The sequence below is a fragment of the Pelophylax lessonae genome (genome assembly GCF_965119305.1).
Source record: "Pelophylax lessonae genome assembly, chromosome: 9".
NCBI classification, from domain to species: Eukaryota; Metazoa; Chordata; class Amphibia; order Anura; family Ranidae; genus Pelophylax; species Pelophylax lessonae.
Genome location: NC_138776.1, coordinates 243,198,092 through 243,260,506, shown reverse-complemented (window position 1 = coordinate 243,260,506; position 62,415 = coordinate 243,198,092). Strand labels below are relative to the sequence as shown.

The 62,415-nt window shown below is 43.4% G+C and overlaps 1 protein-coding gene across 1 annotated transcript; it reads left to right on the top strand.

The window, feature by feature from the left end:
- Window positions 1-26,905: 26,905 nt before the first annotated feature.
- On the top strand, window positions 26,906-55,452 carry LOC309564873 (membrane-spanning 4-domains subfamily A member 4A-like; the record flags this gene model as incomplete). Its single annotated transcript, XM_082269559.1, has 6 exons — window positions 26,906-27,115; window positions 32,598-32,708; window positions 38,115-38,171; window positions 42,734-42,859; window positions 50,209-50,331; window positions 55,396-55,452. The coding sequence occupies 6 exons, from the start codon at window positions 26,906-26,908 to the stop codon at window positions 55,450-55,452; spliced, it is 684 nt and encodes a 227-aa protein (XP_082125685.1).
- Window positions 55,453-62,415: the final 6,963 nt, after the last annotated feature.

Below are 62,415 nucleotides of genomic sequence, written 5' to 3'. Positions count from 1 at the left end.
AAATAACATACTTGCACTTGGTATTTGCATTACTAATCTTTCTCCAAACCCCCAGAAACATAGGGAATAGAAGCAGTAATTTGGGACTTCAAATGTGTCTAAGAGGGGACATATGTCAGACAATAATTGAATAAAATGAGTTTATATTAGATCATTAAAATCCAGATAAAATACAAAATAATTGTAATGGTCGCCATCAGGGCTTTTTTTCAGCGGGAACGCGGGGGGAACGTTGTTCCGGCACCTCCAGGACTGACTGAATAGAATGACAAGAGGGGCTAGGGTGTGCTGCAGGGTCTATTGATGCTGTTGCTGATGAGTTCTATTGTTGCTGGTGGGGGACCGTTTTTTGCTGGCGCTGGGTCTTATGTTGCTGCGGGGTCAGTTGTTTCTGGGAGAGATCTGTTGAGGGAGGGGCCTATTGTTGCTGGCTGCTTGGATAGTCTATTGATGCTGGCTGTGGGGAGATCTGTTGTTGCTGCCAGGAGTTTATTGTTGCTGGGGGGGGGGATTTTGTTGTGGGTGGTCCATTGTTGTTAGGGGGATCTATTTTTGCCGGGTGCAGGGGACCACTTTTACTTATTTTCTTGTTATCATTAACAAATTCCATACGAATTACTTAGCACCACAAAATGATACTTGGTATTGTCTAAAAGGGCAGTAAAGGGAGGTGGGTAGGAGGTGGAACCAAGGAACGGTGCTCGGAGGTGGGTAGGGGGTGGAGAAAAGGGGTGACTCGGAAAAGGGGGAGTTCCTGCATCTATTCTCTGAGAAAAAAAGCCCTGGTCACCATAATAATTGCCAAAAAGTTTTGATTCCAAATGGCATTATAGAATCCACGTGTTTCGAGATGTTTTCACTTCCTCAGAATCAACGCCCTAATATGATATGGCTCTACACAGAGTAATGAACAAGCAATAAAATGCCACCACCATCTATTTAAAAACCTAAATAAAAAACAAGTATATACATTCATCTTAATGAACACAAAATCATATTTTACCCATTATTGTCAGGAAGATAGGAAAGAGGGAGAAAAAAAGAAACTGCAAAAACAAAAAACACACCACATAGACATAACCACTCAACCCCCAAACATCACTGAGAGATAAGGACAATGAACCCAACTCACCTCAACCAAGCATAAAAAAAGGGACACTGACGAAGCAAAGTCAGCATGTTAGAGCATTTTCAGAAGTATGGCTGGGAATATCTAAAGGTCCAATACATATATAATATAAATAGACAATGAACTTGGGGGAACTATACCAACTTGGGCAAGAACCCAACTCACCTCAACCAAGTATAAAAAAAGAGACACTGATGGAGCAAAACCAGCATGTTAGAGTATTTCCAGAAGTAGGGCTGGGAGTATCTAAAGGTCCAGTACATAAAGTATATATTATAAATAGGGATGATCGAACGGTTCGGGTCGACCATCGGTTCGACCCGAACATTGGCTGTTCGAAATTCGGCCGAATTCCGAACTTTTTGCGGTAAAAGTTCGGAATTCGGCCACCAGAACCGCCCAAAATGCAATGGGACAGGAACTGGGCTTTAAAAGCCCGTGATTGGCCCAGAAACATCAGCAAAAGCAGATTGGAGTGACTAGGGGGTCCAGAGGCCAATCAGGAGTGAATATGCCCCCCATACGCCCCCCAGAATATAACATAGCCCCACCAAATCTCTAACACTGTAATAGAGAGGCTGTGCAATAGAGTGGAAGCATTTCTGTTACTCCTGCTGCTCCAGTGTCATTTTGCAATTATTAGTGTGAGGAAAGGGATATGCAGTGTAGTTAGGGTACTATATACCACTATAGTTAGATTCAATAATCTAGTTTCTGTAGGGAAAGTGTTAAGTGTCAGGGTGACCGTAGTTTAGGGTGAACTGACTTTGCTATGCCAGGGTGACCGAACTCTTCCATGACAGGGTGACCGCCAGAAAAAAAAGATAATTTTTCTTAGAATTTCAGTAGCGCAGGGATGGGGCTCGGCTCCTTTCACACCTGGGCATTTTTGCTGCAGGCGTTTATTGGGCATTTTTTGGGCGTCTTTGGAGGCAGGCATGACATCTGAACTTCTGTATAGGGGTATATATATATATACATATACACATACACATATAGGTGTGAAAGGAGCGGAACCCCATCCCTGCGCTACGGAAATTATTTCAGTAGTGCAGGGATGGGGTTCCGCTCCTTTCACACCTATATGTGTGTATGTGTATATATATATATATATATATATATATATATATATATATATATATATATATATATGTGTGTATATATATATATGCCCCTATACAGAAGTTCAGATGTCATGCCTCCCTCCAAAGACGCCCAAAAAATGCCCAATAAACGCCTGAAACAAAAACTCCCAGGTGTGAAAAGAGGGTAACACCATCCCTGCGCTACTAAAAATTCTAAGAAAAATTATCTTTTTTTTTCTGGTTCTGGACATGCTACAGAGCTGAGACTTCACAGGTACACTTTTTAGACCCCACAGACACTAAATCCAAAGAAATCTCTTTTCTTTTTTTTTCAATAATTTTTTCAATAATTGGCTCTCTATCAAAAATGACAATTTTAAAAAACTTTTTTTGTGTGATTCATAGTCCCTGGGGCATGACCCAGAACCCTAGGCACTTTTTAGGGGCATTTATTGGGTTTTAGGGCTTCAAAATGGTGTTTTTTTATTCCAGAAGTTCGGGTCCAATTGATTTCAATGGGGTTCTGGAATCCGAACCGAACTTTCGGGAAGTTCGGGTGTTCTGGTCAAACCGAACTTTTCAAAAGTTCGATCATCCCTAATTATAAATAGACCATATCCAATGATTAAAGAGGATTAGTGCCCACTTAATATAGATAAATCAACAATAGCCTCTAATAAAAACATACGTACCGTCTATTCTGGTAACCTGCATCAAAAGTGCTTTCCAAAAATCTCCCATACAGTACCAAAAAAAGGCCAAAGAGATCCAGAAAAACAGACGAGTGAAAGAATCTTGTATATGGACACTCAATCAAACCCTACACCCTAAAAAAAGAAGAGAGGACTAGTAATACAAGTCCTAAATAGCATCACCAAAGCCAACCTGCCAGTTTGAACCTATCAGGATATACAATCTTACCTGTGCAACAAACATGGGAGAGTCCCTCACATAACATGCTACAGGAGGTTGAGACAATGGAAAACGGAAAATGTTGAGCCAACTCCGTATAATCTCTCCTTCAACCATCATGCTACACTGATGTGAGCAAGCGGTACAAGAGACAATAACACAGAACGGGCAGGACCTTTGTTCCTCAAAGGAAAAAAAAATAATAATTTTAAGTACAAAAATATTTTCTTTATCATCAATTGAAGGACACAAGAATGTTGGGAAGTTTTAAGTGTCAAGAATGTCCAAAAGCATTCTAAATGAGGGTTGGATGAGAACCTCAAAGAGATCCAGCAGATAAGGAGATCATACTACAAAAAAAAGAAAAATCTGAAAGAACCATATCTGACTGAAGCCTAATATGGAAACATCTATGACCAAGGAGGGGGGGACACTAATGGCACTTTTCCACTGCAAGTACCGGCTCAGCTCTACTCGGCCCTGCTTGGCCCGGTTTGCTTTTCCACTGCTGGTACCGCATGGTACGGTGTTGGAACGGTTCGGTACGGTACGGTATGGTTTGCTTTTCCACTAAAGTAGTACTAAAGTTAAGTGGGTGGGATAACAACGGGGTGGGTGGGATTCTCTGACCAATCAGTGGCTAGTAGTGACTGCATGCAAAGGATTGTGGGATATGGTACCGGGTATGGTACCTCTTGGAACCACAATCGAGGTGGTACTGTTTTTGAGAGCGTACCGTTCGGTTCCATGCAGTGGAAAAGCGCCGCCGTACCGTACTGAACCGTTCCTACACCATACCATGCGGTTCAAGCAGTGGAAAAGCACAAAAGCGAGCCGAACCGTTCGGTTCCATGCATTGGAAAATCGCCATATGAATCAACCTGGTGATCCAGACAAGGACAGATACAAGGTCAGTGCTGTCAGCAGGGTTCAGAGCTGATTTACATAGTTACATAGTTACATAGTTAGTGAGGTTGAAAAAAGACATCAGTCCATCCAGTTCAACCTATGATTGAAGACACTGAAAAGTCAGGTCCTTACTAGTGAAAGGAGCAAAAGGGACTGATAATTGAAAAAAATTGTAGGTCAAGAGGTGCCTCAGGAGGAGGACAGAGCTGAGGAGAATCAAACACCAAAAAGGAAGAAATCATTTGTGATGAAAAAGGACTCCTTTTCGAGGTAGCGTTAGGCATCATTCCCAAGGATAGGCTCCTATCAGATTAGGAATTTGAGATTTCAGGTGCGGGGAACCCAAACAAACCTCGGAAGATACAAAATGGGGTGAAGTAATACTAGATGAGTGAGGAAGAGCAGATGAAAGACACGCTTGATTCAAGGGTAGAAGCTACAGGGGGAAGCCTGGACATACAAACTGTGAGAAGGCAAATTACCAAGGGACCCAGTAGGATCAGCAAACAGGTCCCTATTTTCAAAAGTGGAGATACACCTTCATACAGAAGGCTGAGCAGATGAGACAGAGGGTGTCTGGCTTTGGGGTTAGCAGCTGGGGGTAGACTCTGGTTGCCTACAAGGTACTACGAGGGTTTCCTCCACTCCATCCACAAATCTCTTGGGGGAACAGTCTGACCACCAGCAGCATCAGGAATTACATTGTCAAGAGAAGAGATGCCTTCCCTTAAAAGGGAATAAGATGTTACTTGGGCATACTGTCAACATCCCAGTCATGTAGCCAATGTGCCCAATGCATAGGGAAAAGAATTTACCCCCAAGAAAGGCACAAGCTTTAATACTTGTTAGAGGAAGCAGGGAAGGGGTTAACATTTGGGGCGATCAAAGGGTTAGCTGTGTGCTTAGCTAAAGTTTCAGTGTAGTGGGGGAGGTGTTTTTACAAGTGGAAGGCATGGATCTGTGTTTCTGCTTTACAGAAACACAGGATCTATGTCTTTCATACTGACAGAATGACAATCTGCCTTGTTTACATAGGCAGAATGGCATTCTGTCAGTGTACTGAATGATTGTCGGGTCCCAGCGGACATTAGGTCTGCAGGATCCGCTATGTAAAATCACAGGAGGAGCGAGCCGCCGGTGGCGTGCACTCACGCCCAAAACCCGGAAGTCCAGGAATCCCATATATATATATACACATTATTCTGCACAGCATGCCTGCCCTGTAGCAGAAAATCTGCTATGGGGCGGGTGGTAAGCGGTTAGACTGGGCTGAGTACTCAGGGGTTCTCACCCATGCAGGACGAGGGGTTCCAGGGTGATCTGGTTGAAAGAGAGGACTGATTATCAGTTCTCTCGTAGTTTATTAATTTTGTATTGGGGACCCGGAATTTTCAATGTTCAAAAAGATTTGGGTGGAGAGAACTTCCAAAACCCTGACTACCAGGACTCTAGTCCCGAAGGGGTTAGCCCCAGGCAGGGGAGGCTTGAAAGGCAGCAGAGGGAAATCAGCACCTGTGCAGGCAAGTAGAGTGGAGAGAGAGGCTCACAAGCAGAGATGGGCTCGGGTGTGTTCGAGTTCCCACGTCCCCAATCCCGCCAGGAAGCCGACACTGCAATCTGCTAATCTCAGGCAGTAAGATATTTCCAGGTCTGTGCAGCTGTGGATTGGGAATTGTCTCAGTGCCTGTGATTAGCGGAGTGCAGTGTCCGCTTTCTAGCAGGATTGGGCATGTGGGAATTCCAACACACCCAAGCGCCCATCTTTACTCACAAGCGTAAGAAAAGCTGAGACGCTCGTTGCTGACCTCCCTTGTGGCCTCTGAAGCACCCTTACCACAGAGGAGCCTAACCCCAGTACGGGACCAAAATGATTAGTGGTGAGCCTGCTGTCTAGTTTTGTGGTACCAGCACTGTGGACTGTTGATTTGTTTCGGCTGAAGTAAGCTATTAATGTTTATTCCTTTTTTCAAATAAACAAACTGTTTGCTTTTACCAAACCGGCTGGCTCTCATTCCTTTACTACCTCAGATCACATAATATACACACATATCATACAGTAGGGAATGGAGACATAAATCCTCCAGTTGGGGCCCCACTAATGGCCCAGATGTAGTTCAAATGTAGGGTAGGCGGGTGACACTTTCTCCACGTTCTCATCCTCGTGTGGGTCACATAGGAGGAGGCCTACCCTGGAGTGGGTTCTTCTAGGCTATGCTAGGAACCTTGGATAGGGTGACTTGCCTTGCACATGGGGTACCTTTACTTGTGCCGTGCACCGTGTAGTCTTGAGCAGTAAACTAACCTCTAGTTAAATGCAAAAACAAAATTAAAGCTGCGCTATGGTGATACAATGACTCAAAAAATGCTGCTGTGTGAAAAATCAAAAGGATTTTGGAAAGTGATAGTACAAATAAACAGCGCAGATTTGATGTGATAAATGACTAAAAATTATATTCCACCGTGCCAATGAATAAATATATAAAAATAATTGGGGAATTGTGTAAAATTAAGTAAATATAAAAAATATATATATACAGATGCACTTCTTATGAATATAATCACTTAAAGACACCCCGTGAAATGAAGGAAAGTTCATAAATATATGATAAAGTCCATCAACCTTGAAAACAAATAATTCAAATACTACTCCAGCAGGTGGCCAGTGAAGGATGACGGAAAAAAGTGCTCAAGTGCAAAAGTTCTTGTGCAAATTCATGCTGCAATGGTGCGGTGGTAAGTGACTGATCCTCTCCCCCAAGGTTGTGAATTTACCGGACAAAGTGGACCCTAAGACCTTATAGTATCAGGGTCACATAGGCAGAGTCCGGCTATAGATCCGGGATAAACTCCTTTGATCTTGGCTGGGAACCCCCAGGTTCTCCTATGGGCTTGTACCAAATCAAAGTAGGGATCGTATGCATAAAAGGAAAGAGATCTCCAATAGTGTGATATTGTATAAACTTCACTATTTATTAGAAGACAGATAAAACACTCACATTTGATGCATTAAAACCAAGCGTTGTATCATCATATATCACCGGTATGGTTGTCAGCAATCGCGGTGTGCAGCGGGCTCCTCTGGCTCCGGCATGCGTTCCACCGCTACCGGAAATGACGCAACGGAAGGCGTGGAACCGGAAATTGCGTCAACGCGTTTCGCCCACCCACTGGGCGTTATCACAGACGTGGGTTCTTCTAGGCTATGCTAGGAACCTTGGATAGGGTGACTTGCCTTGCACATGGGGTACCTTTACTTGTGCCGTGCACCGTGTAGTCTTGAGCAGTAAACTAACCTCTAGTTAAGTCTCTCGTTCCTGTGTCAATGTAAACAGTACTGTCTCTGTTGCATTTAGGAGGAATACGCTGAGCCTATGCCCTCTTCACCTGTCCAGTGCATCTCTGCTACCTCACTACCAATAACAGAATGGGGTCCTGCCGAGCATCTAGTGCAAACTCTATACATGTTCTGTATTAACTCTTTTTCTTTCATATCTGTGTACAGGCGGAGAATCTCTGCGACAATGATCTGCTTCCATTGCTATGGCTTTCGTTAATTTAGGTCAGGCAAGGACAAAGTTTCAAAAGCTTTACTGAAAACTCTTAGCATACCAAAACAAAAATGCACAGTCGTTTCCTAACTTCCCTAATCCCTAACTCAGGTTTGTGGCTGTGCAGCGTACCTGCACAGCAAAGAGTCTATAACTGGTTAAGCCCATCTTAATAGTATCCAGCAGAAGTTCTTCAAAGTGAACCGTAGGTCCCAGCAATCCCCCTACATGTTGGATGTGACAGCAGGAAGGCTTGATCTCCAAGTTGGAACTGCTTTGCCTTCTCTTTTCTGTGTAAGAAGCTGGAGCTACATGCTGTGGCTTGTCTGTATCTTCTTTCCCATGCAGCAGACTAACTAACTCCGTGCAGAGCCCTCCCCCCTTTATTATCAGCACAGGGAGAAAGTCAGAGCTCAGCAGAAAGTCTTAAAAATCAGGATAACTGTTTCTCTCCCAGCTGGGGCAGCAGCTACTTCACTAACCAGCATTTTAAACTGCTTGCAAATACCAAACAAGTTAAAACGTATGAGTGAAAACACAGACTAACAAACTCTAATACAGCGGTACCCTAACACCAATACCCTAGAAACGTACAAAAATGCGCCCTTGGGACTTCAAATGAGCTGCGTCACGCAGTGATAATGAAAATATAAAAAACAAATAAAAATATAAAATACAAATTTTATTTATACAACTGTTTGCCGGCTTTCTTGTGCATCCTCTTTAGAAGAGGCTTCCTTCTGGGATGACTACCATGCAGATCAATTTGATGCAGTGTGCGGCGTTTGGCCTGAGCACTGACAGGCTGACCCCCCACTCCTTCAACCTCCGCAGCAATGCTGGTAGCACTAATACGTCTATTTCCCAAAGACAACCTCTGGATATGACACGAGCAGGGCCGTCTTTAACACAGGGCAAAAGGGGCAACTGCCCAGGGCCCAGTCATTGTTGTGGGGTCCAAAGTAGCTGCCCCTTGAGCCTGCACTGCCTACAAATAGGTAATAAGTGGATTTTGGAGGGCCCAAGAAAATATTTGCCCAGGGTCCAATCAATATTAAAGACAGCCCTTTGACGCAAGGCCTGTTCTGAGTGGAACCTGTCCTGTTAAACCACTGTATGGTCTTGGCCACCATGCTGCAGCTCAGCCCCAGGGTCTTGGCAAGCTTCTTATAGCCCTAGGCCATCTTTATGTAGAGCAAAAATTATTTTTTTTCAGATCCTCAGAGAGTTCTTTGCCATGAGGTGTCATGTTGAACTTCCTTTGACCAGTATGAGAGAGTGAGAGCTATAACACCAAATTTAACCATAGATTATAGCGTACACATACACAAAGAAAAGTTGCTTTCAAATCTTGCAAGACTACTTAAAAACACCTGCTCTTAATAAGTAAATATGGGAATTTAGTCACACCATGTGGCCATATTGTGCTTAAGCCCACCACTGCGTCAAAATACCCAATTTTCATTGGGTCCTATACTATTCATAGATAAGATAAATCCCACTTTTCAAAACCATGGGGCATACTCACTCTTTACATGAACTAACATTATTGGACAGTGAAGTATTCCCTGACATTATTGGTCAGTGAACTGTTCTCTTTCATTGGTGGTCACTTATTAGTGTAGGAGGCCTCCTGTAGATTGATAGCGAGTGGGAGACAGATCACCTTATATTTCTGGTCATTGGGAGAAGGGTCCTCTTTTGCTTAGAAAGAAAATTGTGAAAAAAGATCTCCGTACACTAGTGGTGAAGGGAAGAATGCTCTTTACATTGGTGGTGGTGGGAAGAATGCAGATAGATAAAAAGAGAGTCAGTGTCAGTGGTAAGGCAGAAATAGTTAATTGCTCAAGGAATGCATAGAAACCTCTAAACCACTTGCCTACAGTGCACTTTCACCCCCTTCCTGCCCAGACCGATTTTCAGCTTTCAGCGCTCTCACACTTTGACTGAGAATTACTCAGTCATGCAACACTGTACCCATACAAAAATTGTGTCCTTTTTTCACACAAATAGAGCTTTCTTTTGATGGTATTTGATCAATACTGGGTTTTTTATTTTTTGTGCTATAAATAAAAAAAGACTGAAAATATTGTGAAAAAACGCATTTTTCTTTGTTTCTGTCATAAAATTTTGCAAATTAGTCATTTTTCTTCACAAATTTTGGCCAAAATTTATACTGCTACTTATCTTTGGTAAAAAAAACCCCCAAATAAGTGTATATTATTTGGTCTTTGTGAAAGTTATAGAGTCCACAAGTTATGGTGCTATTCATTGAAAATTGATCACACTTGATCACACCTGATGTACTGAAGGCCTATCTCATTTCTTGAGACACTAAAAAGGTCAGGAAAGTACAAATACCCCCCAAATGACCCCTTTTTGGAAAGTAGACATTCCAATGTATTTAATAAGGGGCATGATGAGTTTTTTGAAGTTGTAATTTTTTCCCACAATGCTTTGCAAAATGAAGATTTATTTTTTTTATTTTTATTTTTTTTACAAATTGCCGTATTAACAGGTTATTTCTCTCACACAGCACATGTATACTTGCAACTACACCCCAAAACACATTCTACTACTCCTCCTGAGTATGGCGATACCACATGTGTGAGACTTTTTCACAGCCTGGCCACATACAGAGGCCTAACATCCGAGTAGCAGCGTCCGGCATTCTAGGAGCACAAATTACACATATCATTTCCTGACAACCTATCGCACTTTTGAAGGCCCTGGAGCACCAGGACAATGGAAACCCCCATAAAATGACCCCATTTTGGAAAGCAAACAGCCCAACGTATAATTTTTGAGGCATAATGAGTCTTTTGAATATGTCATTTTTTTCCACAAGTTTTTGGAAAATGTGGAAAGAAAATGAAAACACATTTTTTTTACACAAAGCTGTCCATTTATGCAATATTTCTAACACATCGCATGTACATAGCAAAACTTGCACCCCAAAATACATTCTGCTATTCCTCCTGAGTATGGCGATACCACATGTGTGACACTTTTTCACAGCCTGGCCACACACATAGGCCTCACATCCAAGTAGCGCTTTACACAAAGTTGTCCATTTATCCACTTTAAGACTGGGCCTATTTTTGACACTTGGTGTTTACAAGCTAAAATCATTTTTTTTGCTAGAAAACTACTTTGAACCCCCAAACATTATATATTTTTTTTTAGCAGAGACCCTAGAGAATAAAATGCAGATCGTTGCAATAATTTTTATCACACCATATTTGCGCAGCAGTCTTCCAAATGCAATTTTTTTGAAAAAAATTCATTTTTTGAACTAAAAAATAAGAAAACAGTAAACAGATAATGTTACGCCGAGTAATTAGATACCCAACATGTCATGCTTCAAAATTGCGCATGCTCACAGAATGGCGCCAAACATTGGTACTTAAAAATCCCCATAGGCAACATTTTAAAAATGTCTGCAGGTTACTAGCTTAGAGTTACAGAGGAGGTCTAGGGCTCAAATTATTGCACTCGCTCTAACGATCGCGGCGATACCTCACATGTATGGTTTGAACACTGTTTACATATGTGGGCGGGACTTGCGTATGCGTTTGCTTCTGCGCGCGAGCTAACGGGGACAGGGCGCTTTAATTTTTTTTTTTTTTTTTTTCCTATTTATTTTATTTATTAGTTTTTTTATTTTTACACAGTTTAAAAAAAAAATGTTTTGATCATTTTTATTCCTATTACAAGGAATGTAAACATCCCTTGTAATAGAAATAGGCATGACAGGTCCTCTTTATTGTGAGATCTGGGGTCAAAAAGACCTCACACCTCACAACTACACTAAAAAAGAAAAAAAAAAAAAAAAATTGTTGAAAGAGGAAAAAAAAAAGCGGCCCTTTAAACCGGTTGCTAGGCAACGTCTTTTGACGTAGCTCCGGTCCTCCAAGACCATAGAGTTGAGTGAGGGCCATCTTGCCCTCACTCGACTTCCTGTCTCTGAGGATCCGGGACCGGATAGTTTTCCCCGCTGCCGGCGGGTCCGGTAAGCTGGGAAAACGTCTGGGACGCGGCAGGAGGGGGGGGCACCTCTTCCCCTGCACCGTAAGGGTAATTCCGCGGCGAATCCGCCACTGGGACCACCCTTATCTGAAAGCCGACCGCCCGCCGTTTCAAAAAATACCGGGGTTATGGGGGCTATCTGCTGCCATAATCCCAGTATTTAGCTTTTAATGGCCGACGCATATAGTCCTTAGGCGGTCAGTAAGTGATTGCATGTATATGGCAAACAGGTGACGATGACTGACGGGGTGACAGGTGAAGATGACTGATGGGGTGACAGGTGACGATGACTGATGGGGTGACAGGTGACGATGACTGATGGGGTGACAGGTGACGATGATTGATGAGGTGACAGGTGATGATGATTGATGAGGTGACAGGTGACGATGATTGATGGGGTGACAGGTGACGATGATTGATGGGGTGACAGATGACAGTCACTGACGGGGTGACATGTGACGATGATTGATGGGGTGACAAGTGACGATCACTGATGGGGTGTCAAGTGACGATGACTGATGGGGTGACAGGTGACGATGACTGATGGGGTGACAGGTGACGGTGATTGATGGGGTGACAGGTGACGGGCGATGGTCACTGATGGGTGACAGGTGACGGGCGATGGTGCACGGCGGTACTGATGGCAGTCTCTGGTGACCGGTGAACTTTTGGCTATGTTCACATGTGAACGTAGCGATCACGGGCAGAATCACTGCGATTCTGCCCGTGATCCAGAAATCATTGCAAATTGCGGGGCGCCTGTGCGTTGCCCGTGATTTGCAATAGCACCCCAAACGCTGTGCGATGTTGCCGCCATTTCCGCCTGCCGAATCGCAGTAACATCGCGCAAACAACGCATGACGCTCCAAAGAAACTCTTGTACCTTTTTTGGGCATCATGCGATGTTTGCGCGATGTTACCGCGATTCGGCAGGTGGAAATGGCGGCAACATCGCACAGCGTTTGGGGTGCTATTGCAAATCACGGGCAGCGCACAGGCGTCCCGCCATTTGCAATGATTTCTGGATCACGGGCAGAATCGCAGTGATTCTGCCTGCGATCGCTGCGCTCACATGTGAACGTTATGGGTGTCAATTTCTGGGCACTGATGAGGTGACTGTTGGGTGACAGGTGACATTGGGGGGGCTGAGGACTGTGTGGGGGGACCTTTATTAGTGTGATTTTTACTTTGTGACAGGTGTACAGAGCAGTAACTCACTGTTTCTAGTTCTTCTCCCCTCATACTGGAAACTGTATGAGGAGAGAAGAGCTAGTAACACTGAGTTACTGCTCTTTGTTTACATTTTGTGATCGGCTGTGAATGGATTCACAGCCGATCACATAGTAAACAGTCACTGTCAGTGACTGTTTACTACCGCCGGTGACAGCTGTGTTCCTACGGAACACAGTGCCACCGACATGACCGCGCTGCGCGCTCCCGATCGCGCATGCGCGGTCATCTGGTGGGCGCCTTCATTGTGATCGGCTGTGTCATTGGAACACAGCCGATCACGTGGGAAACAGCCACGCCCATTGGCTGTTTCCCCCCTGCCGGTGACGGGGGGTGTCCCGGGGACACCCCGACACCGGCAGTGCAGGGCGGTGCGCACGCGATCGCGCGCCTGCCCTGCTTAAAGTGCCGCCGTCATATGACGGCGGCCCAGGATAATGGTCGCTCCGCTCCGCCGTCATATGACGGCGGGTGGGCGGCAAGCGGTTAAGGAACCTTGGGGTTCCCCAGAACCCTGGTTAACCACTTGTACATATACTGCGGCGGTCAGCCCCTCACAGGCAAAGTGACGTATGGGTACGTCACTAGCCTGAAAGGCTCTGGGGAGCGAGCGCGCGCCGCCGGAGGTGCGCTCCCGCTCGGTCATGGACCCCCCCCCCCCCGCGCGTGTGACCGGCGGACCCGATGTCCGCCAGCACTCGCGATCGTCCGTGACAGCGGGAGAAAGGCAGGTGGCTGATGTAAACAAGCCGCCTGTCATTCTCCCCTGTGTAAGAACAGTGATCATACGGTTCTACTATGTAAGACCGTTGATCACTGTTCCTACAGCTCAAGCCACAGCCAATCACAGCTAGAATCACGCCCCTAGGGACACACACCACCCCTCCCTCTCAAAAAAAGTTAACCCCTTCACTACCAGTGTCATTTTTACAGTAACAGTGCATATGTATAGCACTGATTACTGTAGAAATGTCACTGGTACCCCCAAAAGTGTCAAAAATGTCAGTCAAGGGTCCGATCTGTCTGCCGCAATGTCGCAGTCCCGCAAAAAAAAAAATCGAAGATCGCCGCCATTACGCGTTAAAAAAAAAAAAAAACAACAAAAATTACAAAAATCTTTCCCTTAGTTAGTAAACGCAATAACTTTTGCGCAAACCAATCAAAATACGCTTTTTGCGATTTTTTTTACCAAAAATATGTAGCATAAAACAAATTGGCCTAAAATGTTAAAAAATTTTGATTTTTACTTTTTTTTTGGGAATTTCATATAAAAAAAATGTGAAAAATATTGTTATTTTTGCAAAATTGACGCTCTTTTTTTGTTTATAGCGCATGATCAAAAAATCGCACAGGTGATCAAATACCACCAAAAGAAAGCTCTGTTTGTGGGAAAAAAAAGGACGTCAAATTCGTTTAGGTACAGCGTCGCACGAACGCGCAATTGTCCGTTAAAGTCACGCAGTGCCGAATCGCAAAATACCCCCTGGTCAGGAAGGGGGTAAAATCTTCCGGGGCTTAAGTGGTTAAGAAAGGCTGTTTTAATGAGAGCAAATGCAGAAAATAAGAGTTATTGCTTGTTTCAATCTCCGTCTATCCCTTGCTGATGTTCCCTGAAGCTCTAAGGCTAAAGTTCTGGCAGATACAAAGCTGGAAGACTGGGAGAGCTCAGGCATTTATTGGGAGGCGGGGGTAGTGATCATCAGGAGAAATAACTGTACCTTGAACCTTCAATTATCCACAATTATGGATCTAACTTTCCTGCTCGTCACTTGAAAAGGAACTGACCTAATATAATTCTTCCTATAGCAGAAAATGAGTTATAGCTGAGAATAAAAATTCATAAGCTGAACGAAGTTCAGACTCAACAGAAGCACTAAAGGTACAGTGTTTGATTTTGAAATATCTATATTATTTAATTTTTAAAATGATAAATGATCAGTCTCCCATTAAAACTGGGATTTCTAAAACACGAGCTGTTTTTTTTTTTTCATAGGTGCCCTTTTTAATACTGCATATATGTTACAATGATGTTCTTCTGTCATATAAAACAAATATGATTTGATTTTTCGTGCATTGGTTAGGTTATTAGCATTATGGTTGCTCAGGAGGGGAGGATAGAAATAGGATCTTGTGCATGAACACACAGGTAGATATAGGCAACTGTGCAAAGCCTCAATCTCAAAATTATTACATAGTATAGTTACATAGTAGTTGAGGTTGAATAAAGACAATAGTCCATCCAGTTCAACCTGTGTAGGTGTGTTTGGCCGTAATCATTTTACATACCCCTGAATGTTCTGATCCTTGAGATGTACATCCAAGAGTCTTTTAAAAGTAGCCATACTTCCCATTTGTGGTAGAGAATTGCACAGTCTTGTAGCCCTTACTGTAAATAACCCACTGTGTAGCCTGAGGTTAAAATGCTTCTCCTCTAATCGCATTGTATGGCCTCGTGTCCTCATGCATTCCTTGCGACTGAATACTTTTTTTCTATGCTGAGATCACCGTTGAGATATTTGTAAATTGCTATCATGTCCCCTCTCAGTCGTCTCTTCTCTAGGGAGAATAAATCAAGCGCTTGTAAGTGCTCCTCATAATTAAGGTCCTCCAATCCCGTAATCAAATTAGTTGCCCTTCTCTGGACTCTCTCCAGCTCCAACACATCCCTTCTGAAGACAGGCGACCAGAACCGGACAGAATACTCCAGATGAGGTCTGACCAGAGTTTTATAAAGTGGAAGGATTATAGTCTTATCTCTGGAATACATCCCTTTCTTTATGCATGCTAATATTCTCCCGACTTTGGCAGCTGCAGCTTGACATTGCATGCTATTGCTAAGTCTATCTTCTACTAAGACTCCCAGATCTTTCTTAATTTTTGATTCCCCCAGAGTCCCCCCCCCCCTAAAGTGTATTGTGCTTTTATGTTTTTAGTCCCCAAATGCAATGCCTTACACTTCTCCACATTAAACCTCATTTGCCATGTAGCTGCCCACTCTGTTATTTTGTTCAGATCATTCTGTAAGATTCCTGCCTCACAATGTGAAGTTATTGCCGTGCTTAATTTTGTGTCATCTTCAAAAACTGATATTGAACTAATGATCCCGTCCTCAATGCTATTTATGAATAAATTGAATAAGATTGGTCCCAGGACCGAGCCTTGGGGGACCCCACTTACCACCCCAGACCAGTCGGTGTATGCGTTATTTATTACCACCCTTTGGACACGCCCATTTAACCAGTTCGGTATCCAAAAGCAAACCTTGTGGTCGATGCCTGCTGACCTTATTTTATAAATTAGGGTTTTTAAAATAAATTTTTATATAGAAAGGAGAAAAGTAAAAAAAAAAAAAAAAAAAAAAACACTTCAACAAACATTAAGTAAGGGGTCTTTAAAGTGGAGTTCTGGCCTATTTTGCAACTTTTCTGGTTCCTGGAGTGCTCGCTATGCTTATCAACTATTGGGCATTTTCAATTTTTTTCGGGGGTCCCTTACCTTATTTTCAAGGTATTTATGATTGTACTTCCTCCTTCTCCCCCCTCTGTGGCCACGGCCACCGACATCACTTCCGCCTTTGCATTGCATCCTGGGAGCAGTTTGTCATCACTCCCAGGAGGCTGGAATCAGGAAGAACTCCCAGAACACTCCCTGGAATCAGGAAGAAGGACACAGCAGATTACACTGCGGCTTCAGATGCCCACGTCTAAGATGGCCACGCCCAGACAGCGTTTTTAAAAGTAAGATTTTGCAGGTCCCCCCCCTGGATGAGGAGGCAGAGGCAGTCACCCCTGCAAATCCAGCCCTGCAGTGTGTCTCTCGGTTTGGATAACATCCAGCCTTTATTCCCTCTGCTTAAGGCTAAAATTCAAGTGTGGTCGAAATTGCCCTTGGGAGTGATGGGGAGAGTCAATTTGATTAAAATGGTCCTCCTTCCTAAAGTTCTCTATGTTGTGTGGCACTCCCCTATATAATAACCACTCAAGTACTTTAAGCAGATGGAATCACTCCTTAAAGCTTTTGTTTGGGGTCCTAATCGACGTAAAATTTCCTGGCGCAAACTTAAGAACCCTTCAAATCTGGGGGGGGGGGGGGGGGGGGAGGGTAGCCTTGCCGGACTTCAATTTGTATTATATACAGAGTTGTCCCAATTTTTTCACATTGATAAGACGGACAGGGAGCGGTTTCTGACCCATTTGTGCCCTGGGTGGGCCCAACTTTCTGGGGATCCACTGCTGGTTATATTTAGGGGTGTACGGGGCTCAGAGGAGTCACTGTGCCATCGGTCCCTTTTGTACCACTATAGTCGAATCTGGGAGGTGGTGGCGGACAAACTTCAGAGTTCTCCGTTTCATGACCTCGCCCCCCAATGGCACAATAGGGTCCTACAGGAGTTCCTCTCCATCCCTGACCCCTCCGTGTGGAGCGGGAGAGGTGTTTTTTTACTTAGTCACATTTCCACGGACGCTGGACTGAAATCTTTTGCAACCGTACGAGAGCAATTCTCACTTCCAGACCTCATGCAATATAGATACTTGCAGCTGGCGCATTCGTACAGATCTCAATTCCCGGACGGATCACTGAGACTAGAATCACTCCCAATATTGGATATAGTTAAATGCACGGAGCCCAAACACCTCATTTCTATATTCTACTCTGAGCTCCACACGCCCTCTACCACCACGATAGCATATGCACTTAAACCTTGCTGGGAATGGGACATGGGCGTAATAGAGGACGAAGAGTGGGCGGATGCACTTGTGACGTGTCAACGAGTTTCACCGAAATTATCAGACAAACTGACCCAGACCTTTATTCTTCATCGGGCATACCTCACCCCCCTCAGACTGGCAAGATAGAAATCCGACTTGGCCCCCTCACACCCTATGTGCGGGGACCCGGAGGCCTCTTTTTTCCATTTGCTCTGGAGTTGTCCCCAGCTACAGGGTCTCTGGCGACAGATTGTCACTTGCATTCTTGATAAAATGGGATCCCCCTTACAATTCTCCCCCAAGGAATGTCTCCTGGGTATATATCCAGACGCGGACATGAATAAATCTACTACTGCATTCTTACAAGGAACGTTGTTTATTGCCCGGAAATTAATAGCTAGACAATGGATGAGGAGTGATCCCCCTACTTTTGGGCTTTGCCTTAAGGAAATAAATAATATCCTTCCTTTCCATAGACTTCTATATAAACACAGAGGCTGTCCTCATAAGTTCAACAAGATTTGTAGATGGGTCCAGTGTCCTGATTTTTGTATTGTAACGAAACTTTAACCACTTAAGCCCCGGAAGATTTTACCCCCATTCCGACCAGGGTTTTTTTTGCGATTTTTTACTGCGTGACTTTAACGGACAATTGCGCGGTTGTGCGACGCTGTACCTAAAAGAATTTGACGTCCTTTTTTCCCCACAAACAGAGCTTTCTTTTGGTGGTATTTGATCACCTGTGCGATTTTTACTTTTTGCGCTATAAACAAAAAAAGAACGTAAATTTTGCAAAAACAATAATATTTTTCACATTTTTTTATATGAAATTCCCCCCCAAAAAAATGTAAAAATCAAAATTTTTTAACATTTTTGGCCAATTTGTTTTCTGCTACCTATGTTTGGTAAAAAGAATCGCAAAAAGCGTATTTTGATTGGTTTGTGCAAAAGTTATTGCGTTTACTAACTAAGGGAAAGATTTCTGTCATTTTTGGTGTTTTTTTTTTAACGCGTAATGGCGGCGATCTGCGATTTTTTTGCGGTACTGCGACATTGCGGCGGACAGATCGGACCCTTGACTGACATTTTTTACACTTTTGGGGTTACCAGTGACATTACTGCAGTAATCAGTGCTATCCATATGCACTGTTACTGCAAAATGACACTGGCAGGAAAGGGGTTAACTTTATTGGGGAGGGAGGGGTTAAGTGTGTCCCTAGGGGCGTGCTTTATACTGTGATTGGCTGTGGCTACTAGTGTAGGAATAGTGATCAACGGTCCTACATAGTAGAACCGTCTGATCACTGTTTCTACACAGGGGAGAATGACTTTCTCCCTCTCCACCGACGATCGGCGAGTGACTGGCGGACATCGGGTCCGCCGGTCACACGCACTAACTTCCCTGTGAACGAGCTGCGGCGGGCGCGCGCCTCCGCGGGTGCGCGCTCGCCCGCTATTGGCTCACAAGGAAGTGACAGGCAAGTGACGTACTGATACGTCACTCTGCCTGGCCGGGGCTGACCGCCGCAGTATATAGTCGTGCGGCGGTCAGCAACCGGTTAATAAAACTCACTGTTTTAAAAAAAAAAAAAAAAAGTAAGATTTTGACTAAAGTCCAATACTATACACCTTGTAAGTATGAGAATAGCGGTTCTGTAAAGGGCGATGGATTAGGATTATAGGGGTATTTTTAGTTAAAAAAGGTATTTGAGGCCGGAACTCCGCTTTAAGCACCTTTTTGATTTCTAGTTCCATTTCTTTTAGTCAAGAAAGCAAAGATATTAGGCTCAGTTTTGAATCCAAAATAATTCTTATGGCTATTTTGCTAACTTTTCAGTTCCTATGTGAGGATTTTTTCACTAGCAGATGAATGCCTTACATAAATAACATTAATACATAACTTGAGTTGGAACAATACAGTTATTTCCTTGTTTGTTTATGACACAAATTCTGTCATTATTTAACTTTTATTTCTATAGGGCCATTTAAAGGTTGCATACTATCACATTATGCCTTTGCCTTGCAGGGAAGAAAACAAACAAACAAAAAAAGTGCACCAGAAATGCACTGGAATACACATTTTCTTATTTAAGGTTGAGAAAAAATAGGGGGAAAATGCACAGGACTTCATTAAAAAACGCACCAAAAACACATCAAAAACGCGTCAAAAACATGCATGCAGAAAAGTTTATGGAACGCATCCAGACATGCGTTTTTATGGTGTGAACTGGCCCTTAACCCTTTGATCTCTCCTTATGTTAACCACTTTACCACCGGAGGATTTTGCTGTCTTCCGTCCAGGCCACTTTTTGCGATTCGGCGCTGTGCGACTTCAACTGACAATTGCACGGTCGTGCGACGCCGTACTCAAACGAAATTTACGTCCTTTTTTTCCCACAAACAGAGCTTTCTTTTGGTGGTATTTGATCACCTGTGCGATTTTTACTTTTTGCGCTATAAACAAAAAAAGAGCGTTTATTTTGAAAAAATAACAATATTTTTAACATTTTTTTATATGAAATTCCCCCCAAAAAAGATGTAAAAACCAATTTTTTTAAAAATTTTTGGCCAATTTGTTTTATGCTACATATGTTTGGTAAAAAAAATCACAATAAGCGTATTTTGATTGGTTTGCGCAAAAGTTATTGCGTTTACTAACAAAGGGAAAGATTTCTGTCATTTTTGGTGTTTTTTTTTTAACGCGTAATGGCGGCGATCTGCGATTTTTTTTGCGGGACTGCGACATTGCGGCAGACAGATCGGACCCTTGACTGACATTTTTGACACTTTTGGGGGTACCAGTGACATTACTGCAGTAATCAGTGCTATAAATATGCACTGTTACTGTAAAAATGACACTGGCAGGGAAGGGGTTAATTTTATTGGAGAGGGAGGGGTTAATGTATGCCTGGTGCTTACTGACGTGTAGGGGGGGAGGTGACTGTGTGAGTCATGGACAGATCGGATGTCCAGCTATGCTGAACAGTCCGATCTGTCACTCCCTGTCACTATGGAGATCCGCCCGCTGTGTTTACACACAGCGGGCGGATCTCCAGACTCGATCCCCGACGATCGGGTAAGAGCAGCGGCGATCGCCGCTGCTCCTCCCCTGGCCCGACTCCCGCTGTGAATGAAAACAGCAGGAGCGAGCCTCCGGCGGCGCGCAAGCGCCGCCCAGAAGGGGAGGAGTCCAACGACGTTAATACTACGTCGCTGGACGATAACGAACCACTCTGCCGCAGTAGTATTACTGTGAGCGGTTCTAGAGTGGTTAACCAGTGTCATTAGTATAGTGGCTAGCCGGGATGTCAACCAGTGGGTCAGGCGGACCCAATGTCAGCCGGCCACCCGCGCTCATCCCCGGGGGTCTGCCTATGTAAACAAACCAGATCGCCGTTCTGCAAGTGGACAAAATGGAGATCTTATGTTCTGCTAAGCAGGAACCTGGATCTCTGTCTTCCCCCCAAGCAGTGCAACCCCCCTACATTTAGTACGCACCCCCTAGAGACACACTCAACCCTTTGATCGCCCCTGATGTTAGCCCCTTCCCTGCCAGTGTCATTAGTACAGTGACATTTTTTTTTAGCACTGACTGTATTAGTGTCACTGGTCCCCAAAAAAGTGTCAAAAGTGTCAGTTAGGTGTCCAATTTGTCCACCCATTACTAATAAAAAATAAATAAAAATTCCTTAAAAATATCCCAAAGTTTGTAGGCGCAATAACTTTTGTGCAAACCAATCAATATACACTTATTGGGATTTTTTTTACCAAAAATATGTAGCATATTACATATTGACCTAAATTGATGAATACATTTGATTGTTTTACCTTTTTTTTTTATTGAATATGTTATATAAAGAAATAAAAAATGTTTTTTTTTTTTTCGAAATTGTCGGTCTTTTTTGTTTATAAAAGTAAAAACCGCAGAGGTGATCAATTATCACCAAAAGAAAGCTCTATTTGTGGGGGGGGGAAAGGACATAAATTGTATTTGGGTACAGCGTCGCACATCCACACATTTGTCAAGTAAAGTAACGCAATGCCGTATCACAGAAAGTAGTCTGGTCATGAAGTGGGGCAAACCTTCTGGGGCTGAAGTGTTCAAAGGACCACTATAGTGATAAATATTATAGTCTAGAAACTCTATGTGGTTAATACATGTAATCAGTGCTGGGACAAGGTCATCCAGCACCCAGGGCAAGGAAGCCAAACTTCGCACCCCCCTTCCCTTAGGGTTGAGGCCAAGGCGCCCCCAATCCCTGCAGTAAACCATTGCACTCAGGACACCTGACCCTCCTGCCCACCCTTTGCCCCAGCCCTGCATGTAATGCTACAACCCCAATTCCAAAAATGTTAGAACGTTGTGTCACATTTACATAAAAACAGGATGCAATGATTTGTAAATCTCATAAACTCAAATGTTATTCACAATAGAAAAAGAAAACATATCAAATGTTTAAGTGAGAAAATGGATTACCTAAGGAAAATAGGGTCATTTTGAAATAAAAATAGAATAGTAACATTTAAAAAAAGTTGGGACAGGGACAGGTTTACCATAGTGTAGCTTCTCCTCTTTACACTCTGTAAACACCTGGGAACTGAGGACACCAGTTGCTGGAGTTTTAAAGAATGTTGTCCCATTCTTGCCTGATATAGGCTTCTAACTGCTCAACAGTCCTGGGTCTTCTTTGTCGTCATTTTCATTTTAACCACTTTACCACCGGAGGATTTTGCTGTCTTACGTCTGGGCCACTTTTTGCGATTCGGCACTGTGCAACTTTAACTGACAATTGCGCGGTCATGCAATGCCGTACCCAAAAGAAATTTACGTCCTTTTTTCCCCCACAAACAGAGCTTTCTTTTGGTGGTATTTGATCATCTCTACGATTTTTATTTTTTGCGATATTCATAAAAAAATGCGACAATTTTGAAAAAATAACAATATTTTTCTAATTTGACAGTTAAAAAATATCCAATTTATTACATTTTCTCATATATTTAGGCCAAAATGTATTTAGCTACATGTCTTTGACAAAAAAATTCTCAATGAGCGTATTTTTAACCGCTCTTAAGACTGGAAGATTTTACCCCATTCCTGACCAGACCGTATTTTGCGATTCGGCACTGCGTTAATTTAACGGACAATTGCGCGGTCGTGCGACACTGTACCCAAATTAAATTGACGTCCCTTTTTTCCCCACAAATAGAGCTTTCTTTTGGTGGTATTTGATCCCCTGTGCGATTTTTACTTTTTGTGCTATAAACAAAAAAAGAGTGACAATTTTGAAAAAATAACAAAATTTTTCATATTTTTTTATATGAAATTCCCCCCAGAAAATATGTAAAAATTAATTTTTTTTTTAACATTTTAGACCAATTTGTTTTCTGCTACATATTTTTGGTAAAAAAAAAAAAAAAATCGCAATAAGTATATTTTGATACACAAAAGTTATTGCGTTTACTAACTAAGGGAAAGATTTCTGTCATTTTTGGTGTTTTTTTTTTTTTTAACGAGTAATGGCGGCGTTCTGCAATTTTTTTTTGCGGGACTGCGACATTGCGGCGGACAGATCGGACCCTTGACTGACATTTTTGACACTTTTGGGGGTACCAGTGACATTACTACAGTAATCAGTGCTATAAATATGCACTGTTACTGTAAAAATGACACTGGCAGGGAAGGGGTTACATTTTTTTGGAGAGGGAGGGGTTAATGTATGCCTGGTGCTTACTGACGTGTGTGGGGGGAGGTGACTGAGTGACACAGGGACAGATCGCATGTTCAGCTATGCTGAACCCTGCAATCTGTCACTGCCTGTCACTTAGGAGATCCGCCCGCTTTGTTTACACAAGCGGGCGGATTTCCACACTAGATCCCCGACGATCGGGGAAGAGCGGCGGTGATCACCGCCACTCCTCCCCTGGCCCGACTCCCGCTGTAACTGAATACAGAGAGAGAGGAATGTCTGGTGACGTAGGTCTATGTCGCCAGACAATAACGAGCCACTGTGCCGCAGTAGCAGCACAGTGAGCAGACGTAAAGTGGTTAATGTGCGCCAAATAATTTCCTTTCGGTAAAAGGTTTGGTCTGCAGGCAGTCCAGGTATGTATCTGAACTCTTAAAATATAAAGCCATGATGTTATAGATGCAGTAAGTGGTTTAGCATTGTCCTGCTGAAAAATGCAAGGCCTTCCCTAACAAAAGACATCATCTGGATGGGAGCATAAGCTGCTCAAAAACCTGGATCTAGCTTTCAACATTGTTGGTGCCTTTCCAGAAGCTGCCCATTCCATATGCATCAATGCACCCCCATACTATCAGAGATGCCGACTTTTGAACCTCGCACTGATAACAAGCCGGAAGGTCCCTTGGTTGCTAAAAAGAATGTGAAATTTTGATTTGTCTGACTACAGAACAGTTTTCCACTTTGCGACAGACCACCAGCCTCTTGGCTGATCCTTTTTCCTCCTGGAGACTTGCCCAGCAGTGTTCTCCCGCTGTCCTCTCCTTACTCCAATGCCTCCTGTCCAGGAAACCTCTGGGTGTTTTGAAAGGGTCCTGTCCACACCCGAGCCCAGGCCCAAGGTCAACCCCCCCTCCCCTCCCCCCCAGACTGGGGAGCTCCCTCAAAGGCAACCGACAGCCTAACACTCAATCTCCATCTTCTACCCGAACACAACTCCTCCACAGCTTTGATTAGCCCTCTCCTAATCAAAGTTGGGGATTGGTCAGGGCCCTCAGAATACTCCAGGCAACTCCACCTTACCTCCCTTCCCATTTTTCTAGAAGGTACCAGAAAATTCTAGAAGTACACTGGCATGAAAGTCCTTGTTTAGGCATTTACTGAAAGGCGACCCTGGAGGAGTCTGACTCAGTTTAGGGACTGACACACATTGTGCAGTCATGGTTCATTGTTGTCATTCCAGAGCAATGCTATGCAGCCAGAACTAGAACAAGTTCAAATATATAGAGATAGGCCTAAAGAGACTGGAGGAGTTCAACAGCATTGAGAAGTGAAACAGACAAAAAAAAGGTAAAAATAACTAGGAAAAAACATGGCAGTTGTTTATAATTCACAGTCCTTTAGCAAATTATATGTCAATCCATTTAGGGTTTATATCTTATTTAAACGTGAATAATGAAACACCCATTTTCAAAGCTGAACTACCTTCTGACATAAACCTGAGCATCTAAGGTGCCTTAATGTGGCCATTAGGCATGTGAAATTCATTTAGTTCTGAATCGAAATTTTGACAAATTTTTTTATTATTCGGACATTCGGGGTCTATTCGGGTGTATTCCAATCACATAAACGAATCCTCCGAAATAACGAAAAAACTAAATTTGTCCGAAATAATACAATTCTAATTCAAAGTCGAATTTGATTTGAATTTGGAAACTAATATGAAATGTAAACATACTGCAGTTCTTAGATGTGAAAAATTCAGGAGCCGCCTTCGAATCAAAAATAAAATTGAATGAGAATGTTCTGAATTCCTTAGAATTAAATACAATTTGGTTAAATTCTGAAAATTTGAATCAAATTAAAAAATGAAGAAAATGAAACCAAAGAAATTCCGAAAACAAATTTAACTTATTTAACTAAACAAAATTAGTTATTTAGCGGATTGAAACAAAAGACACTTTTTTGTTCTGCACCTGTCTAGTGGGCATAGAGGGGCATAAGAATGGCACGGGGGACCATAAAATGATCTAAAAACATAGTGGAGAGGTGGTTGAACACAAAGAGAAAAAAAAGGTAACATCAGGCTATCAGGGTTAAAAAAGAGGGCCCAGAAAAGAGGGGAGTTGGGGTAGGGGTAAAGTTGTTGTAGCACTTTCACATCAATGGCAAAATGGTGTTCACAGACTGTTAAATGATAGCAACAAAGCTCTAAAAGACAATGGGATGGCTTATTGCACCACCATTACAGCTGGATGTAAAACAGAAGCACTAAATAGGTAGCCTGTTTAGTCTATAAACATTTTGTTAGGCCCAGTAAATGTAACAGGCACAGAAAATCCACCAGTTGTAGCCAAAGTCAGCGGAGGAAAGATTACTGGCCCTTTAATGAGATATAAAAAAGATGCAGCGAGGTTGGCTGTTGGGAGTAGGGATCGACCGATTATCGACAAAGCCGATATATCGAGGGCCAATCTGCACTTTCCCCGATATATCAGAATCGGCCCCTGAGGTTACCGATATTGCCGATATTTCGAGAAAGTTCTGTACCGGAGTGATGCCTGCAGCTAGAGGCATCACCCCGGTACCGGCGTCCATAGCTCGGTAGGGTAGGAGACCCGGGTATCCTACCTGCACGGCCGCGGAAGAGAAGACCCGATCAAAGCCACATTCGGCTCTGATCAGGTCTCCATGTAAAAACCCGGAAGTGATGTATTGGCGGAACTTGGCTGTTTTGAATGCTTTTAAGTGCAGAGGAGGGGTTTGGGGTCTTTTAGACCCCAAGATCCCCCCACAACAGTACCTGTCAAGTGTAAAAATAAAAAAATATATATTTTTTTTAAATGTACAAAAATATCGGCCAATATCGGCCGATACCGATATTCAATGGCCAAAATATCGGTATCGGCAATGAAAATCCGATATCGGTCGATCACTAGTTGGGAGCTTAAAGCTCAAGATGAGAAAGAAAAAGTAATGTGACCACCACCAAGCTTCTGCTAAAGGGAGGTGATTGTAGGACTCCTCATAAGCTATAATCTTTCTGTTCACATGAACCAGTCAATCAATGTCAGTGTGATCCAATACTGAAATCACAATAGGAAATAAAAAAAGGGAAATAAACCAAAGAGAAAATAATACTCTCGTAGAATAGACATAGGATGGAATTTTCTTTCTTTCTAGAATACCACCTTTAAAGGAGTGGGTGCAAAATTCACATAAAAAAAATGTTGCTTATGTCCCATGGAAGACAGCAACTGGTTCTTTTTAGAGAAGCAAAGAGCTTTTAGAGAATTTTTTTGTCTCTAAGCAGACCTTTGTATTTTGGTGGTCACATTTAATGCTCATAAGGGATACCCGTGGACTTCAGAAAAAGGTGAAGCCCTGGCAGTTCTTAGTAGGTAGAGCAAAGAATATGAATTTCAAAGAGATCTCTGCTGTAGTTTTATACCTAAAAGTACAATTATTTGTTTTACTAATAACAAGCTTTTGAACCTCTCTGAAAATTGACCATCATCATTGCTCCACCAGCAGGCACCTTTCCTTGGGGTTTTTATCCCATGCTCCACCAACTAAACTCTGAAATTCATATTTACCATATTTTAGTAGTTTTCTTATGTTTTATTTAATTACCTTTACTGGGTTTTTTCCCCTTTACCAAGGCCGCACCATGACCACTCCATCAGATACACAGAGCCCTGACTATGTGGAATACAAAGTCAATCCTGTGGGTTCAAACAAGAATTCCGACTTTGACTCCTCTATCCCCGATGTACTTTCTTCTGCTGAACCCTACCAGGCTATAGCTGCTATGCCACAGTTTAACCATTCAACACTATATCAACAAGCATTTATGAAGGGCAGACCTAAACTTCTGGGGGTAAGTGTGAATTATTTTATTGTCAAGCCTTAGGGTTAGAACAAAATCAGTGTACGGCAATGTTATGACCAATAATTTTGAATATTTTCATTATAATAGGAGAAGGAAAACAATCATGTTGCGCAATCTATTTACTTCTGGTTCTGTTTACCTACAGTGTGCTTGTAGGGACCTGAGGCTGGTCAATATGGTCCAACAACTGCAAGTAAGGCAGGACATAGCTGATATGATGCTCTTTTCTTCAAGTACGGGTTGCAAGAAAGAAAATTGCTTGATTTGATGGGGAAATCCCTCCTACGAAGCTATTGTGTTTTCCGCTAGTTGTCGGCGCCTTGGAGGCGGCAATGTTGTTGGTTGGTTTATAGCAAGTACCGGAATGTATACCCTGCTGCCTGTTCTGTGAAAACACCAACTATTCGAAATTTGCAATTCCTGCTGAAGAGTCATCGGGAGTGATGTGGTTGGAGATTTTGGCGAGTTGGAGCTTTCAGGTGAACACCGGACATACACAGAGCCAATTTCTTTCCTGCAACCATGAAAGTGTTGATGCAGGAATCCCTCCTGCCAGGCCATTGTCTTCTCCCGGTGGGGTGGGGGGAGTGGAAAGGGCAGGGGAAGCCATCCGTGCCGGTAGAAGACGGTGATTATCGCTAAGGGCTATAGCAGTCGCAGATCGATGGTTCAACTTGGTACATTCAGCCAGCTCATTAATAGTTTGAATCATGTATGGCCAGTCTTTCTTAATTCATCAAACCCACTGAGTGCAGACTGCCACTTACATTCCTCCCTATTCACCAATATGTAATGTACAACCCTTCCTGGCTCTGCACAGCCTTTCCAGTTAAAATGTCCCACAGGCTTGTTCCCACTAGATGATTTGCTCAATGAAGCTCCTACTTTTTACTGGTTGTATGTTTGACCCCTCACTGAGTCATTACATTCAGTGCAAGACCAGAGGTCCTGCGTTGAATGTGGTGATGTCAAGGGCCCATCGCAAATAAAAAAATATTCCCCAGCGTACTTATCAATCAGCCTGCATAACAATCGAATTGACCTTGTCTAATATTTTACATTAAAAACAGAGGGTTTTGTTTGCAGGCACTTGCGGGCGGTGACCTATACCTCACTTCTGGGTTCAGGGCGAGTGGCAGTCATCATCCCCATTCACACACTAAGCTGTTTACACCAGGTGCAGGCTAATAGGGAATCACAGCAAGTGAGTGCGTTTCTGTATTGCTCTATAATACATTTACTGGAGTGGTTTTACGCTATGAGATCTTCTTCTTGTCATCCTTCCCTCTGGGAAACATTGATGGACATGTTAAGCAGGGGCTGACTGGCAACTTTTGGCCCAGGGGGCAAGTACAAACCAGAGGCCCATGGTGCAGTGACTCGGGCCCCCCTCCCACGCTACCACTTCCCGGCCTCCTCATGACCCCCATTCCATGCTGAAGCTCCGCTCCAGGTACTCTTTACTCACCAGCCGAATACGGGTTTCCAGCCTGGTCAGCAGAGGCTAGTTGGGGGGAGCTGGGAAAGCTTGGTCGAGGCTGGCCAGGGGAGGAGAGTCTCCAGTGGGGCATGGAACCGGCCTCTGCTCAGACACAGTTTACACCATCCATGCTAGGGGAGGCCTACGTTCTGTCCTTGTCTTCATCCCACAATTAGTAGGTCAGTGGTGGGAACTTTTTACTTCCCTTCACCAGAAATCCTTTAGGCATGTCTGTGGCAGAAGCGGTGCAGCCTTTTTATGGGGCATCAGAGCAGCCCAGGGGGCAATTGCCCCCCTGCCCCCTGGCCCAGTCCTCCCCTGATGTTGAGTATCATCTGGCAAATCCAGGTGGCATCGGTTAATTTGGAAATTGCCCCACAAGCCCTATTGACCATACTAGAGATAGATGGTCAAGCATAAAGGGGATATGTTCGTCCATGTGGGGTACCAAAAGTACTGTGGAGTGGAGCATTTTGCTATGTCCATAGGAAAGCACTGGCTCTTTATTGTATCAAAAGGAGTCCATAGGAGCACCAACACTTTAGATTGAATTATCACATTGGGAATGCAAGCCTGCGCTCACACTGCACACGACTTTGAAGTCAGACCCCAGCGCGACTTCAGCACGACTTGCATGCAACTTCTTTAACAGTAGTCCATGCAGGTCATACTAAAGTCGGACCGAAAGTAGCGCAGGAATCTTTTTCTAAGTCGGAGCGGCTCAAGTCGCACTGATTAGATCAGTTCCATTTTACTGAATGGGGTTTGACTTCTGATGCAACAAGTGTCTCATAGTCGGAGTGATTGTCGCATCAGTGTGAACCGGGCCAAACATTGGGACTTTTGCATTATATGCAATTTTATTTTATAACATTTGTATATCACATTTGTATTTTTTTTTAAATGCGCATTTTATTTGCACATACTGTATATGCCTAAGCCGCAGTGCCCAAGCCAAGGAACCTCTGTATATACTGCGGTCCTAACTCTAAAATTTCCAGAGTCTCTATAGTAGGAGCACATATAAGAATGGAAACATTAAGGGCAGGTTTATCTATAGGAAGCCCTCCCCTCCTAGAGGCACAGGGGTGCACGTAATGCCCAGCAAGAGCACAATGGCAGCGAAGGCATCCAGTGTACAAAAAAACAGCAACCACCCCAAACTATAGGTAGCCTTTGCAGAAAGGTGCACATGGAAGGGCAATGCACATTGCAAACAAACAAAAAGTTCCCAGAACACCTACCAGCTAACCATGCAAAGCAACCAAATTGACCCTGTCTTTTTCTTTCACCACTTGCCAACCGCCGCAAGTACATATACTGCGGCGGTCAGCCCGGGCCAGGCAAAGTGACGTACCGGTACGTCACTAGCCTGTCACTGGCTTGTGAGCCAATAGCGGGCGAGCGCGCGCCCACTGAGGCGCGCGCCCGCCCTGGGTCGTTCCTTAACAAGTCAGTGCGTGTGACCGGCAGACCCGATGTCCGCCGGTCACTCGCAATCATTCGCCGGGAAGGGAGAAAGGCAGGCGGATAATGTAAACAAGCCGCCTGTCATTCTCCCCTGTGTAAAAATGGAGGAGATCAGACGGTTCTACTATGTAGGACTGTTGATCTCTGTTTTTACAGTAGTAGCCATGTCCCATCACAGTTAGAAACACGCCCCTAGGACACACTTAACCCCTCCCTCTCCAATACAGTTAACCCCTTCCCTGCCAGTGTCATTTTTGCAGTAACAGTGCATATGTATAGCACTGATTACTGCAGTAATGTCACTGGTAACCCCAAAAGTGTCAAAACTGTCAATCAAGGGTCCGATCTGTCCGCTGCAATGTCGCAGTCCCGCAAAAAAAATTGCAGCTCGCCGCCATTACTCGTTAAAAAAAAAAAACACCAAAAATTTCAAAAATCTTTCCCTTTGTTAGTAAACGCGATAACTTTTGGGCAAACCAATCAAAATACGCTTTTTGTGATTTTTTTTACCAAACATATGTAGCAGAAAACAAATTGGCCGAAAATGTTAAAAAATTTTGATTTTTACATTTTTTGGGGGGGAATTTCATATAAAAAAATGTGAAAAATATTGTTATTTTTTCAAAATTTACGCTCTTTTTTTGTTTATAGCGCATGATCAAAAAATCGCACAGGTGATCAAATACCACCAAAAGAAAGCTCTTTTTGTGGGAAAAAAAGGACGTCAAATTCGTTTAGGTACAGCGTTGCACGACCGCGCAATTGTCCGTTAAAGTCACGCAGTAAAAAATCACAAAAAAAAACCCTGGTCAGGAAGGGGGTAAAATCTTCCAGGGCTTAAGTGGTTATTAAGGAGGAGTGGGCTCTCTCCAGGCACACCTGCCCTTAACCTATCCATTCTTATATGTGCTACTATGAAGGCTCTGGAAATTTACAGTTAGGACCACAGTATATACAGAGGTCCCTTGTTGTGGGCACTGCGGCTTACGCATATATTTGCAAATGCATGCAAACAAAACCTTCTGATTTTAGCGTAAACTGCTAGACAGGGTAAATTTGATTGTTTTGCAGGCTGGCTGGTAAGTGTGCTAGATAAATGTTTTGTTTGTTTGCAATGTGCGTTGCCCTTCCTTGTGCACCTTGCTGCAAAGGCCTGCTATAGGTTAGGGTGGTTGCCATATTTTTGTACAAATTTCAAGGGCCTACCCACATTCCCGATCACAAGAAGACTGGAGCTCTGGAAGGACACTGGTGTAAGGTAAGGATTCATCTTTATTACAACCCCCTAGACTACAATATACAGGTCCATCTCATAAAATTAAAATATCATCAAAAAGTTATTTTATTTCAGTAATTTAATTCAAAAAGTGAAACTCATATATTTTATACAGATGTGTTACACACAAAGTGATATATTTCAAGCATTTCTTTCTTTTAATTTTGATGATTATGGCTTACAGCTACTAAAAACCCAAAATTCAATATCTCAGAAAATTAGAATATTACATAAGACCAATAAAAAAAAAAGGATTTTTATTACAGAAATGTTGGCTTACTGAAAAGTATGACCATGTACAGCACATGTGTCAAACACAAGGCCTGCAGGTCAAATCCTGCCTTCCAGGCATTTTATGTGGCCCTTGCAGCTCTCCAGCAGCTGCGACTCCCCATTGACTCTGCCCCCACCTTGTCTCAGCTGTCAGCAGCAGAGAGGGGGACAGAACTCCTCCTCCAGATCCTGCACTTCTTCCATGCAACCGCAGCACCCCTCGTCCCTGCCTCCCCTGGTTTCAGCATTCAGCAGACTACAGCCCTCCTCAAGACCCTGCACTTTCTGCTCTGCCCTCAGCTTCTTCCCAGCACTAGCACAAGGTAAGAGGTGCAGTTTGATGTAATGGAGGGTGGGGGACTAAACTTCGGATGGTGGGTGGGACTCTTGACATGATGTAAGGGAGAGTGCTGTGCTTTGGACATCTAGTCTTATAAATACAATCCCTTTGAGGGCAACCATAATGCTGATGCGGCCCACAATAAAATTGAGTTTGACACCCCTGATGTACAGAATAGTATGCCCTCAATACTTGGTATGGGCTCCTTTGGCATGAATTACTGCATCAATACGGCGTGGCATTCTCACTCAATGTTTCTATGGTGAAGCAGTGTTGTCACCCTAAGACAGAAAGTGTGTTAGGAATATAGATCCTCTTTTCATTTCTATTACATTGGGGTAGGGTTTTCAGTAGTTTGTTTTTTTTTTGCAATAACTGAACAGATACACCCAAACACTTTTGATAGTTTGTTTAACTAACCAATAGGGATATCGAGTTATTGAGGAACCTTGGTATTGGTTAAAGGAAGTAGGTTTGTCATGTCCATATAGAGTATACAAAACCAAATTGTGAGCAAAAATAATGCATCAAGTCCCCCTAATGGACCAACTAATAGGGAGCAAATAAGGCCATCATTTATTCCAATAATATAAAAATAATCATTATCATAATCTTTTTTTTTTATCCTTAGATTGTGTTGATTGCAACTTCCAGCCTGCAGATTGTTCTGGGTATTGCATCAATATTTACAGCAGTTGCCATTTCTTTGACCAGCGGCATTGATTTCTGGGGACCAGTGCTTGTAAGTTTAAATGCCAATATAGAATGTTCTAGTGGCATTGTGAATAAGAATGATAATCTGTGTTTAAAAAAGTAAAGTCTAAGTCTAAAGAGTAAAAAAAAATGCATGGGGGGGGGCAAAAAAACTAGTCACCAGTTTTTTTTTAATTTTTATTGATTTTGTATGTACTGTAATCAATATAAAACATGTATTGTGAACGCTATATGTGTCCCCCTACAAGATCAACTCAATACAATGTGGATTGTCAGATGTGTTTGATAATCAACCAAACATAGGAGCAGTATTGAGAGAAATGGGGTAAGAGGAAGGTTATCGAGAGGTTAAGTGCACAGGTGGTTAGATGGCTACGGGGGATGAAGAGCAGCATAGGATGTACACTCAGCGGACGCATAGTACCTGAGTGGTAATGAATGAGTTAACCTTGAATGACAGAAGGATACATAAGCGGGGTTGCCGCACCAGGTAGCCACCCCCTGTGATGAAGACGGAAGTGATGAAACGCGTCGAGCGTGGTTACACGGCGACCATAGGTGACATGGGTGGTGAGACCATCATATGTCTATTACACAGAGACACAGAGCCTGATGTCACTTTTGATTCACATGCAATTTAAATGTGGTCTGATTGTTTTTAATATGTAATATGTGAGTGGCTTTCTACTTATTAAATAAATTTTAGTTTATCGGTTTACTGTACCATTGGAGGATATCTTTGCTTTTTTTCACATGATAATGGTCAATTATGAATCCTGGGGAGATACATGGTGACATTCCATATTCAAACGGCTGGATATTTACATAAAGTGTTGTTTGCCAACCATGAGAGTGGGACGCATTGCGATTTGATGAGTGCATACCTGCTGGGGAAAGGGATCACCAGTGCACATGAGGTGGTGTATGATTGAAAAATATCTCAACGGGGGAAGATTTCAACACTTTATTTTGCACAATTTTGGTGAACTGAAACTTATGGACTTATTTATTTTATTTATGGACTTGTATGGACTTTTATGTTACTATGGGTGTTATCCTATAATAAGATTGAGTTAGTAATTGGTAATAGTTAGCACTAAGTTTTTTTTGCACATTTGTACATTTGTAATCACCACTATTGCCTGTTCTCTCCCTGCAACCAATCTTTGCCAATTACTTACTTACCATGCCTTGCTCTGCACCGTGTCTCTGTGTGAAGGCAGGGATTTGCTTTCTCGCGAAAGAGCCTCCAGCAAGGAGAACAGGAAGAAGCACAGTAGTAATATTAGTATATCGCTTGAGACACAATTTGCAGTGCACATATGGGTCAGCACTGTGAGATTCAGAAAATATGTAGGCAGGTGCAGGTTGACCTCCATACATGGGTGGCGCTGTTGCGTCTGCTTAGGACAAGAGAAATATTTATTCATCTTAGTGCTCTGCATGGTAATCAGGTGGACTGCTCTCCAAATGCATGCTGGCACCTGGGTGATCCTGCAGCCATCTTTGGTGAGGGCAGAACCCACTGGAGTTTGCACACAATCTGCATGTGGTGAGGTTAGAGACAGGAATCTGCTTGACAGAGTGAACCTGTGCTATATAAATCCAATCGCAAACTGTGCTATATAAATCCTGTATGATAATAATAATAATATTATGGGTCAGTATTGTGAGAGGAAGATAGCTTAAGGGTCAGTACTGGGAGATTAAGAGACCATATGGGTCAGTAAGTGGGAGTTAGAGAATATATGGGTCAGTACTAGGAGAATGAGAGAACATACAGGTCAGTACTAGTGATGGGCGAATGGTTTGGGCCGAGCATTAGTTCGGCCCTGAACAACACCCATTTGTATGTTCACCGAACACTCAATTTGCATTGTGGGACACTCGGTGTGCAAACATCCGCCGAGAGCCCCACAATGCCCTGTGTGCTGAACAGTACATTCTAAGCCCTTATTGGCTGAAGCAATTCACCTGGAAGCTCCCTTTTCATTGTACCCCTACTCATTCACCAAAAAAAGTGTCTAAAAGAAATAAAAACACACACAGTTTTTGACAATTCCTTTAACCACTTCCCGCCCGCCCTATTACAGATTGACGGCGGGAATGTGGTTGTATTATCCTGACCGGACGTCATATGACGGTGGCAGGATAATACAGCTCTGGGCGCCCCCCCCCGGGGGCGCGCAGAGCGGCGATCGGTGATGCGAGGTGTCAGCCTGACACCCTGCATCTCCAATCTCGGTAAAGAGCCTCTGACGGAGGCTCTTTACCATGTGATCAGCCGTGTCCAATCACGGCTGGTCACATAGTAAACAGGAACAGCCATTGATCAGCTTTCCTTAGTTCGTGCCTGACAGGCACGAGTAAAGGAGCGCCGATCGGCGGCTCCCCTGAAAGGGGGGGGGGGAGGGTTGGCACTGGTAATCAGATCATTGATTACCAGTGCAGACCCTCGGGGGGGATGCCACTAGAACCACCAGGGATGCCCACTATGACCCCAGGGATGCCCACTATGACCCCAGGGATGCCCACTATGGCCACCAGGGATGGCAATCAGGGCCCATTGCCCTCCCCATCAGTGCTGCCCGCCAGTGCCCTCCCTATCAGTGCTGCCCACAAGTGCCCATAATTGCCAGATTTCAGTGTCGCCCACAAGTGCCCATTATTGCCCACCAGTGCCGGCTATCAGTGCCCATTAGTGCCCATCAGTGCCGCCCGTCAGTGCCCATAAGTGCCGCTTATCAGTGCCCATCAGTGCCCACCAGTGCCGCCTATCAGTACCCATTAGTGCCCACCAGTGCCACCTATCAGTGCCCATCAGTGCCAACTATCAGTGCCCATCAATGCCACCTATCAGTGCCTAGCAGTGTCGCCTATCAGTGCCCACCAATGCTGCATATCTGTGCTACCTATCAGTGCCACATATCAGTGCCGCCTATCAGTGCCACCCCATCAGTGCCTCTTCATCAGTGTCTGTCAGTGCAGTCTCATCAGTGCTCATCAGTGCAGGAAAAAACTTATTTATTTACAAAATTGTATAACATAAACAAAAAAACTTTTTTTTTTTTCAAACTTTTCGGTCTTTTTTTATTTGTTTAGCAAAAAGGAAAAAGGTGATCAAATACCACCAAAAGAAAGCTCTATTTGTGGGGGGAAAATGACATAAATTTGGTGTAGTTACAGTGTTGCATGACCGCGCAATTGTCTTTCAAAATGCAACAGTGCTAAAAGGGGAAAATTGGCCTGGGCAGGAAGGGAGGAAAGTGCCCGGTATTAAAGTGGTTAATGAAAAAAACAAAACAAAACAATGTTTCCTAATGTAGTTCCATCATCAATCACGATGCCCGTCACACCCGAAATAAAAAATGCTCCGCCCACAACGAATGCTCCTTGCTGACTGTCTGCTCTGCCATCTGAAATAGGAATGGGACAGAGCCACCTGGCAACGTCACCTGGTGGCACCGCCCCATGTGATATCACTGATTTTTTTGGGCCCTTGCGGTGCAGTGGTCGCGTAAATGATGGATCTACATCGGGGCAAATTGTTTTTTTTTTTATTTTTAATAAAGGAATTGTCAAAAAGTGTGTGTGATTCTATTTCTTTTTGACACTTTTTCTTTGGTGAAAGAGTAGGGGTACAATGTACCTCATACTCATTCACATGGGGGGGGCAGGATATGGGGGCCCCCTTGTTAATGGGGGCTTCCAGATCTTGATAAGCCCCCTGCCCGCAGATCACAATAACCACCGCCCAGGATTGTGGGGAAGAGGCCCTCATCCCCATCAACATGGGGACAAGGTGCTTTGAGGTGGGGGGCAAATCAACCCCCTCATGTTGAGGGCATGTGGCTTGGTATGGTTCAGGAGCTAGAGTGCTCGCTCCCCCTCCCCTTTCTGGCCTGCCAGGCTGCATGCTCGGATAAGAATCTGGTATGGATTTTGGCGGGACCCCACACCATTTTTGTTTAATTTTGGCATAGGGGGTTCCCCTCGAAATACATACCAATCCTAAGAGCCTGTTATGGATTGGGGGGGACCCCCACACTGTTTTTTGTATTGCCGGCAATGTTTTTTTTTTTTAATGTATTTTTTTTCTTTATACTATACATAGTTTTGCTGCAGCAGGTTCTATACATGGTACAGATGTGCCACATTACAGACAGACTAAGGGAACCCCTGAATATTTTTTCTTGTTATTTGTTTTACTTTAAACTTCAATAAAATCACTGCTCATTTAAAAATATATTTTCATTGATACATGTCCCCCAGGGCAGTACCGGGGCCCCCCATACTCTTTTTATGGCCAATAACTTGCATATAAGCCTTTAAAATGGAGACTCTGATTTTTAAAATTCAGGTCCCAAAGACTTTGGTAGGGTTCGTTGTTGGAGGTCAGAACTTTTTCTCTGTTTGGGAGTTCTGGTGCAAACTGAACAGGGAGGTTTTCTTCCCATCTCTAGTGGAAAATAAGTTACATAGTTAGTCAGGTTGAAAAAAAGTCCATAGTGTTCAACCAAACAAAACCTACAATCCCATATACACAATCCTATACCCACAGTTGATCCAGAGGAAGGTGAAAAACCACCACAGCAAAGCATGATCCAATTTGCTACAGCAGGGGAAAAAATTCCTTCCTGATCCCCTGAGAGGCAATTGGATATTCCCTGGATCAACTTTACCAATGAATGTTAGTAGCCAGTTACATGATGTACATTCTTGTAAGTCTGTTGCCAGATAACAAGGTCCCTTTGAAATTGTGGAAAAAATGGGGAAGATAAAGTATAAAGTCCACCAATCGGGCAAGAGAAAGCCATATAAGATAAATGTTAAAGCCCTGGAAAGACAGGGAACCTTCCTGGCTGATGCAAGACTTGAGTCTCAGGTTGGGGTGGAGAGTGTCGAAGTAGCAAATACCTTGTCTAAAACCCAAAGTCAGCAAGTAATGGACTATTATAGGGTTCTAGATTTGGGTCCGAACTTTTTCCATGTTTAGGTGTTCTGGTGGTGAACAAAACCAGGGGGTGTTTGGCCCATTACTAGTCAGTATTTGTGAAATTTAGAGACCATATGGGTCAGTACTGTGAAACTGAGTAAGAGCATATGGGTCAGCACTGGGAGAGCATATAGGTCAGCACTGGGAGAGCATATAGGTCAGCACTGGGAGAGCATATGGGTCTGCACTGTGAGAGCATATAGGTCAGCACTGTTAGATTGAGGGTCTGCACACCTACCTTGCCCATTATGAGGGGTTCCCACCAGTGCATTGTTTGTGAAAGTTTCATACACTCAGTTTACATTTGGTTGCTTCACTGTGGTAAGGAAAGAAAAGATTTTGGTTTCTTTTTACTGTTTTTCATATCGAAAAATAAATGCTTAGTTATTGATGTTCATACTACATAATCTTTTTTTCATTATTATGTGTGTTTTTTAGTACATCACTGCTGGGGCTATAACCATTAAAGCTCAGACGAAGTTTAACATCTGCATGGTGAGTTTTTACTGAAAAAACATTATCTACACCAGTGGACCCTCATCAATATTTTGCTGTAGTAAGGTCTCACTTTCTGGCATTCTCTACAAAATATAATATATACCCAAACCATTACCCTGAGCCTACCCCTCCAGCTCCACCAAACTCTTTAAACCATTTTCTGCTATGGAGGTACTTATCAATTTCTTACCACATGTTAACTCTTTCCTTGGCCAATTCTTTCTCCTACTAACATAACAGCTCGGTTTTGATATCTCTAAATATTTTTCCTTTTTTTTTATTTTGCTAAGGTAAGGCATACCTCCCAACTTTAGAACTTGAGAATAAGGGACACTACAGCCAGTGGCGGAACTACCAGGGTCGCAGCAGTCGCATCTGCGACTGGGCCCTGAAGTTCCACCACTGTGAGGGGGCCCGACCAACCGCTCGTTCTGGCTGTGTTACTGAGGCCCGACCTCCCACCTACCCAACCTCCAATGTGATAGACTCACCCAGGTTGGAGGGGACTGCAGGCTAGACTCTTCCTTACTTTGGGCCTTGGCTTTAAAGGAATCCCACTTATCCCATCCCACCACCACCGCTGCCACTCATCCCATCCCCCCACCACCACTGCCACTGATCACATTCCATTCCCCCACAACTACTGCCACTCATTCCATCCCACCACTGCTGCCACTCATCCCATCCCCCCACCACTACCACCACCACTGCCACTCATCCAATCCCATCTACCCTACCACCACTGCCGCTGATTTTATCCCCCCCACCACCCCTGGCACTCATCCTATCCCACCCCCCCCCACTACCACCACCACTGCCACTGATCCCATTCCATCCCCCATCACTATCACCACCGCTGCGACTCATTCTAACCCCATGCTTCAGGGGGCCCATGCCTCACCCCTGTATACCTGGATAGGAGGGGCAGCATATAGATGAACCAAATCCCCTCTTCTCTGCAGGAAGAAAATGGAGGGGATCAGTTCCTCTTTATGCCGTCCCCGCTGCCCCTCATATTTAGGTGTACAGGGGTGATGCATGGGGCTGGGCCACCCTGGGGGTCAGGGGAGCCCTTCCTGGTTTCTTGAACCCGGGCCCTGAAGGTTCTAGTTACGCCTCTGACTACAGCTGTGAGAAAAAGTGGGTGTGGACAGATTTTTTACATTTGGAGGGGCTTAAGGGGCATGGTTAAACAAAACCCAGACTTGTTTGTACCTATAAAATATGCGTTAATTGCTGTGCCACAAGTATGAGCCTCGCAGACACATATAAACCTCAGCACAATCATTAAAAAAAACTCTTCCATTACATATGGTTTTGCACACACTGAAAACATACAGAGAGCAAATACTTTGTCTGAGCTCACCTTAAAGAAGAACTTTATTAAAATAGTCAGGGATTACACAGCCACCAGCAACTATAGAGACAATGAATACTTTGGTGAGACTTACAGTATATAATGTATAATATAATGTGTTTATAGTGTAGAAGTCTGTAAGGCAGAGAGCAGGGGTCAGGTGTGTGCAATGCACAGAGTGCAAGGGTCAGGAGTACATAACGCATAGAGTGCTGCAGTCAGTGTCGGGTTTAGGATACATAACACAGAGTTTAGGGGTCCAGGGTGTGTAATGCAATGTGTTGAAAGTTCTGGAGTATGTAATGCACAGAGTCTTTTAGTCAGTGCCAGGTTTAGGACTACAGGACACACATAGAGCAGAGTCCAGGAGTGTGTAATGCACAGAATGGAGGGAATTTGGCTTCATATAGATGTAGCACAGACCTCTGACGGGCCCAGCAGATTTGTCCCAGGTTCTCTTCCCAAATGAGAGTGAAGGGTAGCCAGGCACACAAAAGAACACACAGTCTCATAATTCAATAACCAGGCAAGAAATGTCTTTTTAGAATTTAATACTTGTTGAATTTGGTTTGGGGGTGCAGGGTAGGCTTTGGGATAATCCAAATGTAGTGCACAAGGGGACTGAGGAAACTCTTTCCTTAACTACACTCTTCAGTACAATTCCCAACTTGGCAGGTGATAGAAAAACAAGTAAATCAGGGAGTCCAAGCACAGGAAATGCCCCAATTCAGCAACACTGGAGCAGATTCTCAAACGATTAAAGCAGCAAACAGTCACTAGGATCCTTCACTCAGGCCAATACTCACTGTCCTCAAATACTTGGATGTCTCCATCCAATATCAACCAGGCACTTCTCCTCAGGGCCATCTTACCGAATGGGCACACTGGGCAGTTGCCTGGGGGTCCCAGTGACCCAACCACAGCCAAGCATTAGTCCTGATTCCCGTGTGCATCCCGCCACCAAACTTAGCAGGTGACAAGCGCCTGTTGGCCCTGCGCTGCTGTCAGGCCACTTGGGCCATGGTGGAGGAGCCCACAACTGCAGGAATGCCTGCCCCCTCCATGGAAACAGGCACACACAGGACAGTTGAGTCTGACTCCCGTCTGTGTGTGTGTTCACCGGACCGAGCCACTGAACTTGGAAGCTGTCCTTAGCCTGGCACTGCTGTTCCAATAAATATCGACTTATCGATAATTTGCATTTTTATTCTCGTGGGGGATTGTGTAAGCAGCGCCCCAGTACACTGCATTGCCTGGGGCCCTTTAATGCTCTTAAGATGGCACTGCTTCTCCTGTGAATTCCCAGCCCAGATCCTCCGTTGAATTCCTACAGACTTCAGGTACTGTGCACAGAAGGGCAACAGCCCTTCAGGCTGGGATCTTCTCATCCTGGACAAGAAACCTGCTGCTCCAGGCCCCAAACTATGGAATCCTCAGTCACCTAATGCCAGGGATTGGCTGAAACCATGTGAATATTCAGGTCCAGGGTCTTTCTCTTCCAACCCACTACATTCTGGAATCCACTATATAGTAGGGGGAAGCAGTTGAGGCTGCAACAACAGATATCCAAAATAGCCAAAAATAATCACACACTACTCCAAAGATTACAGAGGAGGCAAAGAACTCGATTTACCTGTACCTCTCTAGCAAGCTATTCTAGGAGGGTGCTACCCAGAAATAAAAACTTGATAGAATTTTTCCGTACACTTTTCAAATTCAAAGCTGATGTTTAATCTTCTTACATTTTTTCTTTCCCTAGTTTCTCCCTCCCTCTTAATCAACATGCAAAAAAAATATTAAAATAAAACCTTTCCATTTTCATTACATACTTTAATTTGGATCAAAACAATGTTATGATTCTGTCTCTGTACTTTTCTATACAATGCAAGAGGATTATGGCTAGTGGGAGGGGCCAGAAGGGTGCTGTAAAACATCACAGCACCCTCAGTACTACTCTGTAGAGCCCTCAGCCCTGATGCAAGTTCTTGGGAGGAGTTATGTAAATATCAAAATGCCTTGATGAATGAGGGTTGGGCTTTGTCTAGGGGATTGCAGAGTGGAGATATACTTATCTACTCCACAGGGGATTGCAGAGTGAAGATATACTTATCTACTCCACCAATCCTCAGAGAGCAAGACCGGTCCCGGCCATTCCTACCCCCCTGCATGCCAGCGGTCTTGTGAATGGACTGCTCCTGGCGTCATCATGCCCAAAGACTAGCTCTGAATGCGAGGACACCAGAAACAGTCTACCGCTGGACGTGGGGATCACTATTTTTCAGAGGATCGAAGGATCAAATAAGTATAGCCTTTCTATGCATCCCTAGACAAAACGAGCAGTTATGCTTGGACTGCATGGGAGAAAAAAACATTTCATGGAGCTCTTCTTTGACGATTAAGCTACTTTAAAGCGGAGTTCCACACATTTTTAATACGTTTGATTACATAGATGTATGTAATCCCCTTTAAAATGACTTTTACCAATGGAAACTTTTTTTTTTTTGCTAGTAAATACCTTAATTTCTGCTTTATTCCTCCTCTCCTCACTTCCGGGTCCGATCGGCGATGACGTCATTCGGCGATTCGCAGTGTGTGCTGGGATGTATTCCATGCCAGAAATCTTGCAGTATTACCCAGGAGCTGAGCTGTACTGTGTGTATTCAGGCCATGACCTGCCCCGCCTCCTCTCAGTGAGTTGTACTGTATGCATTGTATTCAGGCCGTTCTCTGCCCCGCCTCCTCTCAGTGAGCGTGGACTGAAAGCATTATATCCTCACTGAGCTCACTGAGAGGAGGCAGGGTGGAGGCGGGGCGGAGCACGTCCTGAATACAATGCATACAGTACAACTCACTGAGAGGAGGCGGGGCGGAAGCGGGGCAGGTCACGGCCTGAATACACACAGTACAGCTCAGCTCCTGGGTAATACTGGGATATTCCTGGAACGGAATACATCCCAGCACACACTGCGAATCGCCGAATGACGTCATCGCCGATCGGACCCAGAAGTGAGGTGAGGAGGAATAAAGCAGAAATTAAAGGTATTTACTAGCAAAAAAAAAAAAGTTTCCATTGGTAAAAGTCGTTTTAAAGGGAATTACATAGATCTAAAGTTACGAAAATGGGTGGAACTCCACTTTAAGGGCTTTTTAAATGTTCCTGTTTGAATGGAGTCCCACTAATTTTTTTCTGGTATTTTTCCAGATAAAAAGCTCTTTTGGCTTAAATGTTGCTTCTACCTTCATCAGTTTTCTCGCACTAGTTATGGTCTGCGTGGATCTGATCGTAATAAGTCATGACAATTACCATCACTACAATAAAGGATCAATTGTAAGTTCTTTGTAAATTTGTAATTGTAAAAGAAATACACAGTATTGTATATACAGTATATAATATGTATATTTACTATGTTATTACTTTTTTGGTAAGCCATATATGAAAAATTGTAAATAAATAGAATTCTTATATTTAGCCAGAAAGTGGGAATCTAAGCTTCCTTTCCCATATTCTTCAGTGTACCCTTAATTTACTAAAAAAAAAATATGTTTTAAATCTGGGTCTTTATTCCTTAATGGGTCACACATTCACCAGCTAGGATTGTTATAAATTGTTAGGTGTTTTAAGTACATTTTACAGGGACTTTGTTGCTAAAGAAAAAAAAAAAAAAAAATGACAGCTACTACATCGCTACAGTGTCATTGTAGTGCTAAGCCGGTGGTTAGAACAGCAATGCTATTTATTAATTATTTAATAACAATTAATTATAATAACTGTTTAAATCATTTATTAATTTGTTAATGTATTTAATTTATTAATTTATTGTTTATCATTTAAATAAATAATTTAATAATTAGTTCAATTAATGTATTTTTGGTAATCATATACATCTTTTTATTCATGTATAAATTAAATAATGTATTTGTTTATTTGAACAATTTAATAATGACTTGTTTAATAATGAATTAAATAATGAAATATAATAATTAATTTACTCTGCTTTTACAAACAACCTTTTTTTCACTGTTTTAGCAACCGCATTGCTTTAATATACGTATTTGTGGTAGTGTCTATGATTTTAAACCTATCTATTTTAAATGTTTAATACAGTGAACCTTATTTTTTATTTTTGATGGATTATATTGCCTGTTAGGTACAGTATATACGCTTCTTTTCCCCTTTTTCTTTGTCCTAATTAAATCACTCTAAATAAAGGGTATATGTAAACAATAAGAGGTATATTTATAAAACATTTTTTTCTATGAATGTCAGAAGCATTCGTGCAAGCTGAACGTCCCTGAATGCCCCTGTATTAATGCCTGTATCTAGTGGCAGAACTACCAGGGTCACAAAGGTCGCACTTGCCACTGGGCTATTGCATTTTTCCACTGTGGGGGGCCATGAGCAGTGTTACCAGTATAAAAAAGGGCATTTTTCTGCTGTCTGTAAACAGCAGAAAAGTGCCCATAAAAACTCCACTTCTCCCTGAGCTTCTTTTTCCCGCCACGCCCATCCTTGCACACCTGATCAACGGACCGCCCCCCACCCAAGCTGGGCTCACCCGATTAACCACTTGCCTTCTGTGCACTTAAACACCCTTCCCATCCAGGCCAATTTTCAGCTTTCAGCGCTGTCACATTTTGAATGACAATTGCGTGGTCATGCTACACTGTAGCCATTTGAAATTTTTATCATTTTTTTCACACAAATAGAGCTTTCTTTTGGTGGTATTTAATCACCTCTGGGTTTTTTATTTTTTACAAAAAAAAAGAATAAAGACAAAAAAAAAAGTTTTTCTTATTTTCTGCGAGTAAATTTTGAAAATAAATTTTTCTCCTTCACTGATGTGCGCTGATGAGGCGGCACTGATGGGCACTGATAGGCTGCACTGATGGGCACTGATGAGGTGGCACTTATGGGCACTGATGAGGTGGCACTTATGGGCACTGATGAGGAGGTACTAATATGCCGCACTGATGAGCACTGATAGGCGGCACTGAGAGGCGGCACTGAGAGGCGGCACTGATGAGCACTGATAGGCGGCACTGCTGGGCACTGATAGGCGGCACTGCTGGGCACTGACAGGCGGCACTGAGAGGCGGCACTGATGGGCACTGATAGGCGGCACTGATGGGCACTGGCGGATGGCACTGGACACTGACGGGTGGCACTGATGAGCGGCACTGGTGCCCACACTCAGTGCCCATAGTGCTGCCAGTCAGTGCTCATCAGTGCCTAGATGAGCAGGCACTGATGGGCACTGACTAGCAGCACTATGGGCACTGATTGTGGGCATTGATGGGGGGCACTGATGGCGGGCACTGTGGGCACTGATGGGGGGGCACTGTGTGTGTGTTTTTACCTTGTGTAATCAGGGCACTGGGGATCGGTGCCCTGATTACTTTCTCCAGTGTCCCCGGCGCTGTGAGGCTCCCCCTCCTTCCTCACACTGCAGGCTCCGTGTGAGGAAGGAGCGCCGGCGATGAGAGATGATCTCATATGTTTACATATGAGATCATCGCTCATTGGACGGCCAGAGGGTATGGTTTTCTCACGGGTATGGTTTTTTCACGGAACACCGGCTGTTTGTTAACCACCCCCCATCCGCGCTACAGCCTATATACGGCTGCAGCGCGGACTCGAATTTTCGGGAGGCCGTTTTTAAACGGCCTCCCAGTGACACGCCCCCAGCGCGCTCCCGCGAGCGCGCTGCGGGGAAAATCTGTGTCGGCCGTGTCCCTTGGACACGGCCGAACACAGATCGTGGTGAATGGCCAATCACAGCGGCCATTCACCACGATCTGTGTTCGGCCGTGTCCAAGGGACACGGCCGACACAGATTTTCCCCGCAGCGCGCTCGCGGGAGCGCGCTGGGGGCGTGTCACTGGGAGGCCGTTTAAAAACGGCCTCCCGAAAATTCGAGTCCGCGCTGCAGCCGTATATAGGCTGTAGCGCGGATGGGGGGTGGTTAACAAACAGCCGGTGTTCCGTGAAAAAACCATACCCGTGAGAAAACCATTCCCTCGTCACTTCTGGTGCACCTACGGAGGGTATGGATTTCTCACGGTAGTTACATTTGCGGTGCTTACATTAAAACAGCTCCTCTGCAACATAAATCATCTCCGCTCCTTCCCCTGTCACTTCCCTCATCTCCGGTAATAAATATAAAAGCGGATCACGGAGCCGCGATCGCCGTCATTTACATCTCATACACCCGCCGCCGCTTTTATATTTATTACCGGAGATGAGGGAAGTTACAGCGATAGGAGAGGAGATTATTGATGTTCCAGCCGAAGTGTTTTAATGTACCCGCCGCAAGTATAACATTAGACACAGTGCCGTGATAATTTCATGCCCACCAAGCATGCGCACTTCTCACATTCTTTCATGTTCAATTGCGTATCCGGGGCTCTGAGAATGCGCACTGCTGCGCTGCTCAGCTTTTTCAGACAGGAAGTGACGAGGGTTTGGTTTCTTCACGGGGTATGGTTTTTTAACGTTACACCGGCTCCAGAACTGCGCATGTGTGAAGCTCCAGAGCCAGTTGATTAGTAATCTGCTAAGCTTAGCTCTGTCTTGGCTGGGCTCGGCTTGAAGGGGGGGGGGCAGCCAAGTGCGCAAGGAGGGAGGTGCGGGGAAGAGAGGAAGCTGAGGACAAGGCACCTTTCCTTTTGAAAGCAACTGCAAGGAGTGGGTGGAAGAGGAGGTCCAAAGCCTTCAGGCACTTACAGGTTAGTGTGTAACAGCTCTGTAGGGCAGTCAGACAGTCACTCTCTCTGTGGGGGGTCACTGATGTAAGTGTTGAGTGGAGACTCTAAGGTAAGGGGGGACACTGATATGAAGGGGTCCCTCTTATATCATGTCCTCACTCCCCTCTTACATCAGTGAACCCTTTGCCTTAGTATATTGACTCTGCAGACTCTGGTGTAAAGGGGAACTATGATGTAAGAGCCCCCTTGCATCAGAATTCCCAGCATTCCCCCTTACGTCAGAGTCAGCAGAGTTCACCCTTACAGTGGAAGGGGAAACGTTGCAGAATCTGAGGTAAGGAGGAACTCTGCAAATTTTAATGTAGAGGGAGGGGGGGCTCTGGTGACGAGAGAACCTCTTACATCAGAGTTTTCCTTTACGCCAGAGTCCACAACATTCCCCCTTACATCGGGTTCCGCAGATTTCCCCTTTACATCAGGGTCCGCGGAGTTACTCTTTACACCAGGGTCCACAGAGTTACTCTTTACAACAGGTTCCGCAGAGTTACCCTTTACATCAGGTTCCGCAGAGTTACCCTTTACATCAGGTTCCGCAGAGTTACCCTTTACATCAGGGTCAGTGTAAGGCAAATCCTGCAGACTCTGATGCATTGTAGAGGGGAACTCAAATGTAAAAGGGGATTCTATGGAAGGGCAGGAGGAGAGCCCGCTGCAGAACAAGCAAAAAGGTCCCAGTACGGAACCAAAATAAAGGGCCCTGCAACGGGAGTAAAGGTCACTGGGCTAGGGGGAAAGGGTCCCAGGCTTGCGTTGGGGGTTCTTCATTGTTTTTTGCATTGGGGCCCCTGAAGGTTCTAGTTATACCTCCGCCTGTATCCATCAGCTTTGGTGCTCAAAATGGTGTATAGTAGTTTCCAATACCTCAATAAGAGGTCTATACAGTATGGCCACTAGATGGAGCTGATTATCCAAGAATTCCTCTGTATTATTGTCTGTATTTTCACTCCATCTGGTGACCAAAATGCTGTATAATTTTCTGAAATGCCTCAATAAAAAAACTATACTGCATGTTGGCCACTAGATGGAGCTGATGATACAGGAATGAATCTCTTAATTAAAATATGATTAGATTTCCTAGCATGAATGCTTCTGATATTTATGCAAGAAAGGTTTTATTTAAAAAAAAAAAAAAAAAAAAAGACCTCTATTAATGAACTTCTCTTATTCCCTTCTGTTAAATATACCATTGAATGTATTTTGGTTTATTTGTTTAATAAGTGCAAAAATTAACAAAAAACTAGATGTGGGATTTTATATCACATTGCTATGGGATAGAGAATTAAATATAAAATAATGTCAAAGTTAATAATGTAAATAAATATTTAAAATGATAATTAGACATTTTTTTAAAATGACAGTTATTTACAGTTAGAACTATTTACATTTGTTGTTGTTTTTCACCCAGCCCATAATACAATTAGCAGCATATTTAATACTTTTTCACCTATCTTGATGGTTGACCAAAATAAATAGTATTATAATAGTCTTGTTTTATGCACCAATCAATTGTTATGTGTATTATATGTGATATGTACAATATGTAAAATACATATTTTGAATAATCAATTATACTTTGTGTATATATTTAATTTTCTATGTATTTGCACCCAATAGCACTTTGATAAAAAAAAAAAAAAAAAAAAATCCTACATATTGTTTATCATTAATTTGCATTGATTTTAGGGATGACAGTACTCTGGGAGATGACTGTCATAAGCCATTAAAACTTGTCAGCTGATAACTTTCTGTACTCCATTGCTGTCTGTTGTCAGAACTGTTCCCAGCTATCTCCATGGTCTACAGAACCAGTGCTAGATTTATAAAAGGGGGCAAAGGGGGGAGCCAGGGCTAGGATCAGGAACAAGGGGAGCAAATATAAGACAGTGGGATGCAAGGTACAGGATGCAGGGCAATAGCAGGAGCAAGATCAGGAGCATAATAAATGGCAGCAGCATTTGACTTAGCACAGCCAAGCAAAACACTGATGCAAAGTGTATCAGCAGAATAGGGACTTAAAGAGCAGCTCCAGGCTCTCCCCAAAAATGTAAAAGTCAGCAGCTACAAATACTGTAGCTGATGACATTAAATATAAAGACACTTACCTGTCCCGGGATCCAGTGATATCCTCACCCAAACTGATTCTTCAAGCGGCTATCGAGTGCTGGCGCCGCCATCTTGACAAAGGGAAACCAGCTGAAGCTGTGCGGCTGTGAATGAGCTGCAGCGCGGAACTCTGTGAATGTGCTGCAGTCTTCTGGGACCTGTGAAATGTCCCAGAAGACTGTGGGGGAGTGGGCGGCGAACTGAGCTAGAAGTGGGAGCAGGTACCTGTCAAAACCAGGTACCCGCTCCCCCTCAAAAGGTGCCAAATGTGGCAGCAGAGGGGGGAGTAGGCAGACAAGTGGAGCTCTGTTTTAAGTACACTCCCAGTAGCCAGCATCAGATGGAAACTGATTACTGAGATCTGCTGGCTCTTGGAAGACATCTACTGATTGACACTGGAACTACAACTTTCCGCCTTGGGAAGCACAGTGCCACCATGTCCATGTCAGGACAAAAGTTCTGACACTAATGCAATAAATAATTACAATTACTTTTTTCTTTTTTCCGTAATGGTGTGCACACAACTGAGCCTGTTATGTAACGGTATCAGCCAAATGATCAGACCAGTGGTGATGTGCAATTTCTACTTTACTTAACAACGTGGAACGTAGATTACACAGGAGATCATGTGAACAGGGGTTTGCAGTACAAAACAGCAATATGAGGAAGGGAGAAACAGGCATAACACATATGAAAACAATTCTATTGCAGTTCTACTAATGGCCACTAGATGGCAGCAGAGTGTTCTGAGCTCAGTTTACTGATAGGATAAAGAGCAGAAGATTCTCACGTGTTCCATAGATTAATCGTTCATTCAGCAGACTGTGGGGATTTCCTGCTGGCACAGACTTCACACAGGCGCTGCTGATGCTGACTTTGGTCAGGAGGCTCTGGGGGCCGTAGATAGGACCAATCCACTGCTTGTACAGCTTCTCCACATGGACTTAACAGAGTCCTCTCCAGTGACTGGGGCTTGGATAGATGCTGCGTGCTCTTGTGCTCACTGCTGGTGGCCCGCACACCAGACTGATTGATTGAGGACCCAGCACCTGGGGACAGCTCACTTGCCCAGTCACTGCTGTCCCATCAGGCATTTTATTGTTATTTATTATTTATGTTGTTTAACTCTGAGCACAGGAAGCTGGGCGAAGCTGGCATTTATACTCCCTGGGCGTGTCCTGGAACTCAGGGGATGCTGGGAGCCCAGAGGATTGTGGGGAATCGAGTTAAAGGGACTTGCACCTTCATCTGGATAAAGGGGCACACCACTACAAGCCTAGTTATTTTTGTTACTCGTTAATTTAATGCAACCTCAACTCTCATATTTGATGGCTTTTTTTGGTAACTAATGGCTTTTTTTTTGGTAGAACTTGATGTTTTGATTAACATTTGCTATCTTCTGATGTACAAACTCCAGTACTACTTTTATTTCTTGCGGGAGGAGGGTATTATGTGAAGTTGATAATTTACATTTATCTTGCAGTGAAAATGGAAAAAACTGGTCTTGAAGAGAGGTTTTAGACAGGATCGGATGCTTATGATAGCTGTATGTAAAAAATACATGTCATTTATTTTAGTAAAACATTTTTTATATCTGTTAGAATTCATAGGAACTATAGAGGTATGGGGGTTTTAAAAAAGTTTCTAACCACTATGGACCATTTCTGGTGAATTTTGTGGTTACAGACCAAAGCTGTTTTCTATACATTGGCAAAGGCAGACTTCATAGTTTTCTCAGCACAGATTTCTTTTTAGTTGCCAATAATGTTAGCATGATAAAGCACTAATATTTCCTTTTTGTTTTTACAGGCTGGTGGATACGTTGTTCTTGTAACGCTTCTGTTAAGCAATCTCTTGCTCTTCTCAGTATCCATTTTCTTGTCTGTGTTTGGGTGCCAGGCGGTGGTTCTTGCCCCTCATAATGCACCCCAGGTGAGACACTGTTTGGAATCTTGTCCATCTGTACTTAGCTCTGTAGAGACATTTTGGTGAGTCTTGTTGCAGTTTGAACAGCGGTAGGTTACTTTTGGGATAAAAGAAACAAAGACATTTTAGGTTTTAAGCTTTTGGCCCCAGGGGCAAAACCAGTCATGCTCAACTAAAGGCCCGTACACACTTGACGGAAATCGGACGAAATATCTCCCGATTTTTCTCTCTCTTGCTAAGCGTTCATAACCGTTTTTAGTAGACAGTGCATAAATGTTCACAAAATTTCTTGTCCGATTTTTTTTTTTTGGGACATTTGTTCCTAGACTTTCGGGTCGTCAGCAACTTCAGATCATGCGCGGTCTTTTGTATCCGATTTTTCACGGACGTACTGCATACACATTAAACGAAAATTGGTCGTCTGGGGACGGACGATAAAAATTTTGGTGTTTGTCCCTCCGTTTTTTTTCGTTGAAAATGTCGGCATCGGCTGCTGAAAGTTGTGTACACCCTAGCCGAAAATCGTACGATTTTACCTCGGACGGGAATTTTCGGCAGATTTTCTACTAGTGTGTACCCCACTTAACTCACCTATCACTGACATTTATCATTAGATTTATTCTTACGCTATCCTTCCCTCTAAAAACTAAACACGAAACCCCCCCTCCCAAAATGAATGCTATAGGAAGGCCCGGAGCTAGGAGGAACGAATGAAGCGTAGGGCTGGCATGACAGGGTGGAAGGGGAACCAGACAGCAGAGAGTTAATGTACAAAAGAGAGAGGTGGGAGTCTTACGTGATTGGTTGAATAGAAGGGGTGATGGGGAGGAGCATTGAAGAAAAGACTGTAGGAAGGGGTGGTACAGTAACAGTCGGAGTGGGGAGCCATCGGATGAACGTCCCGCCCTCCCTCCCTGAGACAGGGAAAGCGGTCAGAGGGGTAGGTAAGGAGATGGCTGTTGGGACCCCTTGGATGGGGTTAAAAATCTGTTGGTGTGATACAAGTGGGGAACCATCGTTGGTATGGTGTCCTCTGGTTGGGTGTGGTACAATGAGAGGGACCAGGTAGTGCAAGACCTGTAAGGTCTGTGGGACAAGTAGTAAAGTCCCCGAGTCAGTGACATCTAGCTTTGGTTTATTTTACTATTATTTTATTGTTATTTATTATTTATGTTGTTGAATAAAAGGCCAGAAGGCCATTTAACTCCACCTTGTGTCTTAATGGGGTAAAAGAGGGTTGGAGCTTATAAGGGGTTATGAGGTAGTAATATGGATACCTCTGAGCTACCCTAATCATGCTCAGGCTCGTTTCACACTGCTGTGACCCCAAAGTCTTGCAACTTCCAGTGCGACTTTGCATTGTGACTTGATGTAACTTCAATGCAACTGTCCTGCGACTTTGATGTTTTGCAATTTTGGTTTAGGCCAATAACAACAAAACAGAGTGTGACACAATTTACTGAACTTCCATTTTTTGGACCATTTTGTGGCCGAAATGTTCTGTGGCCTAAAAGCTTTCCCAAGCCTCATGGTAGAGTCTTGCTACCTCTAACCATGCTCAGTCTTGCTTGCCTTGGTCTTTATCGGTTGGGTCCCATGTATCAAAAATTTCAGGATGCTCAAATACAAGTCAGATGAGTTGTTCATTCTCAAGGGCAACCCTCAGTCTCTTGGAAGCCATCTTTCCTGCACTGTGAACACAGCTGGGCAATGTGCTTGCTAGGTGGATAATGTGCTTTGGGAGGTAACAATGCATGGGAAGAGATTTTGAGCTGCAGGGGTGGGCTGAGCCACAGGTACACAGCAGAAAATCGAATGGGAGTGGAGTTGTCCGCCGCAATCCCGCTAAAAATCACAGATCGCCGCCATTACTAGTAAAAATAAATAAATAAAAATGACCTAAATCTTTCCCCTAGTTTAGTGTTATATAGCAGAAAGTAAAAAAAAAAAATATATATATATATATTTTAAGAATAAAAATCACAGAGGTGATCACAGAGTTTTGGATAAAGTGGAGAGGGATTAGAACCCCTGTCAGGTTTTTATTGCTGTCTGTGTCCCCATTAGGAAGATGCGCCCTCTCTATTTGTCCTGTTTACCATTATCATTGAAAATTAAAGAAAATCCCAAATTTTGGGTTGCCCCCAGAAAAGTAACAGAGGGGAAATCTTCCAATGGGGACCCTACTTCTGGTGACCTGGGGATCCCTAAGGTATTCCCTTAATTTGCAGGGATTTCCCCCTCATTTCCTTTTTGGCTACGGGACAGGAAGTGAAGGGAAATCTCCGCAATTGGACAAACCCTCTGCTGAGACAGACCTATAGACCTGCTATGAGCAAAGCTTATGATCCCAGATGATTGGAGATCTCTAATTCTGACTCAGTAGTTGTGTATCGGACCTCTGCAGAGAGGCAACTGTTTCAATACAGAGAGCTATTTTCTCTGCAGCATGCTGGGAAAGGACAAGTTTTTCCAGTGAAACTTTGACTGCTTTCTATAGAAACTGAACTGTAAAACTTTGCACACTTTTTGATTTGTTTTGGAATTTATTCAACCTATTTAAACTGAAAGTTTACATTTGCTTTATTGAGTACTAGACATGTGCAGAACGGTTTAGGGTCGCTTCGAAATTTGTAAAATTTTGTTTAGTTTTCATTAAATTTTGTTTAGTTTATACATTTTCTAACAAATTCCAAATTTGCAGATCAATTGGAATTTGGATTGGTCGAAAAATGATCGACCAATTCAAATTCTGTGTGAAGAATAGCTGGTTGTTAAGCAGCTGGCCGGGAAGCCAGCCACCGCGTCCTTAACAAATAAAATGACTCATCAGCCATCAGCGTGCTTCCCCACTGACAACCTAAATGTAAACAATGCAAATGAAAATCACAAATAAAAAAATAATAAAAAAAACAATGTGGGGTCCCCCAGTCCCTATCATGCCAAAATTAAAAAAAAAAAAAATTGCGTGCTCCCACCCCCTCTGATTCCTTAATTAAATGAATAATTTCCCCCATGTAGATCCATCTCCCGCCGCCCGCCACACTCCTCGCCGAACACTTCCGTGGACTGCCTGCTCCTCTGTCTCACATTTCTTAAATAGCTAAGGGGCAGAGTCACCCGATGACGTCAGTGGGTGACCCCGCCCCTTTTGACATTACCGCCTGGGGCATGTTGGGTTGATGATGTCACAATGGGCGGGGTCACCAGGTGATGTCATCGGCTGACTTGGCTTTTGGCTTGGCTATTTAAGAAATGTCAGACAGAGGAGCAGGCAGCCAGACGGAGGAGCAGAGCCCCCCCCCCCTGCCCCAATGCACCCCCCCCCTTGTTTTGGGTATGTGTCGCTTGTTCCCGCACCCCCTTTTCCTTGAGTTCCCTCTTCTAAGGGAGAGTTCCCCTTACAATCCATCCAAGACCCAAAGAGCTTGGTATTGACTGGGGGGATGGGGGGTGACCTCGCTGGATTTTTTTTGTGATTTTCTATTCCCGACATTGTTTTGTTTACATTTCAGCTGTCAGTGGAAAAGCGCACTGACAGCTGATGAGTCATCTGTGGTTAAGGACGTGGCTTCGGCTTCCTGGCCTGCTGCTTAACAACCAGCTATTCTTCACACAGAATTAGAATTTGGATCTGTTGAAAAATGGTCGACCAATTCAAATCGTTTGGAAAATTTGGAATTCATTAGAAAACGAATAAACAAAACAAATTTAAAAGAATTTCAATGAAATTTGTTGCTATTTCATTCAGAGATTCGGATACACTCGAATCTCCGAATAACCAAAAATGTATCTTAATTTGTATTCGGACCAAAACGAGTCTAAATTGACAGGCACAATTGTTTACCATGACCTGATAAAAGGGTATAGGGGGTCCTTCACATTACATTGTATGATTCTGATTTTTTGTGTTTCAATGTGTTTATTAAAGTTTTCATTTCACAACATAACATACAATTAAGCAGTATGGAACCAGCAAATAATGAACCAGAACATACTTAAAACTGACTTCCTTCAGTAGGACCGAAGGGGCATATAGGAGTGCGGGGGGCTACAACCACAATAAAATCAGTAAACAACATGAAGTGGGCCCTCCGTGAACCCCATCTCTCTTGCTTTAGGTCTCTGCCTGGTGTGGGGCCGTATGGATATGTGGGACCCCAAGGTATCCTCAGGAAAATCGGGTTGGGAAAGACCACCCTAGAGGGAGAAAAAGGAAGAAAGGAAAGGAAACACAGTGAAAAGATGAGAGCAGCAAAGATGAAGAATAGTAGAGAGGAGAGTACTTCAGGGCTGCGAGAAGTGGGGCACTTGGTGCCGACTATTCAGCAAGTCTCATAAAACCTATACAGGGTTGTCCATTCAGTCTACAACTATCCTGCTCGGGGGTCCCATTCCAAATACCGAAGCCATGGTCTCCCGACCTTTTCGAAAAGTTGCACGTTATCAGCGAGTATGGCCGAGAGGTGCTCATTAATCATTATCCAAGATAATTTTGCCTTTAACAATTCAAAGCGTATAGAGGCAGACTTCTACGACCTTGCAATCACTATCCTGACCGCCACAAATATAAATCGAATTAGCAATTTGGCACACTTCGGGGCACCCTCCACCACATCCCCCAACAATGCATGCCTCGAGGATTTCCGTATATTCACCTGGGTCAGGAGTAAATAAAGTTGTACACCCGTATCCACTATCTTCTCACCTTAGGGCATTGCCATCACACATGGAATGCAGTACCCTGTTGACCACAGCCCCTAAAGCAAAGTGGAGAAGCCCCCAGACATATGCAGCCAACCTGATGAGGACCAAATACCATCTCAAGAGAACTTTGTAGTTAGCTTCAATTATGGAGGTATTGAACAGAGCCCTAGAAGCATTGCAAGCCAACTCATGCCAGTTCTCCAGATCCAGAGATTCATGTAGGTCTACCTCCCATTTGTCCATATAGGTCAATTTTCCGGACTCAGAGGTTGTAAGGATAATGTACAATTCTGAGATACGACCCTTTGATTCTGATTTTTTATGTGAAATAATGAATGTTTTTTCTCTTCTCTGTTTTCACAGACTTTTCTGGTGCAGAATGAAGTTGTGACTGCAATGTATGAATCATCAGCAGCATAGTCAAACCCAGAAGGCAGCATAAACAGCTCTTCACAGTAGCAAGTTCAAGAAATGCATGCTTCCGTTTAATAATTTTGTAAATTGATTGAAAAAAAATTAGGTTTACAATAGAACGTGTTCTATGAAGTTAGGTGCCACCTTCTTTTAACCACTTTACCCCTGGAGGATTTTGCTGTCTTACGTCCAGGCCACTTTTTGCGATTCAGCACTGTGCAAATTTAACTGACAATTGCGCGGCCGTGCGACGCCGTACCCAAACAAAATTTACGTCCTTTTTTTTCCCACAAACAGAGCTTTCTTTTGCTGGTATTTGATCACCTGTGTGATTTTGACTTTTTGCGCTATAAACAAAAAAAGAGCGTAAATTTTGAAAAAATAACAATATTTTTCGCATGTTTTTTATATGAAATTCCCCCCCCAAAAAAATGTAAAAATCAAAAGTTTTTTTAACATTTTAGGCCAATTTGTTTTCTGCTACCTATGTTTGTTAAAAAAAAATCACAATAAGCGTATTTTGATTGGTTTGCGCAAAAGTTATTGCGTTTACTAACTAAGGGAAAGATTTCTGTAATTTTTGGTGGGTTTTTTTTTAACGAGTAATGGCGGCGATCTGCGATTTTTTTTGTGGGACTGCGACATTGCGGCGGACAAATCGGACCCTTGACTGACATTTTTGACATTTTTGGGGGTACCAGTGACATTACTACAGTAATCAGTGCTATATATATGTACTGTTACTGTAAAAATGACACTGGCAGGGAAGGGGTTAATTTTATTGGAGAGGGAGGGGTTAATGTATGCCTGGTGCTTACTAACGTGTGTGGGGGGAGGTGACTGAGTGACACAGGGACAGATCGCATGTTCAGCTATGCTGAACCCTGCAATCTGTCACTGTCTGTCACTTAGGAGATCCGCCCGCTTTGTTTACACAAGCGGGCGGATATCCAAACTCGATTCCCCGACGATCGGGGAAGAGCAGCGTCGATCGCCGCTGCTCCTCCCCTGACCCGACTCCCGCTGTGACTGAATACAGTGAGAGCGAACCTCCGGCGGCGCGCGAGCGCCGCCCACAAGGGGAGGAGTCCAGCGACGTAGGTCTACGTCGCTGGACGGGAACGAGCCACTGTGCCGCAGTAGAGGCACAGTGAGCGGTCGGCAAGTGGTTAAGTAGTATTGGAACTAGGACAGCCATATACGAGGTCTATACCAAAAGTAATGCAAAAGTGGGCATAACTTTTTTATTACCTTACATAGTCTATTATTCTTCATTTTCATTGCGGATAAATAATGGATTCCAAGCAGAAGCAACATTCCCTCAATGAGTTCTTGATGGAGGAGGGGTGCAGGTTGTCCGACATCCACAGAAGGCTACAGAATGTTTACAGAGATGACACCGTTGAAAAGTGCAATGTATTGTCAATGGTGACTTTTGTCAATGGTGCCATCCTTCGTAAACGTTCTGTAACCTTCTGTAGATGTGGGACAGTCTGAACCCTTCCTTTGTCAAGAACTTAGTGACAGCACATTGCTTCTGCTTAGAATCCATTATAATGAAAAGTAAGAAGATTTACTATAGTTACTCTACCAACCTGTGGATTTTGAACCACAAAAGTAAGTTAATAATAAAGTTAATGCACATTTTTGCATGACTTTTGGTACATTCTTCGTATTGTTTTCCTGAGTTGAATGGTCTGTACTTTGAAAAATATTATTTCAGTTTTCAGTCACTGTTCGTGGATTTTATCACCCAGCTTTTCCCTCTAGCTCTTCATTTTGAAACTTGTCCTTTAAAATTACAGTACGCATCAGAGACATTTTTCCATTTATACATTTCTTATATGTAGTCCTTTGTTGTATGTTATGGCCTTGAGGAGAGCAGTTCTGGAACCTGAAAAGGTCCTTTGTTGTATGTTATAGTCTTGAGGAGAGCAGTTTCCTGGAACCTAAAAAGTCCTGTGACAGTCTTTTTATCTGATCTATGGAATAAATCTACATCTGGGTGATTAACTCTTGGTGTGGCACTTAAAGGATAAGTCCAGTCAAAAACTCTGAATTCTGGGTAAGCAGCATCTCCAACTCAAAGGATTTCCACAATTTCCTTGGTTTGTAACTAAAATGATCTGAGACTTAAAGCGGAGTTCCGGCCACAGAATCATGCCTTTAGATTTTATGGCATCTGCTTCCTTATCCTTACCTGAGCAATAATTGGATATTCCCGGCTTTTTTCTTTTTAACCTACCTTATTACAGAGGATAATATACTCACCTTTACATCCACTTCCTCCTCCTCGGCCGCGGCCCGCGCCATCACTTCCTGTCCCGCAATGCGTCCTGGGAGCTCTTACTCGTCGCTCCCAGGATGCAATGGGCAGTGACGTAGGCGGCTGGCCGCTCCTCTCATTGCATTATTTCCAAACAGGAAATAACACGATAATAGGCATCCCTATACTATGCCGATCGCATAGTACTGGGCATGCGCGAGATTTCGCGCTGCATTCACCGGCCCCTCTCCTTCTCGAACCAGGAAGCAGGGCATTCATTAACACAGCGGCTTCAGGGGAACCCGGACAAAGATGGCGGCGCTCAGGAGACTTTTTATAAAGTAAGATTTTCTAATTGCCAATCGATTATTATACTGTAAAAAACAGGATTAGTTGATGTATGAAGGGGGGGGGTGACAGTTTGGGAGGTATTGATAAAAAAAAACGATTCTGTGGCCGGAACTCCGCTTTAAAGGATAAGTCCAGTCAAAAACTAACTAATGCTATATCTGCTCTTTGCCACATTTTAAGACTATTCTATCTAACCCTGTAAAGCAAAAATCGCTCAACTTACCGTTTTTACCCAGTCCGGTCCGGTCTCCAACAGCGAAAGCTCTGTGCAGGAGAGGACCAACAACAGCTGTAAAATGAATGCTTTGCTGGGGTTTTTTGGCCTTCTTCTGGATCAACTGCATGTATAGGATTGTGTATATGGGATTGTATGGTTGGGTTTACTTTATTGTTTTTTTATTGGTTGAGCCAGATGGACTTGTGTCTTTTTTCAAACTGACTAACTATGTAAGTGACGTCACCCATAGACTTACTATGGGGCTTCCTCTGTTGAGTGCCTCTCCTGCACCCACCTCCACACTGAAGCCGCTTCTGACAGCTCAGCAAGGGACCGGATTGGGTGTAGAAAAGGAAAGTACAGTGACTTTTGCTTTATAGAGTTAGATTGAACAGTCTTAGAATGTGGCAAAGAGCAGGCTTAGCGTTATTTAGTCTTTGACCGGACTTATCCTTTAAGTCTCAGATCATTTTAGTTCCATACCAAGGAAATTGTGGAAATCCTTTGAGTTGGAGAAGCTGCTTACCCAGAATTCAGACACCCTGTCCAAATATTACGGCTACAATAAGACATTCCTAGGCTCCCAGTACTACTCTTCTATTTCTCTCATAGACATAAAAGGGCCAACAAGCTTATGTAGATGTGAGGACAGGTGTCCACAATTGTTTGCCCATATAGTGTATGTATATATATATATACACACACAGTTTTGGTCATGCTCATAATACAAAAAAAAGGTAAAATAGGAAAACACTATAAGATGCATTTCATTTGAGAATTAATCCAAAATCTGTAGGTACATCCTAAATCTCTAAACATATCCTTTAACCGCTTCCTGACTGCCCGCCACCTATTTACTGCGGCAGTGCGGCCCTCCTGCGCAAACCGACGTAGACCTACGACGGTCACGCGCCTGCAGCTAGGGGGCGAGCGCGCTCCATCGTGGCGTGCTCCCTCCCCCACTCGGCAGTGGGGACTCCAATGCATGGGGCAGGTGGCTCCGATTGCCGCCTGACACCCGCGATCGCTCCCCGCTGAGAGAGAAGGACGGTCAGCTGTTGTAAACTCAGCTGACCGTTCTTCTCCCTGGAATGATCACAGAGCCCCTGTGATCCTTCTATATAGGATCACAAGTCTCTGTGATCATTTCACAAGCCACGCCCCCCCACAGTTAGAATCACTCCCCTAGGCTCACATTTAACCCCTTGATCACCCCCAGTGATAACCCCTTCCCTGCCAGTGTCATTATTACAGTAACAGTGGATATTTTTAGCACTGATTACTGTAGTAATGTCACTGGTCCCCTTAAAAGTGTCAAAAATGTCAGTCAGGGGTCCGATCTGTCCACTGCAATGTCGCAGTCCCGCTAAAAATCACAGATCACCGCCATTACTAGTAAAAAAAACAAAAGAACAATAAAAATGACATAAATCTATCCCGTAGTTAGCAGACACGATAACTTATGCGCAAACCAATCAAAATACGCTTATTGTGATTTTGTTTACCAAAAATATGTAGCAGAAAATAAATTGGCCTAAAATGTTAAAAAATTTTGATTTTTCATTTTTTTTTTTTTTTGAGAATGTTATATAGCAGACAGTGAAAAAAATATATATTTTTTCAGAATTGTCGCTCTTTTTTTGTTTATAGCGCAAAAAATAAAAATCGCACAGGTGATCAAATACCACCAAAAGAAAGCTCTATTTGTGGGGAAAAAAGGACATCCATTTAATTTGGGTACAACTTCACAAGACCGCACAATTGTCCGTTAAAGTAACGCAGTGCCGAATCGCAAAATAGGGCCTGGTCATTAAGGGGGGAAATCTTCTGGTCCAGAAGTGGTTAAGGAACCCCACGGATGTGGAAATTCTTCCAGAAAAAAAAAATAAAAAATTTAGGGGAAGAAAAATTAAGATGAAGAGCCACTGGGCAAATTTATCTCAGAGTAGTATTTTGTATCAGAGTAGTATTTTGTATCAGAGTAGTATTTTGTATGTTCGGACCCAAAATACAAAATTATTTTGTCAATTTCTTATGTCATTGTTTATACTACTTATTTTTACTAACTTTATGGATTTAATTACCGACACCCTGTTAGCAACATCAAACTCCTGATGAAGTGAAATGTGTTTCATGAAACGCGTTGAGTTTATGATGTTCTTTATCTTCTGCTGGTGATTTACAATATTTATCCTCATTACATATTTTGTATGAAGAAACATGTGATTATGTATTAGGAAATAATAATAGTAACATAATATGACCTGTTCTAGTGCACTTTCTGTTTTTAAATCATTTTTTATCCTGAAATTTAAAAATCAGATGGTTTTTACATATTTTCCAAGCTCATTGGTTTATGATATACTGTGACACTGTGAAATTTTAGGTTTCATGATATTTTTATGGCTTATAAAACTTGTTTACACAATTTTCATTATACTACTGATAATAAAAAGTATATATTTTATGTTTCATTTCTAGCACTGTTTTGAGTTGATTGTTTCCTATTACATCCAATTTATCATCCAAATCCAATTCTATTTTCTATTATACCATTCACAGTTGTATTATGAACAATTGTATTGTGATTTATATTAGTGATCGACCAATATCGTTTTTTTAATGCCGATACTGATATTTTGGTCATTGGATATCGTTATCGGCTGATATTTTCGGGCATGTAAAAAAATGTTTTTTTTTAGTTAATTTATTTTTTTTCAGGTACTCTTGTGGAGGGATCTGGAGGTCTAAAAGACCCCAAACCACTCCTCTGCACTGAAAAGCATTCAAAACGCCAAGTTTGGCTGTTTTGAATGCTGTCAGTTGTTTGAATGTAGCGCCGAGTACCCGGAAGTGATGTCATTCCGGGTTGATTACATGGAGACCCGATCAGAGCCGAAAGCGGCTTTTATTGGGTCTTCTGTTCGGCGGCCATGCAGGTAGAATGCCCGGGTCTCCCGGTGGGACGGGAGACCGGGGGGGACGTCCCCTCCCGCTCCTTGTAATGACAGCCGAGCGGCTTCTCAGCCGAATAGGTTGTCACTACAAGACAGCCGACCGTCGGCTATGGACACCGGTACCGGGGGGATTCCTCTAGCTGCAGGCATCACTCCGGTACAGCACTTTCCCTAAATATTGGCAATATCGGTAACCTCAGGGGCCGATTACGATATATCAGGGAAAGTGCATATCGGCCCCCAATATATCGGTGATGCCGTTAGTCGGTCAATCCCTAATTTATATAGCATTTTTGACAATAACAAAACCCGAAAACCAATCCCCCCCCCCAAAATGATCCCATTTTGGAAAGTAGACACCCTAAGCTATATGTTGAGTCCATGGAATATTTTATATTGTGCCACAATTGACACAATTTTGTTTTTTTTACACAACACTGTCACTTAAATGATATATTGCTCACACATGCCATGGGTATATGTGAAATGACACCCCAAAATACATTCTGTTGCTTCTCCTGAGTACTGAGGTACCACATGTGTGAGACCCCTTTTCGGAAAGTAAACACCCTAAGCTATTGAGGCATGTTGAGTGTTTTGCAGATCTAGTTTTTTGTCACAAAGTTTTAAAAATTTAAAAAAGAAAAAAAAAAATTCCTTTTCTTTCTTAATTTTCCAAAACAAATCAGAGCTGCAAAATACTCACCATGCCTCTTAGAAAATACCTTGGGGTGTCTACTTTATGAAAAGGGGTCATTTGGGGGGGGGGGGGGTTGTGCTATCTTGGTATTTCATGGCCTCCGAAACTGTGATAGACAGTGAGGAGTGAAATCAACAATTTACGCCCTTAGAGAGCTTGAAGGCGGTGATTGGTCTTCGGGGTCCTGTACACGGCTAGACTGCCAAAAAGTCTCACACATGTGGTATTCCCAGGACTTTTTTTTCTCAGAGAATAGGTGCAGGAACTCCCCCCTTCTAAGTCACTTCTTGACTCTGCCCCTACCCATCTCCGAGCACCATCCCTTGGTTTCACCCCCTACCCACCTCCGAGCACCATCCCTTGCTTCCACCACCTACCCCCCTCCGAGAGCCATCCCTTGCTTCCACCACCTACCCACCTCCGAGCACCATCCCTTGCTTCCACCCCCTACCCACCTCCGAGCACCATCCCTTTGTTT